Source organism: Zingiber officinale, chromosome 1A (assembly GCF_018446385.1).
Source record: "Zingiber officinale cultivar Zhangliang chromosome 1A, Zo_v1.1, whole genome shotgun sequence".
NCBI classification, from domain to species: domain Eukaryota; kingdom Viridiplantae; phylum Streptophyta; class Magnoliopsida; order Zingiberales; family Zingiberaceae; genus Zingiber; species Zingiber officinale.
Window position 1 is genome coordinate 8451126 of NC_055987.1, and position 72089 is coordinate 8523214.

General features: G+C 38.1%; 7 non-coding genes across 7 annotated transcripts; all 7 read right to left on the reverse strand.

Annotated features, from left to right (window-relative positions):
* Positions 1-26664: 26664 nt before the first annotated feature.
* Positions 26665-26737, reverse strand: TRNAA-AGC. Its single transcript has one exon. It is a non-coding gene; the product is annotated as a tRNA-Ala (tRNA).
* A 1092-nt stretch (positions 26738-27829) lies between these two features.
* TRNAA-UGC lies at positions 27830-27902 on the reverse strand. Its single transcript has one exon. It is a non-coding gene; the product is annotated as a tRNA-Ala (tRNA).
* A 2162-nt stretch (positions 27903-30064) lies between these two features.
* Positions 30065-30137, reverse strand: TRNAA-AGC. The gene has a single exon. It is a non-coding gene; the product is annotated as a tRNA-Ala (tRNA).
* A 3300-nt stretch (positions 30138-33437) lies between these two features.
* TRNAA-AGC lies at positions 33438-33510 on the reverse strand. The gene has a single exon. It is a non-coding gene; the product is annotated as a tRNA-Ala (tRNA).
* A 5923-nt stretch (positions 33511-39433) lies between these two features.
* Positions 39434-39506, reverse strand: TRNAA-AGC. Its single transcript has one exon. It is a non-coding gene; the product is annotated as a tRNA-Ala (tRNA).
* A 1084-nt stretch (positions 39507-40590) lies between these two features.
* Positions 40591-40663, reverse strand: TRNAA-UGC. The gene has a single exon. It is a non-coding gene; the product is annotated as a tRNA-Ala (tRNA).
* Positions 40664-41731: 1068 nt separating this feature from the next.
* Positions 41732-41804, reverse strand: TRNAA-UGC. Its single transcript has one exon. It is a non-coding gene; the product is annotated as a tRNA-Ala (tRNA).
* Between the last annotated feature and the right edge of the window lie 30285 nt (positions 41805-72089).

A 72089-nucleotide genomic window follows, 5' to 3' on the forward strand; every position in this document is an offset into this window, starting at 1 on the left:
AAAAATAAAAATATTATTGGCTTAGAAGGTAATAAACGAATGAAGCTCTATTGTTATTGGTTTTAATGACAAATCGATTAAAATATTGATATAAAAAATAAAAAAAATATTGGCATAAAAAGTTAAACAAATGGAGATACAAGGTATCGATCGCCGTACCTCTCGCATGCTAAGCATGTGCTCTATCATCTGAACTACATCCCCTGATGTTTAATGCTAATGAAGCATCTCTAGCATTGGAGATGTAGCCACCCGATATCGACGAAAGGAGCCAGTATATAGAAATCAAAGAAGTTACCGGATTTCATCTATTAGCCAATCTTAGCTTAGTTATTTATTTTAATTTTATAACACTAACTATATTTATATTTAATATGAACTAGAACCATATAGTTGTATATAGTTCATATTTTATTATATAGTATAGAACTAACTATATCTAACTATAGAACTAATCTAACGATATAGATAGATAGAATAGTTAGAATAACGAAGAAGGAAGGATGCAACCGCAAAGGTGATCCCAAATAGAGGCCAAACACGATGGTCAAGCTCAGAAGGAAATAGGGGCCGAGGAAGGTGCCTGAGAAGAAGCAACAGACGATACGATAGTGGTGGTGAAGTAGATGATTGTTTCGAACATACTATTACTCCTGAGCAACCTAGAGTTGTGCAGCGGTGGATGGTGATGGAGGTGCTTCGTGGTGATCAAGTCGATTGATTTGAGTGGCTGCGTGGATCTTTCTAATTTGCTATTAAGGTTTTAACGACAAACCAATTAAAATGTTGAGATAGAAAATAAAAATATTATTGGCTTAGAAGGTAATAAACGAATGGAACTCTATTCAGGGTATTGGTTTTAATGACAAACCAATTCAAATGTTGAGATAAAAAATAAAAAAATTATTGGCATAAAAGGTTAAACAAATATAGATGCAGGGTATTAATCCCCATACCTCTCGCATGCTCGCGAGCGCTCTATCATCTAAGCTACATCCCCTAATGTTTAATGCTAACAAAGAATCTCTAGTATTGGAGAAGTAGCTAATGACAATAATGGAAATAAACTTTAATTGATTTCAATCAATTGAGATTTGTTATATTTGGCATATAATTAAGATCGACATGAATTAAATAGGGGAAATCATATTTCCAAGTCTATTATATTACTATCTTTATAATTATTATGATTTATGTCTTATTTAATCTTTTCATTATTGTTTTAGACAATTTGTATAAATAAGCTTATTTACTTTAATAATAAGATTATCAAAAAAAGCTTTATATTATTTCTTTCCTCTACCAATTGAATTCAACATGGTATCTTCCTCTTAATTTTCCTCTTCCAAATTTTTGTTATAACAGCTACAGGAATTTCTACATCGAAGTTTGATATCATCGTCTACAATGCGGCAACCTCGGCAATAATAACTTTTCTTATTCTTTCATCAACAACTCTTTTTTATCGAAGGTAGTAACTTCGACAATATTAATCGTAGCAAAGAAAAATTATTATTTGTCTGTTTTATTTTTCTCAGCATTTTTTTCTTGTCTGTTTTTTTTACTCTCTTCCACTTCTGTTAGAAAAAAAACAAAAGCAGAAAAAAATCGAGCAAAAGAAAAAGGAAAAAAATGTGCAGAAGAAAAAAAGCAAAAAAAAAAAAAAAACAGAGAGGGGGAAAAAGCAAAAAAAAAACAGAGAGAAAAAAATGTTCTCGAGTCTTATTTTTCTCTCTTTCTTTGTCTTTTTTCTGGCGTTATATTTTTCTCGAGTATTATTTTTCTCTCTTTTCTCGAGTCTTATTCCTCTCCATCGTAGCAAGTGCTTCTATTCATCACCGATAGCTGCCTAAGTCAACGCAGAAAATCCTCTACTTTCTTATTGCCGTCGAAAAGTTACTCTGCCACCCACAACAAGTGGTCGTCACCATCCACCAAGCTTCTGATTTGTCGCTTCCGTTGGATTGCAAGGTTCTAGTGCCAAGTATTATTTCCAGCCACCGAAAATTCTTCCAGCAAGGTCTATTACTATCAAGTGACGAGTTATTTATTTTCGATGTCTGATACTCAACGTCATCAAGGTGGCCAAGAGTAAAGGTTAGATCGATGTCAAATTTGTCACATCGTTAGTCATATTGGTATTCATTGCTCTAGAAGATTTGATTGGTCTTATAGTCAGAGAAGATGTCAAATTTGTCTCAGAGTTAGACATATTGGTATTCAATGTCCTAAAAGATTTGACTCAAATTTTGCTGGTGGTCTTGCAGCATTGGGACAAACAACTATTTCACAAGGAGAGCATTCATCTTCAAATCGACCATCAACTTCTTGCATTCTACAATCCAGTCATCTCATACTGGAGCATTCTCACATTCTATCTCTCCTAATATAGTTTCATCGACTCTTGAGAACCCACGATGACATCTGGATTCTGGAGCAACTCATCATGTTACACCGGAATATAATATTCTCACACGAGCTTTGCCTTATGATGGACCCGACATGGTACAAATAGGTAATGGCTCAGGTTTGCAAATTACTCACATTGGAAACACATCTTTATACTCATGTGGTCATACTTTTTGCATGCGCAACACTCTTCATGTTCCTTCTATTACTAAAAATTTGCTTTCCGTCTATCGTTTGCTCTTGATAATAATGTGTTCTTTGAATTTCATCCTCGTCATTGCCTTGTGAAGGATCCCACAACAGGAAATATTCTACTTCGAGGAAATATTAAAGACGATCTTTATCATCTTCAGCCCACCTATACTAATGCGTTTGTTGGAGAACGCACTGATAAATTCTCTTGGCATGCACGTCTTGATCATCCGTCTCTATGTGTTGTTCAGAATATCATTAACCAGTATGGTTTACCAATTTCTTTAGCCTCCTCTTCTCATTTATGCGAAGCTTGCATGAAAGCAAAATCTCATAAATTACCTTTTGTGTCTTCTTTTCACACTTCTAGTTTTCCTTTAGAAATTATTCACTTTGATGTGTGGGGTCCTGCTCCTAGTCTATCTAATCAAGGGTTTCTTTATTGTGTTATTTTTATTGACAATTTTAGCAAGTTTACTTGGATTTTTCCTATGAAAAGAAAGTCTGACCTCTTTGATATTTTTTGTCGCTTTCAAAAATAAATTGAGCGCTATTTTGATCGTAAAATCCTCTCCCTTTATTCTAATTGGGGTGAAGAGTATCAAGCACTTCATCGTCATCTTACTTCCTCTGGCATCATCCATCGAGTCTCTTGTTCCCACACTCCTGAACAAAATAGATCCACCGAGAGAAAACATCGTCATGTGGTTGAAACTGCCTTAGCTCTTTTAAATCATGCTTCGGTTCCACTTAAATTTTGGGATGATGCCGTCCAAACCGCAGTCTACCTTATTAATCATTTACCCACTCCACTACTTTAAAATAAGTGTCCCTTGGAAAGATTTTATAATTGTCTTCCAGATTACTTCTTCTTTCGTATCTTTGGTTGTGCATGTTATTCTTGGCTACGACCTTACTCTAAGCACAAGTTAAACCCTCGCTCTTTACAATGTGTTTTCCTTGGTTATAGTAATTTGCATCATGGGTACCGTTGCCTCCATATTTCGACTGGCCGGATATATATTTCTCGACATGTTACTTTTGATGAATGTCTATTTCCGTTTGCAGTTGCTACATTAGATTCTCCTTCAGATAATCAAGACAACTATCTAATATTACCAAGCAATATACTAGAAGCCCCACATATTGATTCATCAGGACAAATTGAAAGTACAAGGGGGATGATATCTTAGGTCCTGCTCCATCTCCACAAGTTCCTGTAGACTCGGCGGCTAGTGGTGATCCACTCTCTAGTTCTGATTTTCATCCGTCTGACCACTAATCTCCGAGTAGCTCTGATGATGATATTCCTCGGCGGATGCTTCCTCTAAGTGATATTTATGCACGATGTCAACATGTTTCCACTCGTTATCTTCTTCCACGTGCTCTTATTGCTTCTTCAAATTTTGTTGAACCTTCTAGTTTTACATAGGCAGTCAAAGATCCAAACTGACGTGTTGCGATGGCTATATAATTTGATGTTCTTCTTCGTAATGCAACCTGGAGCTTAGTCCCTCGTACCCCATCTATGAATATTATGGGCTCTAAATGGGTTTACCGAATTAAGTATCGTGCAGATAATTCTATTGAACGTTACAAAGCTCGCATTGTTGCTAAAGGCTTTAATCAATAGTCAAGTATTGACTTTAATGATACTTTTAGTCCATTCGTCAAAATTACAACTATCAGATTGCTACTATCTATAGCTGTAAGCTCCAATTGGCCAATACGCCAATTAGATGTTTCCAATGCTTTCCTTCATGAACACCTTGAAGAAACTATTTATATGTGGCAACCTCCTGGATTCATCCTCCCACAACTTTCAACACATGTGTGTTAACTTCAGAAGTCTATATATGGTCTTTGACTAGCACCTCGTGCATGGTTTCGTCATCTATCTGCCTGGCTTCATACTCGGATTTTTTGACTCAAAAACAGACTCTTCCCTATTCTAGAAATGTAATGAGAAATTTTCAATATTTGTTCCGATTTATGTGGATGATATATTAATAACTGGTAGTGATTAAAACGACATTACTCCTTTACTACATCTTATCCGTCAAGAGTTTCCTATTCGGGATCTTAGCAATGTTCATTTTTTCCTTAGCATAGAGTTTTTCTCACATTCTGAAGGATGTCTTCTCTCTTAGAGCAAATAGATTACTGAACTCCTATAACGAGCTAAAATGGATGGTGCACACCCTATCTCCACACCAATTATTGAGGGTGGTTTCACTGCACCTTCATCCTCTTCTTTGATGTCTAACCTCCAGATCTACCGTAGTATTATTGGCTCCCTACAATATGTCATAATTACACGACTTGATATTGCTTTCGCTGTGAATCGTGCCTGTCAATTTATGCATGCTACTACTGAACATCATTGGGAAGGTCTTAAGAGAATTTTTCGATATCTCAAAGGCACTATTCTACATGGTCTTCTTTTATATCGTCAGTCTTCACGAGAGTTGATTGCCTATAGTGATGCAGATTGGGCTGGATCTCCTAATGTATACGTTCTACTAGTGGATATGCTATATTTCTTGGGTGAAATCTTGTTTCCTGGCTTTCAAAGAAGCAACCTACAGTCTCTCGCTCGAGTATTGAAGCTGAATATAAAGATATCTCTAACGCAACATCAGAAATCATTTGACTACAATCTCTTCTTTCAGAATTACACTTTTTCCTAATTGCTGCACCTAAACTTTGGTGTGATAATATTAGAGTAACTTATCGTGCGGCAAATCCTGTTTTTGATTCTCGTACCAAGCATGAAGAGATTAATTTTCATTTTGTTCGTGAGCGTGTGGCGACTCGACAACTTTCAGTTTCTTATATCTCTACGGAAGATCAAATTACTGATATATTTACTAAGCCATTTTCTAGACAACATTTCACAAATTAGCACTCAAACTCAACGTTCAGGTACTCCTGTTGAGTTTATCGAGGGGTAATGACAATAATGGAAATAAACACTACTTGATTTCAATTAATCAAGATTTATTATATTTGGTACATAATTAAGATCGACATGAATCAAATAGGGAAAATCATATTTCTAAGTCTATTATATTACTATGTTTATAATTATTATGATTGTATGCATTATTTAATTTTTCCATTATTATTTTGGAAAATTTGTATAAATAAACCTATTGGCTTGAATAATAAAATTATCAAAAAAAGCTTTACATTATTTCTTTTCTCTACCTATTGATTTCAACAGTAGCCACCCCATAGCAACGAAAGGAGCCACTAAGAAGGAAGGGCGCAACCACAAAGCTGATCCCAACAGAGGCCAAACATGATGGTCAAGCTCAGGAGGAAATAGGGGTCGAGGAAGGAGCCTGAGAAGAAGCAATAGATGATACGATAGTGGTGGTGAAGCAGATGGTTGTTTCAAACCTACTGTTGCTCCTGAGCAGCCTAGAGTTGCGTAGCGGTTGATGGTGATGGAGGTGCTTCGGGTGGTGATCAAGTCGATTGATCTGAGTGGTTGCGTGGATCTTTCTAATTTGCTGTTAAGGTTTAACGACAAACCAATTAAAATGTCGAGATAAAAAATAAAAATATTATTGGCTTAGAAGGTAATAAACAAATGGAGCTATATTCGGGTTATTGATTTTAATGACAAACCGATTAAAATGTTGAGATAAAAATAAAAAACAATATTGACATAAAAACTGAAAGAAATGGAGACAAACCAATTAAAATGTCGAAATAAAAAATAAAAATATTATCGGCTTAGAATGTAATAAGCGAATGGAGCTCTATTCGGGTTATTGATTTTAATCACAACCCGATTAAAATGTTGAGATAAAAAATAAAAAACAATATTGAGATAAAAAGGTTAAAGAAATGGAGATGCAGGTATTGATCCTCGTATCTCTCGTATGTTAAGCCAACGCACTACCATCTAAGCTACATCCCCTAATATTTAATGCTAACAAAGTATCTCTAGCTTTGGAGATGTAGCCACTCGATATCGACGAAAGGAGCCATGAAGAAGGAAGGACGCAACTGCAAAGGTGATCCCAAATAGAGGCGAAACACGATGGTCAAGCTCAGGAGGAAATAGGGGTTGGGAAGGTGCCTGAGAAGAAGCAACAGACAATACGATAGTGGTGATGAAGTAGATGGTTGTTTTGAACCTATTGTTGCTCCTGAGCAACCTAGAGTTGCGCAACGGTGGATGGTGATAGAGGTGCTTCGTGGTGGTGATCAAGTTGATTGATCTGAGTGGCTGCGTGGATCTTTCTAATTTGCTATTAAGGTTTTAACGACCAACCAATTAAAATATTGAGATAAAAAATAAAAATATTATTGGCTTTGAAGGTAATAAACGAATGAAGCTCTATTCGGGTTATTGATTTTAACGACAAACCGATTAAAATGTTGAGATAAAAAATAAAAAAAATTATTGGCATAAAAAGTTAAACAAATGGAGATACGGAGTATCAATCCTTATACCTCTAAGATGCTAAGCAAGCGCTCTACCATCTGAGCTACATCCCCTAATGTTTAATACTACCTAAGAATCTCTAGTATTGGAGATGTAGCCACCCCATAGCAACGAAAGGAGCCACTAAGAAGGAAGGATACAACCACAAAGCTGATCCCAAACAGAGGACAAAAACGATTGTCAAGCTCAGGAGGAAATAGAGGCCGAGGAAGGTGCCTGAGAAGAATCAACATATGATAGTGGTGGTGAGGCAGATGGTTGTTTCGAACCTACTGTTGCTCCTAAGCAACCTAGAGTTGCACAGCGATGGATGGTGATGGAGGTGCTTCGTGGTGGTGATCAAGTCGATTGATCTGATTGGCTGCGTGGATCTTTCTAATTTGCTGTTAAGGTTTTAACGACAAACCAATTAAAATGTCGAGATAAAAAATTAAAATATTATTGGTATAGAAGGTAATAAACAAATGGAGTTCTATTCGGGTTATTGGTTTTAATGACAAACCGATTAAAATGTTGAGATAAAAAATAAAAAAAATTATTGGCATTAAAAATTAGTTAAACAAATGGAGATGCAGGGCATCGATCCTCGTACCTCTCGCATGCTAAGCGAGCACTCTACCAGTTGAGCTACATCCCCCCATGTTTAATTCTAACGAAGCATCTCTAGCATTGGAGATGCAGCCACCCGATATCGACGAAAGCAGCACGAAGAAGGAAGGACTCAACTACAAAGGCGATACCAAACAGAGGCCAAACACGATGGTCAAGCTCAGGAGGAAATAGGGGCTGAGGTAGATGTCTGAGAAAAAGCAACAGACGATACGATAGTGGTGGTGAAGCAGATAGTTGTTTCGAACTTACTATTGCTCCTGAGCAGCCTAGAGTTGCGCAGCGGTGGATGGTGATTGAGGTGCCTCTGGTGGTGATGAAGTCGATTGATCTGAGTGGCTGCGTGGAGCTTTCTAATTTGCTATTAAGTTTTAACGACAAACCAATTAAAATGTTGAGATAAAAAATAAAAATATTAACTCTATTCGGGGTATTGGTTTTAATGACAAACCGATTCAAATGTTGAGAAAAAAAATAAAAAAAATTATTGGCATAAAAAGTTAAACAAATGGAGATGCAAGGTATCACTCCCTATACCTCTCGCATGCTAAGCAAGCACACTACCATCAAAGCTACATCCCCTAATGTTTAATACTGATGAAGAATCTCTAGTATTGGAGATGTAGCCACCCCATAGCAACAAAAGGAGCCACTAAGAAGGAAGGATGCAACCGCAAAGCTGATCCCAATAGAGGCCAAACACGATGGTCAAGCTCAAGAGGAGAAAGGGGCTGAGGAAGGTGCCTGAGAAGAAGCAACAGATGATACGATTGTGGTGGTGAAGCAGATGGTTGTTTTGAACCACTGTTGCCCCTGAGCAGCCTAGAGTTGCGCAGCGGTGGATGGTGATGGAGGTGCTTCGTGGTGGTGATCAAGTCGATTGATCTGAGTGGCTGCGTGGATCTTTCTAATTTGCTATTAAGGTTTTAACGACAAATCAATTAAAATGTTAAGATAAAAAATACAAATATTATTGGCTTAGAAGGTAATAAACGAATGGAGCTCTATTCGGGTTAATGGTTTTAACGACAAACCAATTAAAATGTAGAGATAAAAAATAAAAAAAATTAAGGTACAAATGGAGATGCAAGGTATCAATCCCCGTACCTCTCACATACTAAGCGAGCGCTCTACCATCTGAGCTACACCCCCTAATGTTTTCTAGTAACTAAGAATCTATAGTATTGGAGATTTAGCCACCCCATAGAAACGAAAGGAGCCACTAAGAAGGAAGGATGCAACCACAAAGCTGATCCCAAACAGAGGCCAAACACAATGGTCAAGCTTAGGAGGAAATAGGGGTCGAGGAAAGTACTTGAGAAGAAGCAACAGACGATACGATAGTGGTGGTGAAGCATATGGTTGTTTCAAACCTACTGTTGCTCCTGAGCAGCCTTGAGTTGCGCAGCGTTGGATGGTGATGGAGGTGCTTCGTGGTGGTGATCAAGATTTATCTGAGTGGCTGCGTGGATCTTTCTAATTTGCTGTTAAGATTTTAACGACAAACCAATTAAAATGTCAAGATAATAAATAAAAATATTATTGGCTTAGAAGGTAATAAAGAATGGAGCTCTATTTGGGTTATTGGTTTTAATGACAAATTGATTAAAATGTTGAGATAAAAAATAAAAAAAATTATTGGCATTAAAAGTTAAACAAATGGAGATCCCAAACAGAGGCCAAACACAATGGTCAAGCTAGGAGGAAATAGGGGTCGAGGAAGGTACCTGAGAAGAAGCAACAGACGATACGATAGTGGTGGTGAAGCATATGGTTGTTTCAAAACTACTCTTGCTCCTGAGCAGCCTTGAGTTGCGTAGAGATGGATGGTGAAGGAGGTGCTTCGTGGTGGTGATCAAGATTGATCTGAGTGGCTGCGTGGATCTTTCTAATTTGCTGTTAAGGTTTTAACTACAAACCAATTAAAATATCGAGATAATAAAAAAAAATATTATTGGCTTAGAAGGTAATAAACGAATGGAGCTCTATTTGGGTTATTGGTTTTAATGACAAACCGATTAAAATGTTGAGATAAAAAATAAAAAAAATTATTGGCATTAAAAGTTAAACAAATGGAGATGCAAGATATCGATCCCCATACCTCTCGCATGCTAAGCGAGCGCTCTACCATCTGAGCTACATCCCCGGATGTTTAATGCTAATGCAGCATCTCTAGCTTTGGAGATGTAGCCACCCGATATCGACGAAAGGAGCCACGAATAAGGAAAGACTCAACTACAAAGGTGATACCAAACAGAGGCCAAACACGATGGCCAAGCTCAGGAGGAAATAGGGGCCGAGGAAGGTGCCTGAGAAAAAGCAACAGACGATACGATAGTGGTGGTGATGCAGATGGTTGCTTCGAACCTACTGTTGCTCCTTAGCATCCTAGAGTTGCGCAGCGGTGGATGCTTATTGAGGTGCTTAGTGGTGGTGATCAAGTCGATTGATCTGAGTGGCTGCGTGGAGCTTTCTAATTTGCTATTAATGTTTTAATGGCAAACCAATTAAAATATTGAGATAAAAAATAAAAATATTAACTCTATTCGGGGAATTGGTTTTAATGACAATCCGATTCAAATGTTGAGATAAAAAATAAAAAAAAATTATTGGCATAAATGGTTAAACAAATGGAGATGCAGAGTATCAATCCCTATACCTCTCACATGCTAAGCGAGCACTCTATCATCTAAGCTACATCCCCTAATGTTTAATACTAATGAAGAATCTCTAGTATTGGAGATGTAGCCACCCCATAGCAACGAAAGGAGCCACTAAGAAGGAAGGATGCAACTGCAAAGCTGATCCCAAACAGAGGCCAAACATGATGGTCAAGCTCAGGATGAAAAAGGGGCCGAGGAAGGTGCCTGAGAAGAAGCAACACACGATACGATAGTGGTGGTGAAGCAGATGGTTGTTTCGAACCTATTGTTGCTCCTGAGGAACCTAGAGTTGTACAGCGATGGATGGTGATGGAGGTGCTTCGTGGTGTTGATCAAGTCGATTGATCTGAGTGGCTGTGTGGATCATTCTAATTTGTTGTTAAGGTTTTAACGACAAATCAATTAAAATGTTGAGATAAAAAATAAAAATATTATTTTTTCTTAGAAGGTAATAATCGAATGGAGCTCTATTTGGGTTATTGGTTTTAATGACAAACCGATTAAAATGTTGAGATAAAAAAAATATTGGCATAAAAAGTTAAACAAATGGAGATGCGGGGTATCAATCCTCGTACCTCTCGCATGCTAAGTGAGTGCTCTACCATCTTAGCTACATCCCCTAATGTTTAATGCTAACGAAGCGTCTCTAGTATTGGCGATGTAGCCACCCGATATCGATGAAAGGAGCCACAAAGAAGGAAGGACGCAATCACAAAGGTGATCCCAAACAGAGGCCAAACATGATGGTCTAGCTCAGGAGGAAATAGGGGCCGAGGAAGGTGCCTGAGAAGAAGCAATAGATGATATGATAGTGGTGGTGAAGCATATGGTTGTTTTGAACCTACTGTTGCTCCTGAGTAGCCTAGGGTTGCGCAGCAATGGATGGTGATGGAGGTGCTTCGTGGTGGTGATCTAGTCGATTGATCTGAGTGGCTGCGTGGATCTTTCTAATTTGCTATTAAGGTTTTAACTACAAACCAATTAAAATGTTGAGATAAAAAATAAAAATATTATTGGTCTTAGAAGGTAATAAACGAATGGAATTCTATTAAGGGTATTGGTTTTAATGACAAACCGATTCAAATGTTAAGATAAAAAATAAAAAAAATATTGGAATAAAATGTTAAACAAATGGAGATGCAATGTTTCAATTCCTATACCTCTTGCATGCTATGTGAGCGCTCTATCATCTGAGCTACATCCCCTAATGTTTAATGCTACCAAAGAATCTCTAGTATTGGAGATGTAGCCACCCCATAGCAACGAAAGGAGCCACTAAGAAGGAAGGACGCAACCACAAATTTGTTCCCAAATAGAGGCCAAACACGATGGTCAAACTCAGGAGGAAATAGGGGCCGAAGAAGGTGCCTGAGAAGAAGCAACAAACGATAGTGGCGGTGAAGTAGATGGTTGTTTCGAACCTATTGTTGCTCCTGAGCAGCCTTGAGTTGCGTAGCGGTGGATGGTGATGGAGGTGCTTCGTGGTGGTGATCAAGTCGATTGATCTGAGTGGTTGCGTGGATCTTTCTAATTTGATGTTAAGGTTTTAATGACAAACCAATTAAAATGTCGAGATAAAAAATAAAAATATTATTGGCTTAGAAGGTTATAAACGAATGGAGATCTATTTGGGTTATTGGTTTTAATGGAAAACCAATTAAAATGTTGAGATAAAAAATAAAAAAATTTATTGGTATATTAAAAGAGTTAACAAATGGTGGAGATGTGGGGTATCAAACCCCGTACCTCTCGCATGCAAAGCGAGTACTATACCATCTGAGCTACATCCCCTAATGATTAATGCTAACGAAACCTCTCTAGCATTGGAGATGTAGCTACCCAATATCGACGAAACGAGCCATGAAGAAGGAAGGACGCAACGACACAAGTGATACCAAACAGAGGCCAAACATGATGGTGAAGCTCAGGAGGAAATAGGGGCCGAGGAAGGTGCCTGAGAAGAAGCAACAGACGATACAATAGTGGTGGTGAAGCAGACGGTTGTTTCAAACCTGGTGTCGCTCCCGAGCAGCCTGGAGTTGCGCAGCGGCGAATGGTGATGGAGGTGCTTCGTGGTGGTGATCAAGTCGATTGATCTGAGTGGCTGCGTGGATTTTTCTAATTTGTTGTTAAGGTTTTAATGACAAACCAATTAAAATGTCGAGATAAAAAATAAAAATATTATTGGCTTTGAAGGTAATAAAGAAGCTCTATTTGGGTTATTGGTTTAATGACAAACCGATTAAAATGTTGAGATAAAAAATAAAAAAAAATTATTGGCATTAAAAATTAAAGAAATGGAGATGCGAGGCATCGATCCCTATACCTCTTTGCAAGCGCTAAACCATGTAAGCTACATCCCCTGATGTATAATGCTAACGAAGCATCTCTCGCATTGGAGATGTAGCCACCCGATATCGATGAAAGGAGCCACGAAGAAGGAAGGACGCAACTGCAAAGGTGATACTAAACAGAGGCCAAACTGTTGGGACTTTCGGGCCGTAAAAATCGCTTTTTGCGTTGTGGAAACCCCGAAGTCTTGCCACCGGATCCGTGCGAAGGTTAAAAATTTTACATGTACATGTTTGTAATCATAGATCTACCTTAGATCTACATGAAAGAAAGTATACCTTTGATGCGAAACCCTTCGCTTATCCCGCTCGTCCAAGGTTCTTCGGATCTCAAGTGTGTTCAAGTGTACACACCTCTAGAAATATCCACACGGGACAAGAGATGGAAGAAAAACACCTAGAGTGTGCTAGCACTCTTGGATGTTTCGGCCAAGGAGGATGAGAGGGAGAGAAGAGAAGAGAGGAGGAAGAAGAAGGAATGAATGAGCACACAATGCACTTGATTCCTCAATTAAAGTGGTCGGCCACTTATTGGAAGGTTATAAACCTCCATGGAATATCAAGAGTCAAGGCTCTTGATCTCCCTCATTAGGTGGACACCTTGATGATGTGGAACACCATGATTGGCCGGCCCATGCCAAGTGGTTTTGGTCAAGTCAAACTTGACCAATGAAGTGGCATTTGGTCAAGTCAAACTTGACCCTTCACCTTCCCTCTCAAGTCAAGTCAAACTTGACCCATTTATCTCCCATTGTTGATCAAATCCAACCATAGATTCAAGTCAATTTGATTTAATGAATCTCTATTCATTAAGTTAAATTGATTCAATGAGTCATAATCTAAATTAGACTCATTGGACACATGAATCAAATTGAGTCCAACTCAATTAGTTTAATTTGGATTACTCTTAATCCAATTTGGTTCATCATATGAACCAAATCCTTTTGGTTCATCATATGAACCATTCTCCATTTAATTGCCCTTTGTGTGTGACCCTATAGGTTCTTGTAACGTTGACAATGCTCCTAAACCCATTTAGAAGCATAAGTAATGAGCGGTATCTGGCAACAGATCATTACAACCCAAGTTACAAGAATGTTGAGATCCAACATCACCTTGTGACCCTTCACAATATATGATAATGTCCTTTTATCCTTGACATCTAGATTGATTAAATTGAGGCATAGACCGTGTCATCCTCTAATCAATCTATATCTTGAACTCCAAGCAGACTCACTCTAAACAAATGAGCTTAATATCTCATATTGAATTATTTGGGCCTGGCCATGCACTTAGTGGTCTCACTCTATCAAGAATGATGATGTCACTCCCGTCATATAGGAGGGATAGATCCCATCTACATCACTCACATCCCTCCACATAATTTGTTACATTGCCAGTAATCACCTTTATAGTCTACCCAGTTACGGGTGATGTCTGTCGAAGCCAAAGTATGCAACTCCTTATGTAGGGAACCATGGTGACTTCAGGTCTAAGGACTAATAGTCATACTAATAGCCACATGAGAAAGTATATGACACTCATATAACGATCCATGATACTTTCTCATGGCAGGTCATTCAGTATACATTCTACAATGCATACCCATGTGTTAACTTGATATCTCTATTTCCATGACTTGTGAGATTAAGTCATCGAGTTGACCTACATGCTAGTCTCATCACATTAACATTGTCCCTGAATATTAATACTTGACTAGAAATGATTAAGAGTAGTGTTCTCTATATCATCTCACTATCGATTCAACCAATCGATTGATATAGATAAGAACCTTCTACTCAAGGACGCTATTATACTTAGTTATTTGACACCAATACAAGTAAGTATAATAACTATAAAGAAATGCCTTTATTTATATACAAGAATATGATACAATGAGTCCATACAACAATTATCATATGATTGGCTCTAGGGCTCTAACTAACACAAACACGATGGTCAAGCTCAGGAGGAAATAGGAGCCGAGGAAGGTGCCTGAGAAGAAGCAACAAACGATAGTGGTGGTGAAGCAGATGGTTGTTTCGGACCTACTATTGCTCCTGAGCAGCCTAGAGTTACGCAGTGTTGGATGGTGATGGAGGTGTTTCGTGGTGGTGATCAAGTCGATTGATCTGAGTGGTTGTGTGGATCATTCTAATTTTTTGTTAAGGTTTTAACGACAGACCAATTAAAATGTTGAGATAAAATAAAAAATATTATCGACTTAGAAGGTAATAAACGAATAGAGCTCTATTCGGGTTATTGGTTTTAATGACAGCCCGATTAAAATGTTGAGATAAAAAATTTATTGTCATTAAAAGAGTTATACACAAATGGAGATGCGGGGTATCAATCCCCGTATCTCTCGCATGCAAAGCGAGCGCTCTACCATATGAGCTACATCCCCTAATGTTTAGAGCTAACTAAATATTTGTAGTATTGGAGATGTAGCCATCCGATATTGATGAAAGGAGCCACGAAGAAGGAAGGACGCAACCGCAAAGGTGATTCCAAACATAGGCCAAATACGATTGTCAAGCTCAGGAGGAAACAGGGGCCGAGGAAGGTGCCTGATAAGAAGCAACAAATGATACGATAGTGGTGGTGAAGTAGATGGTTGTTTCTGTTGGGGTTGCAAGGTTGCAAATATAGTCCCACATTGAAATCACATGGGAAAGATCATGGGTTTATAAGAGAAAGATATCTCCATTTGACATGAGGCCTTTTGGGGAGAGCCCAAGAGCAAAACCATGAGGGCTTAGGCTCAAAGTGGACAATATCATGCAATTGTGGAGATATCTAAATTTCTTACGATCCTACAATTGGTATCGGAGCCCGGACTGCCAGAAGGTTTAATCGCCGACTGTGTAAAAGAGCTATGATCTGATTGAGCCATGTGGGTACAATATTGACTTTGAACAAAGAAAGTGGGGGTTTCTATGTTCGGATCAAGAGGACCAGACACTTGGCAAAAGTCCTAGTTGCGGCTAGGCAAGGAAGTCCTAGTAAGTTGGGTGGACCGAGGGGCAGGAAGACCTGGTGGGTCGAGGATCGGATATTGGAAGCCAGTGGTCCTTTGTTTGAGGGGGGGGGGATTGTTGGGGTTGCAAGGTTGCAAACATAGTCACATATTGAAAACACATGGGAAAGATCATGGGTTTATAAGAGAAAGATATCTCCATTTGGCATGAGGTCTTTTGGGAAGAGCCCAAGAGCAAAACCATGAGGGCTTAGGCCCAAAGTGGACAATACCATGCAATTGTGGAGATATCTAAATTTCTTACGATCCTACAGTTTCGAACCTATTGTTGCTCCTGAGCAACCTAGAGTTGCGCAGCGGTGGATGGTGATGGAGGTGCTTCGTGGTGGTGATCGAGTTGATTGATCTGAGTGGCTGCGTGGATCTTTCTAATTTGCTATTAAGGTTTTAATGACAAACCAATTAAAATGTTGAGATAGAAAATAAAAATATTATTGGCTTAGAAGGTAATAAATCTATTCAGGGTATTGGTTTTAATGACAAACCAATTCAAATGTTGAGATAAAAAATAAAAAAAATTATTGGCATAAAAGGTTAAACAAATAGTGATGCAGGGTATTAATCCCCATACCTCTCGCATGCTCGCGAGCGCTCTACCATCTAAGCTACATCCCCTAATGTTTAATGCTAACAAAGAATCTCTAGTATTGGAGAAGTAGCTAATGACAATAATGGAAATAAACTTTAATTGATTTCAATCAATTGAGATTTGTTATATTTGGCACTTAATTAAGATCGACATGAATCAAATAGGGGAAATCATATTTTCAAGTATATTATACTACTATGTTTATAATTATTATGATTGTATGCTTTAATTAATCTTTTCATTATTATTTTAGACAATTTGTATAAATAAGATTATTGACTTTAATAATAAGATTATCAAAAAAAGCTTTATATTATTTCTTTCCTCTACCTATTGATTTCAACATGATATTTTCCTCTTAATTTTTCTCTTCCAAATTTTTGTTATAGCAGCTACAGAAATTTCTACATCCAAGTTTGATATCATCGTCTACAATGCGGCAACCTCAACAATAACAACTTTTCTTCTTCTTTCATCAACAACACTTTTTTATCGACGGTAGTAACTACGACAATATTAATCGTAGCAAAGCAAAATTATTATTTGTTCGTTTTATTTTTCTTTGTATTTTTTTTCCTTGTCTGTTTTTTTTACTCTCTTCCGCTTCTGTTAGAAAAAAAAAACAAAAGCAGAAAAAAATCGAGCAAAAAACAAAAGGAAAAAAATGTGCAGAAGAAAAAAAACAAAAAAAAAAAATAGAGAGGAAAAAAAAGCAAAAAAAAAAAAAAAACAGAGAGAAAAAAAAAGTATGTTCTGGAGTCTTATTTTTCTCTCTTTCTTTGTCTTTTCTTCTGGCGTTATATTTTTCTCGAGTATTATTTTTCTCTCTTTTCTCGAGTCTTATTGCTCTCCATGCTAGCAAGTGCTTCTATTCACCACCGATAGCTCCCTAAGACAACACAGAAAATCCTCTACTTTCTTATTTCCATCGAAAAGTTACTCTGCCACCCACAACAAGTGGTCGTCACCATCCACCAAGCTTCTGATTTGTCGCTTCCGTTGGACAGCAAGGTTCTAGTGTCAAGTATTATTTCCAGCCACCGAAAATTCTTCCAGTAAGGTCTATTACTATCAAGTGACGAGTTATTTATTTTCGATGTCTGATGCTCAACGTCATCAAGGTGGCCAAAAGTAAAGGTTAGATCGATGTCAAATTTGTCACATCGTTAATCATACTAGTATTCAATGCTCTAGAAGTTTTGATTGGTCTTATAGTCAGAGAAGATATCAAATTTGTCTAAGAGTTAGACATATAGGTATTCAATGTCCTAAAAGATTTGACTCAAATTTTGCTGGTGGTCCTGCAGCATTGGGACAAACAACTATTTCACAAGGAGAGCATGCATCTTCAAATCGACCACCACATTCTTGGCATTCTACAACCCAATCATCTCATACTGGAGCATTCTCACATTCTATCTCTCCTAATATAGTTTCATCGACTCTTGAAAACCCAGGATGACATCTGGATCCTGGAGCAACTCATCATGTTACACCGGAATATAATATTCTCACACGAGCTTTGCCTTATGATGGACCCGACATGGTACAAATAGGTAATGACTCAGGTTTGCAAATTACTCACATTGGAAACACATCTTTTTACTCATGTGGTCGTACTTTTCGCATGCGCAACACTCTTCATGTTCCTTCTATTACTAAAAATTTGCTTTCTGTCTATCCGTTTGGTCTTGATAATAATGTGTTCTTTGAATTTCATCCTCGTCATTGCCTTGTGAAGGATCCCACAACAAGAAATATTCTACTTCGAGGAAATATTAAAGACGATCTTTATCATCTTCAGCCCACCTATACTAATGCGTTTGTTGGAGAACGCACTGATAAATTCTCTTGGCATGCACGTCTTGATCATCCGTCTCTACGTGTTGTTCAGAATATCATTAACCAGTATGATTTATCAATTTCTTTAGCCTCCTCTTCTCATTTATGCGAAGCTTGCATGAAAGCAAAATCTCATAAATTACCTTTTGTGTCTTCTTCTCGCACTTCTAGTTTTCCTTTAGAAATTATTCACTTTGATGTGTGGGGTCCTGCTCCTAGTCTATCTAGTCCAGGGTTTCTTTATTATGTTATTTTTATTGACAATTTTAGCAAGTTTACTTGGATTTTTCCTATGAAAAGAAAATATGACCTCTTTGATAGTTTTTGTCGCTTTAAAAAACAAATTGAGCGCTATTTTGATCGTAAAATCCTCTCCCTTCATTCTAATTGGGGTGAAGAGTATCAAGCGCTTCATCATTATCTTACTTCCTCTGGCATTATCCATCGAGTCTCTTGTTCCCATAGTTCTGAAAAAAATAGATCCACCGAGAGAAAACATTGTCATGTGGTTGAAACTGCCTTAGCTCTTTTTAATCATGCTTCGATTCCACTTAAATTTTGGGATGATGCCGTCCAAACCGCAGTCTACCTTATTAATCATTTACCCACTCCACTACTTTAAAATAAGTGTCTCTTGGAAAGATTTTATAATTGTCTTCCAGATTACTTCTTCTTTCGTATCTTTGGTTGTGCATGTTATCCTTGGCTACGACCTTACTCTAAGCACAAGTTAAACCCTCGCTCTTTACAATGTGTTTTCCTTGGTTATAGTAATTTGCATCATGGGTACCATTGCCTCCATATTTCGACTGGTCGGATATATATTTTTCAACATGTTACTTTTGATGAATGTCTATTTCCGTTTGCAGTTGCTACATCAGATTCTCCTTCAGATAATCAAGACAACTATCTAATATTACCAAGCAATATACTAGAAGCCCCACATATTGATTCATCAGGACAAATTGAAAGTACAAGAGGGGGGGGGGGTGATATCTTAGGTCCTGCTCCATCTCCACAAGTTCCTGTAGACTCGGCGGCTAGTGGTGATCGCTCTCTAGTTCTGATTCTCATCCATCTGACCACTCATCTCCGAGTAGCTCTGATGATGATATTCCTCGGCAGATGCTTCCTCTAAGCGATATTTATGCACGATGTCAACATGTTTCTAGTCGTTATCTTCTTCCACGTGCTCTTATTGCATCTTCAAATTTTGTTGAACCTTCTAGTTTTACACAGGCAGTCAAAGATCCAAATTGGCGTGTTGTGATGGCTATAGAATTTGATGCTCTTCTTCGTAATGCAACCTAGAGCTTAGTCCCTTGTACCCCATCTATGAATATTGTTGGCTCTAAATGGGTTTACCGAATTAAGTATCGTGCAGATGATTCTATTGAATGTTACATAGCTCGTATTGTTGCTAAAGGCTTTAATCAATAGTCAAGTATTGACTTTAATGATACTTTTAGTCCATTCGTCAAAATTACAACTATCAGATTGCTATTATCTATAGCTGTAAGCTCCAATCAGCCAATACGCCAATTAGATGTTTCCAATGGTTTCCTTCATGAACACCTTGAAGAAACTATTTATATGGAGCAACCTCCTGGATTCATCCACCCACAACTTTCAACACATGTGTGTTAACTTCAAAAGTCTATATATGGTCTTTGACAAGCACCTCGTGCATGATTTCATCGTCTATCTACCTGGCTTCATACTCAGGGATTTTCTGACTCAAAAATAGACTCTTCCCTCTTCTACAAATGTAATGAAGAATTTTCAATATTTGTTCCGATTTATGTGGATGATATATTAATAACTGGTAGTGATCAAAACGACATTACTCCTTTACTACATCTTATCCGTCAAGAGTTTCCTATTCGGGATCTTGGCAATTAATGCTCATTTTTTTCTTAGAATAGAGTTTCTCTCACATTCTGAAGGATGTCTTCTCTCTTAGAGCAAATAGATTACTGAGCTCCTACAACAAGCTTAAATGGATGGTGCACACCCTATCTCCACACCAATTATTGAGGGTGGTTTCACTGCACCTTCATCCTCCTCTTTGATGTCTAACCCCCAGATCTACCGTAGTATTATTGGTGCCCTACAATATGTCATAATTACATGACCTGATATTGCTTTCGCTGTGAATCGTGCCTGTCAATTTATGCATGCTACTACTGAACATCACTGGGAAGGTCTTAACAGAATTCTTCAATATCTTAAAGTCACTATTCTACATGGTCTTCTTTTATATCGTCAGTCTTCACGAGAGTTGATTGCCTATAGTGATGCAGATTGGGCTGGATCTCCTAAAGTAGACGTTCTTCAAGTGGATATGCTATATTTCTTGGGTGAAATCTTATTTCCTGGCTTTCAAAGAAGCAACCTACAGTCTTTCGCTCGAGTACTGAAGCTAAATATAAAGCTATCTCTAACACAACATCAGAAATTATTTGGCTATAATCTCTTTTTTCAGAATTGCACTTTTTCCTAATTGTTGCGCCTAAACTTTGGTGTGATAATATTAGAGCAAATTATCTTGCGACAAATCCTATTTTTGATGCTCATACCAAGCATGTAGAGATTAATTTTCATTTTGTTCGTGAGTGTGTGGCGAATCGACAACTTTCAGTTTCTTATATCTCTACGGAAGATCAAATTGCTGATATATTTACTAAGCCATTATCTAGACAACATTTCACCAAGTTAGCACTCAAACTCAACGTTCAGGCACTCCTGTTGAGTTTATCGAGGGGTAATGACAATAATGGAAATAAACTCTAATTGATTTCAATTAATTAAGATTTATTATATTTGGTACACAATTAAGATCGACATGAATCAAATAGGGAAAATCATATTTCTAAGTCTATTATATTACTATATTTATAATTATTATGATTGTATGCATTATTTAATCTTTCCATTAATGTTTTGGACAATTTGTATAAATAAACCTATTGGCTTGAATGATAAGATTATCAAAAAAAGCTTTATATTATTTCTTTTCTCTACCTATTGATTTCAACAGTAGCCACCCCATAGCAACGAAAGGAGCCACTAAGAAGGGAGGACGCAACCACAAAGCTGATCCCAAACAGAGGCCAAACATGATGGTCAAGCTCAGGAGGAAATAGGGGTCGAGGAAGGTGCCTGAGAAGAAGCAATAGATGATATGATAGTGGTGGTGAAGCAGATGGTTGTTTCGAACCTACTGTTGCTCCTAAGCAGCCTAGAGTTGCGCAGCGGTGGATGGTGATGGAGGTGCTTCGTGGTGGTGATCAAGTCGATTGATTTGAGTTGCTGCGTGGATCTTTCTAATTTGTTGTTAAGGTTTTAACGACAAACCAATTAAAATGTCGAGATAAAAAATAAAAATATTATTGGCTTAGAAGGTAATAAATGAATGGAGCTATATTCGGGTTATTGATTTTAATGACAAACCGATTAAAATGTTGAGATAAAAAATAAAAAACAATATTGAAATAAAAACTTAAAGAAATGGAGACAAACCAATTAAAATGTTGAAATAAAAAATAAAAATATTATTGGATTATAAGGTAATAAGCGAATGGAGCTCTATTCGGGTTATTGATTTTAATGACAACCTGATTAAAATGTTGAGATAAAAAATAAAAAACAATATTGAGATAAAAAGGTTAAAGAAATGGAGATGCAGGTATCAATCCTCGTATCACTCGCATGCTAAGCGAGCGCTCTACCATCTAAGCTACATTGCCTAATGTTTAATGCTAACAAAGCATCTCTAGCATTGGAGATGTAACCACCCGATATCGACGAAAGGAGCCATGAAGAAGGAAGGACGCAACTGCAAAGGTGATCCCAAACAGAGGCGAAACACGATGGTCAAGCTCAGGAGGAAATAGGGGTCGAGAAGGTGCCTGAGAAGAAGCAACAGACAATACGATAGTGGTGATGAAGTAGATGGTTGTTTTGTACCTACTGTTGCTCCTGAGCAGCCTAGAGTTGTGCAGCGGTGTATGGTGATGGAGGTGCTTCGTGGTGGTGATCAAGTCGATTGATATGAGTGGCTACGTGGATCTTTCTAATTTGCTATTAAGGTTTTAACGACCAACCAATTAAAATATAGAGATAAAAAATAAAAATATTATTAGCTTAGAAGATAATAAACGAATGGAGCTCTATTCGGGTTATTGGTTTTAACGACAAACTGATTGAAATGTTCAGAAAAAATATAAAAAAAATTATTGGCATAAAAAAGGTAAACAAATAGAGTTGCGAGGTATCAATCCTTGTACCTCTAACATGCTAAGCAAGCACTCTACCATCTGAGCTACATCCCCTAATGTTTAATACTAACTAAGAATCTCTAGTATTGGAGATGTAGCCACCCATAGCAACGAAAGGAGCCACTAAGAACGAAGGATACAACCACAAAACTGATCCCAAACAGAGGACAAACACGATTGTCAAGCTCAGGAGGAAATAGGGGTCAAGGAAGGTGCCTGAGAAGAAGCAACATATGATAGTGGTGGTGAAGCAGATGGTTGTTTTGAACATATTGTTGCTCCTGAGCAGCCTAGAGTTGCACAGCGATGGATGCTGTAGGAGGTGGATCGTGGTGGTGATCAAGTCGATTGATCTGATTGGTTGCGTGGATCTTTCTAATTTGCTGTTAAGGTTTTAACGACAAACCAATTAAAATGTTGAGATAAAAAATAAAAATATTATTGGCTTAGAAGGTAATAAACAAATGGAGCTCTATTCAGGTTATTGGTTTTAATGACAAACCTATTAAAATGTCGAGATAAAATATAAAAAAAATTATTAGATTAAATTAGTTAAACAAATGGAGATGCAGGGTTTCAATCCCTGTACCTCTCGCATGCTAAGTGAGCGCTCTACCATTTGAGCTACATCCCCCGATGTTTAATGCTAACGAAGCATCTCTAGAATTGGAGATGTAGCCACCCGATATCAACGAAAGCAGCCACGAAGAAGGAAGGACTCAACTACAAAGGTGATACCAAACAGAGGCCAAACACGATGGTCAAGCTCAGGAGGAAATAGGGGCCGAGGAAGGTGCCTGAGAAAAAGCAACAGACGATACGATAGTGGTGGTGATGCAGATGGTTGCTTCAAACCTACTGTTGCTCCTGAGCATCCTAGAGTTGCGCAGCGGTGGATGCTTATTGAGGTGCTTAGTGGTGGTGATCAAGTCGATTGATCTGAGTGGCTGCGTGGAGCTTTCTAATTTGCTATTAATGTTTTAATGGCAAACCAATTAAAATATTGAGATAAAAAATAAAAATATTAACTCTATTCGGGGAATTGGTTTTAATGACAATCCGATTCAAATGTTGAGATAAAAAATAAAAAAAAAATTATTGGCATAAATGGTTAAACAAATGGAGATGCAGAGTATCAATCCCTATACCTCTCACATGCTAAGCGAGCACTCTATCATCTAAGCTACATCCCCTAATGTTTAATACTAATGAAGAATCTCTAGTATTGGAGATGTAGCCACCCCATAGCAACGAAAGGAGCCACTAAGAAGGAAGGATGCAACTGCAAAGCTGATCCCAAACAGAGGCCAAACACGATGGTCAAGCTCAGGAGGAAAAAGGGGCCGAGGAAGGTGCCTGAGAAGAAGCAACACACGATACGATAGTGGTGGTGAAGCAGATGGTTGTTTCGAACCTATTGTTGCTCTTGAGGAACCTAGAGTTGTACAGCGATGGATGGTGATGGAGGTGCTTCGTGGTGTTGATCAAGTCGATTGATCTGAGTGGCTGTGTGGATCATTCTAATTTGTTGTTAAGGTTTTAACGACAAATCAATTAAAATGTTGAGATAAAAAATAAAAATAATAACTTTATTCGGGGTATTGGTTTTAATGTCAAACCAATTCAAATGTTGAGATAAAAAATAAAAAAAATTATTGGCATAAAAAGTTAAAGAAATGGAGATGCAAGGTATCAATCCTTATACCTCTCGCATGCTAAGTGAACATACTACCATCTGAGCTACATCCCCTAATGTTTAATGCTAACGAAGAATCTCTAGTATTGGAGATGTAGCCACCCCATAGCAACGAAAGGAGCCACTAAGAATGAAGGATGCAACCGCAAAGCTGATCCCAATAGAGGCCAAACACGATGGTCAAGCTCAGGAGGAAAAAGGGGCCAAGGAAGGTGCTTGAGAAGAAGCAATAGATGATACGATAGTGGTGGTGAAGCAGATGATTGTTTCGAACCTACTGTTGCCCCTGAGCAGCCTAAAGTTGCGCAGCGGTGGATGGTGATGGAGGTGCTTCGTGGTGGTGATCAAGTCGATTGATCTAAGTGGCTGCGTGGATCTTTCTAATTTGCTATTAAGGTTTTAACGACAAACCAATTAAAATGTTGAGATAAAAAATAAAAATATTATTGGGTTAGAAGGTAATAAACGAATGGAGCTCTATTCAGGTTAATGGTTTTAATGACAAACCGATTAAAATGTTGAGATAAATAATAAAAAAATTAAGGTACAAATGGAGACGTAAGGTATCGATCCCTGTACCTCTCACATGCTAAGCGAGCACTCTACCATCTAAGCTACATTGCCTACTATTTTTTGGTAACTAAGAATCTATAGTATTGGAGATTTAGCCACCCATCGCAATGAAAGGATCCACTAAGAAGGAAGGATGCAACCACAAAGCTGATCCCAAATAGAGGCCAAACACAATGGTCAAGCTTATGAGGAAATAGGGGTCGAGGAAGGTACCTGAGAAGAAGCAACAGACGATACGATAGTGGTGGTGAAGCATATGGTTGTTTCAAACCTACTGTTGCTCTTGAGCAGCCTAGAGTTGCGCAGCGATGCATGGTGATGGAGGTGCTTCGTGGTGGTGATCAAGATTGATCTGAGTGGCTGCATGGATCTTTCTAATTTGCTTTTAAGGTTTTAACGACAAACCAATTAAATTGTCGAGATAAAACATAAAAATATTATTGGCTTTGAAGGTAATAAATGAATGGAGCTTTATTTGGGTTATTGGTTTTAATGACAAACTGATTAAAATTTTGAGATAAAAAATAAAAAAAATTATTGGCATTAAAAGTTAAGGTCTACCATCTGGCCTGCATCCCCGGATGTTTAATGCTAACGAAGCATCTCTAGCATTGGAGATGTAGCCACCCGATATCGACGAAAGGAGCCACTAAGAAGGAAGGACTCAACTACAAAGGTGATACCAAACAGAGGCCAAACATGATGGTCAAGCTTAGGAGGAAATAGGAGCCGAGAAAGGTGCCGGAGAAAAAGCAACAGACGATACGATAGTGGTGGTGAAGCAGATGGTTGTTTCGAGCCTACTGTTGCTCCTGAGCAGTCTAGAGTTGCGCAGCGATGGATGCTTATTGAGGTGCTTCATGGTGGTGATCAAGTCGATTGATCTGAGTGACTGCGTGGAGCTTTCTAATTTGCTATTTAGGTTCAATGGCAAACCAATTAAAATATTGAGATAAAAAATAAAAATATTAACTCTATTCGGACTAATAGGTTTCATGTTACGTCAATTCGAACTTGCTCGATCTGTTCAATTGCGGCCTTATAATGCAATCGCATTTTCTGGTCCAATTGCTGTTTTTGTTTCCGTATTCTTGATTTATCCACTGGGTCAATCTGGTTGGTTCTTTGGACCAAGTTTTGGCGTAGCAGCTATATTTAGATTCATCCTCTTTTTCCAAGGGTTTCATAATCGATTGATCTGAGTGACTGCGTGGAGCTTTCTAATTTGCTATTAAGGTTCAATGGCAAACCAATTAAAATATTGAGATAAAAAATAAAAATATTAACTCTATTCGGGTTATTTGGTTTTAATGACAAACCGATTCAAATGTTGATATAAAAAATAAAAAAAATTAGTGGCATAAATGGTTAAACAAATGGAGATGCAGAGTATCAATCCCTATACCTCTCACATGCTAAGCGAGCACTCTACCATCTAAGCTACATCCCCTAATGTTTAATGCTAATGAAGAATCTCTAGTATTGGAGATGTAGCCACCGCATAGCAACGAAAGGAGCCACTAAGTAGGAAGGATGCAACCGCAAAGCTGATCCCAAACAGAGGCCAAACATGATGGTCAAGCTCAAGAGGAAAAAGGGGCCGAGGAAGGTGCATGAGAAGAAGCAACACACGATACGATAGTGGTGGTGAAGCAGATAGTTGTTTCAAATCTATTGTTGCTCTTGAGTAGCCTAGAGTTGTGCAGCGGTGGATGGTGATGGAGGTTCTTCGTGGTGTTGCTCAAGTCGATTGATCTGAGTGGCTGTGTGGATCATTCTAATTTGTTGTTAAGGTTTTAATGACAAACCAATTAAAATGTTGAGATAAAAAAATAAAAATATTATTTTGGCATAGAAGGTAATAAACGAATGGAGCTCTATTTGGGTTATTGGTTTTAATGACAAACCGATTAAAATGATGAGATAAAAAAAAATATTAGCATAAAAAGTTAAACAATTGGAGATGCAGGGTATCGATCCCCGTACCTCTCGCATGCTAAGCGAGCGCTCTACCATCTGAGCTACATCCCCTAATGTTTAATGCTAACGAAGCGTCTCTAGTATTGACGATGTAGCCACCCGATATCGATGAAAGGAGCCACAAAGAAGGAAGGACGAAATAACAAAGGTGATCCCAAACAGAGGCCAAACATGATGGTCTAGCTCAGGAGGAAATAGGGGCCAAGGAAGGTGCCTGAGAAGAAGCAACAGACGATATGATAGTGGTGGTGAAGCATATGGTTGTTTCGAACCTACTGTTGCTCCTGAGTAGCCTAGAGTTGCGCAGCAATGGATGGTGATGGAGGTGCTTCGTGTTGGAGATCTAGTCGATTGATCTGAGTGGCTGCGTGGATCTTTCTAATTTGCTATTAAGGTTTTAACTACAAACCAATTAAAATGTTGAGATAAAAAATAAAAATATTATTGGTCTTAGAAGGTAATAAACGAATGGAATTCTATTAATGGTATAGATTTTAATGACAAACCGATTCAAATGTTAAGATAAAAAATAAAAAAAAATTTATTGGCATAAAATGTTAAACAAATGGAGATGCAAGGTTTCAATCCCTATACCTCTTGTATGCTAAGTGAGCACTCTATCATCTGAGCTACATCCCGTAATGTTTAATGCTACCAAAGAATCTCTAGTATTGGAGATGTAGCCACCCCATAGCAACGAAAGGAGCCACTAAGAAGGAAGGACGCCACCACAAATCTGTTCCCAAATAGAGGCCAAACACGATGGTCAAGCTTAGGAGGAAATAGGGGCCGAGGAAGGTGCCTGAGAAGAAGCAACAAACGATAGTGGTGGTGAAGCAGATGGTTGTTTCGAACCTATTGTTGCTCCTGAGCAGCCTTGAGTTGCGCAGCGGTGGATGGTGATGGAGGTGCTTCGTGGTGGTGATCAAGTCGATTGATCTTGAGTGGTTGCGTGGATCATTCTAATTTCCTGTTAAGGTTTTAATGACAAACCAATTAAAATGTCGAGATAAAAAAAAAATATTATAGGCTTAGAAGGTAATCAACGAATGGAGCTCTATTTGGGTTATTGGTTTTAATGACAAAACAATTAAAATGTTGAGATAAAAAAAAAAATTTTGGCATTAAAAAAATAACAAATGGTGGAGATGCGAGGTATCGAACCCCGTACCTCTCACATGCAAAGCGAGCACTCTACCATCTGAGCTACATCCCCTAATGTTTAATGCTAACGAAAATCTCTAGTATTGGAGATGTAGCCACCCCATAGCAATGAAAGGAGCCACTAAGAAGGATGGATGCAACCGCAAAGCTGATCCCAATAGAGGCCAAACACGATGGGCAAGCTCAGGAGGAAAAAGGGGCCGAGGAAGGTGCCTGCGAAGAAGCAATAGATGATACGATAGTGGTGGTGAAGCAGATGGTTGTTTCGAACCTACTGTTGCCCCTGAGCAGCCTAGAGTTGCGCAGTGATGGATGGTGATGGAGGTGCTTCGTGGTGGTGATCAAGTCGATTGATCTGAGTGGCTGCGTGGATCTTTCTAATTTGCTATTAAGGTTTTAACGACAAACCAATTAAAATGTTGAGATAAAAAATAAAAATATTATTGGGTTAGAAGGTAATAAACGAATGGAGCTCTATTCGGGTTAATGGTTTTAACGACAAACCGATTAAAATTTTGAGATAAAAAATAAAAAAAAAGGGTTCAAATGGAGATGCAAGGTATCGATCACCGTACCTCTCGCATGCTAAGCGAGCACTCAACCATCTGAACTACATCCCCTAATGTTTTTTGGTAACTAAGAATCTATAGTATTGGAGATTTAGCCACCCCATCTCAACGAAAGGAGCCACTAAGAAGGAAGGATGCAACCACAAAGCTGATCACAAACCGAGGCCAAACACAATGGTCAAGCTTAGGAGGAAATAGGGGTCAAGGAAGGTAATTGATAAGAAGCAATAGACGATACGATAGTGGTGGTGAAGCATATGGTTGTTTCAAACCTACTGTTGCTCCTGAGCAGCCTAGAGTTGCGCAGCGATGCATGGTGATGGAGGTGCTTCGTGGTGGTGATCAAGATTGATCTGAGTGGCTGCATGGATCTTTCTAATTTGCTGTTAAGGTTTTAACGACAAACCAATTAAAATGTCGAGATAAAAAATAAAAATATTATTGGCTTTAAAGGTAATAAACGAATGGAGCATTATTTGGGTTATTGGTTTTAATGACAAACCGATTAAAATTTTGAGATAAAAAATAAAAAAATTATTGGCATTAAAAGTTAAGGTCTACCCTCTGAGCTGCATCCCCAGATGTTTAATGCTAACGAAGCATCTCTAGCATTGGAGATGTAGCCACCCGATATCGACGAAAGGAGCCACAAAGAAGGAAGGACTCAGCTACAAAGGTGATACCAAATAGAGGCCAAACACGATGGTCAAGCTTAGGAGAAAATAGGGGCCGAGGAAGGTTCCTGAGAAAAAGCAACAGATGATACGATAGTGGTGGTGAAGAAGATGGTTGTTTCGAACCTACTGTTGCTCCTGAGCAGCCTAGAGTTGCGCAGCGGTGGATGCTTATCGAGGTGCTTCGTGGTGGTGATCAAATCGATTAATCTGAGTGAGTGCATGGAGCTTTCTAATTTGCTATTAAGGTTTTAATGGCAAACCAATTAAAATATTTAGATAAAAAATAAAAATATTAACACTATTCGGGATATTTGGTTTTAATGACAAACCGATTCAAATGTTGAGATAAAAAATAAAAAAAATAATTGGCATAAATGGTTAACCAAATGGAGATGGAGAGTATCAATCCCTATACCTCACACATGCTAAGTGAGCACTCTACCATCTAAGCTACATCCCCTAATGTTTAATGCTAATGAAGAATCTCTAGTATTGGAGATGTAGCCACCCCATAGCAACGAAAGGAGGCACTAAGAAGGAAGGATGCAATGGAAAAGCTGAACCCAAACAGAGGCCAAACATGATGGTCAAGCTCAGGAGGAAAAAGGGGCCGATGAAGGTGCCTGAGAAGAAGCAACACACGATACGATAGTGGTGGTGAAGCAGATGGTTGTTTCGAACCTACTGTTGCTCCTGAGTAGCCTAGAGTTGTGCAGCAGTGGATGTTGATGGCGGTTCTTCGTGGTGTTGATCAAGTCGATTGATCTGAGTGGCTGTGTGGATCATTCTAATTTGTTGTTAAGGTTTTAACGACAAACCAATTAAAATGTTGAGATAAAAAATAAAAATATTATTTTGGCTTGGAAGGTAATAAACGAATGGAGCTCTATTTAGGTTATTGGTTTTAATGACAAATTGATTAAAATGTTGAGATAAAAAATAAATATTGGCATAAAAAGATAAACAAATGGAGATGCGGGGTATCGATCCCCGTACCTCTCGCATGCTAAGCGAGCGCTCTACCATCTGAGCTACATCCCCTAATGTTTAATGCTAACGAAGCGTCTCTAGTATTGGCGATGTAGCCACCCGATATCGATGAAAGGAGCCACAAAGAAGGAAGGACACAATAACAAAGGTGATCCCAAACAGAGGCCAAACATGATGGTCTAGCTCAGGAGGAAATAGGGGCCAAGGAAGGTGCCTGAGAAGAAGCAACAGACGATATGATAGTGGTGGTGAAGCAGATGGTTGTTTCGAACCTACTGTTGCTCCTGAGTAGCCTAGAGTTGCGCAGCAATGGATGGTGATGGAGGTGCTTCGTGTTGGAGATCTAGTCGATTGATCTGAGTGGCTGCGTGGATCTTTCTAATTTGCTATTAAGGTTTTAACTACAAACCAATTAAAATGTTGAGATAAAAAATAAAAATATTATTGGTCTTAGAAGGTAATAAACGAATGGAATTCTATTAATGGTATAGATTTTAATGACAAACCGATTCAAATATTAAGATAAAAAATAAAAAAAAAATTTATTGGCATAAAATGTTAAACAAATGGAGATGCAAGGTTTCAATCCCTATACCAGTTGCATGCTAAGTGAGCGCTCTGTCATCTGAGCTACATCCCCTAATGTTTAATGCTACCAAAGAATCTCTAGTATTGAAGATGTAGCCACCCCATAGCAACGAAAGGAGCCACTAAGAAGGAAGGACGCAACTACAAATTTGTTCCCAAATAGAGGCCAAACACGATGGTCAAGCTAAGGAGGAAATAGGGGCCGAGGAAGGTGCCTGAGAAGAAGCAACAAACGATAGTGGTGGTGAAGCAGATGGTTGTTTCGAACCTATTGTTGCTCTTGAGTAGCCTTGAGTTACGCAGTGGTTGATGGTGATGGATGTGCTTCGTGGTGGTGATCAAGTCGATTGATCTGAGTGGTTGCGTGGATCTTTCTAATTTGCTGTGAGGGTTTTAATGACAAACCAATTAAAATGTCGAGATAAAAAATAAAAATATTATTGGCTTAGAAGGTAATAAACGAATGGAGCTGCATTTGGGTTATTGGTTTTAATGACAAAACAATTAAAATGTTGAGATAAAAAATAAAAAAATTTGTTGGCATTAAAAGAGTAAACAAATGGTGGAGATGCAAGGTATCGAACCTCGTACCTCTCGCATGCAAAGCGAGCGCTTTGCCATCTAAGCTACATCCCCTAATGTTTAATGCTAATGAAGAATCTCTAGTATTGAAGATGTAGCCACCCCATAGCAACGAAAGGAGCCGCTAAGAAGGAATGATGCAACCGCAAAGCTGATCCAATAGAGGCCAAACACGATGGGCAAGCTCAGGAGGAAAAAGGGGCCGAGGAAGGTGCCTGAGAAGAAGCAACACACAATACGATAGTGGTGGTGAAGCAGATGGTTGTTTCGAACCTACTGTTGCCCCTGAGCAGCCTAGAGTTGCGCAGCGGTGGATGGTGATGGAGGTGCTTCATGGTGGTGATTAAGTCGATTGATCTGAGTGGCTGCGTGGATCTTTCTAATTTGCTATTAAGGTTTTAACGACAAACCAATTAAAATGTTGAGATAAAAAATAAAAATATTATTGGGTTAGAAGGTAATAAACGAATGGAGCTCTATTCGGGTTAATGGTTTTAACGACAAACCGATTAAAATGTTGAGATAAAAAATAAAAAAAATTAAGGTACAAATGGAGATGCAAGGTATCGATCCCCGTACCTCTCGCATGCTAGGCGAGCACTCTACCATCTGAGCTACATCCCCTAATGTTTTTTATTAACTAAGAATCTATAGTATTGGAGATTTAGCCACCCCATCGCAACGAAAGGAGCCACTAAGAAGGAAGGATGCAACCACAAAGCTGATCCCAAACAGAGGCCAAACACAATGGTCAAGCTTTGGAGGAAATAGGGGTCGAGGAAGGTACCTGAGAAGAAGCAACAGACGATACGATAGTGGTGGTGAAGCATATGGTTGTTTCAAACTTACTGTTGCTCCTGAGCAGCCTAGAGTTGCGCATCGATGCATGGTGATGGAGGTGCTTCGTGGTGGTGATCAAGATTGATCTGAGTGGCTGCATGGATCTTTCTAATTTGCTGTTAAGGTTTTAACGACAAACCAATTAAAATGTCGAGATAAAAAATAAAAATATTATTGGCTTTGAAGGTAATAAATGAATGGAGCTTTATTTGGGTTATTGGTTTTAATGACAAACCGATTAAAATTTTGAGATAAAAAATAAAAAAAAATTATTGGCATTAAAAGTTAAGGTCTACCATCTGAGCTGCATCCCCGGATGTTTAATGCTAACGAAGCATCTCTAGCATTAGAGATGTAGCCACCCAATATCGATGAAAGGAGCCACGAAGAAGGAAGGACTCAATTACAAAGGTGATACCAAATAGAGGCCAAACACGATGGTCAAGCTTAGGAGGAAATAGGGGCCGAGGAAGGTGCCTGAGAAAAAGCAACAGACGATACGATAGTGGTGGTGAAGCAGATGGTTGTTTCGAACCTACTGTTGCTCCTGAGCAGCCTAGAGTTGTGCACCGGTGGATGCTTATTGAGGTGCTTCGTGGTGGTGATCAAGTCGATTGATCTGAGTGGCTGCGTGGAGCTTTCTAATTTTTATTAAGGTTTTAATGGCAAATCAATTAAAATATTGAGATAAAAAATAAAAATATTATCTCTATTCGGGGTATTTGGTTTTAATGACAAACCGATTCAAATGTTGATATTAAAAATAAAAAAAACTATTGGCATAAATGGTTAAACAAATGGAGATGCAGAGTATCAATCCCTATACCACTCACATGCTAAGCAAGCACTCTACCATCTAAGCTACATCCCCTAATGTTTAATGCTAATGAAGAATCTCTAGTATTGGAGATGTAGCCACCCCATAGCAACGAAAGGAGCCACTAAGAAGGAAGGATGCAACCGCAAAGCTGATCCCAAACTCAGGAGGAAAAAGGGGTCGAGGAAGGTGCATGAGAAGAAGCAACACACGATACGATAGTGGTGGTGAAGCAGAAGGTTGTTTCGAACCTACTGTTGCTCCTGAGTAGCCTAGAGTTGTGCAGCGGTGGATGGTGATGGAGGTTCTTTGTGCTGTTGATCAAGTCGATTGATCTGAGTGGCTGTGTGGATCATTCTAATTTGTTGTTAAGGTTTTAATGACAAACCAATTAAAATGTTGAGATTAAAAATAAAAATATTATTTTGGCTTAGAAGGAAATAAAGGAAGGAGCTCTATTTGGGTTATTGGTTTTAATGACAAACCGATTAAAATGTTGAGATAAAATATTTAAGTTAAACAAATGGAGATGCGGGGTATCGATCCCCGTACCTCTCGCATGCTAAGCAAGCGCTCTACCATCTGAGCTACATCCCCTAATGTTTTATGCTAACGATGCGTCTCTAGTATTGGCGATCTAGCCACCCGATATCGATGAAAGGAGCCACAAAGAAGGAAGGACGCAATCACAAAGGTGATCCCAAACAGAGGCCAAACATGATGGTCTAGCTCAGGAGGAAATAGGGGCCGAGGAAGGTGCCTGAGAAGAAACAACAGACGATTGATAGTAGTGGTGAAGCAGATGGTTGTTTCGAACCTACTGTTGCTCCTGAGTAGCCTAGAGTTGCGCCGCAATGGCTGGTGATGGAGGTGCTTCGTGGTGGTGATCTAGTCGATTGATTTGAGTGGCTGCGTGGATTTTACTAATTTGCTATTAATATTTTAACTACAAACCAATTAAAATGTTGAGATAAAAAAATAAAAATATTATTGGTCTTAGAAGGTAATAAACGAATGGAATTCTATTCAGGGTATCGGTTTTAATGACAAACCGATTCAAATGTTAAGATAAAAAATAAAAAAAATCATTGGCATAAAATGTTAAAAAATGGAGATGCAAGGTTTCAATCCCTATACCTCTTGTATACTAAGTGAGCGCTGTATCATCTGAGCTACATCCCCTAATGTTTAATGCTACAAAAGAATCTCTAGTATTGGAGATGTAGCCACCCCATAGCAACGAAAGGAGCCACTATGAAGGAAGGACGCAACCACAAATATGTTTCCAAATAGAGGCCAAACACGATGGTCAAGCTCAGGAGGAAATAGGGGCCGAGGAAGGTGCCTGAGAAGAAGCAACAAACGATGTAAAATACCGGAAATAGGCGAATATGAATAAGGGAATTTTCCGGAATTTTTGGACATTTTTCGGGAATTTTTCGGAGCTCGTACGGACGAGTTAACGGGGATAAAAACGGGGCCCAGAAAAGTCTGTTTGGGTTACCCCATTTAAGTGAGGAAAAGTTGATTTTTACTTTTCTTTTTAAATTCCTTTTCTTTTAATTCTTTTTCCTTTATTCCTCACTTCCTCGCCGAAACCCCCCTGCCCTCATCCGCTCTTCTCCTCTTCTCTGCCGCCACCACAGAGCCGGCTTCCACCTCTCCGAGAGCACAAAACGCCGGCCACTTCTTCTCCTCTCCTCCTCTCCTCTCCGGCCTTAGCCCGCCGCCCGACCGCTTGCCCGAGCCAAACTCCTCTTCTCTGCTTGCCCTAGCCACCCGACGCCGACCGTCGGTGACGCCCAGAGCAGCGCCGGTCATCTTCCTCCTTTCTCCCAAGTCCGACTTCTCTGCCTTCTTCCTCTCTGCTGTCTTGGTACAGGCTGATCGCCTCTCCTCCGCCGAGTACCGGCCTTCTCGCTAGAGCTTTCCTCCGATCGCGAGCGAGCTTCCGCCTAGCCGAGCCCTCGCTAAAGTTGTGCCCTTGCACTGCCGGCAGCCGGCCACTTTGCCCTAGATTGCCGGAATTCAGAAGATAGGTAAGGAAATTTAGGTATTTTTGGTTGGAGGCTCAGATTTACAGAGTATTGGGTGCTGCCCTAATTGATATTATAGGGTATTTAATTGTTGTTGTGGATTTTATTTTGATCCTGGTAGTGTGGAGGATTTTTCAGCAGCAAGCAACCTTTCACCGCAGTCATTTGGATTGTGAACTGAGGTAAGGTTTAGGGTTTTACTTTAATCATGTTGTTGCTGATTGATAGATAGGATTAGGTAGTTTGGAATTGATCTAATGGTGGATTGGGGATTAGGTAACTAACCCTAATTTATCGTTAGACTTTATTTAGAGAAGTTGATGATTATTATTTAGGGTTTTGCCCTAAATGGTTTTAAGGGTTTATTTAGCAATTCATTCAAATTTTAGCTAAATAAAAATGTATTTATTGGATACAGGACTTTGATGCGAGACGAGTGTCTCAGATTGGACATTCCTATTGAGGCGGGTACTTTTGACTTATGTCATTTGATATGCTTAGTAATTAAATTAACATGTTGCATTAATTGTGTTTCTTATCTGTTTCGGTTAATCACTACCCAAATCTTACATGCTTGATTGATTGATTGGTTTTGCATCTCAGGTATATTTTACCTGTTTATACATGCTTATAGGGGTAGTGATATGCCATGCTTGACCATGTTCAGGACCTAGGTTTTATACCTTCCGTACCTTTGATTCGATATGATTCGTTGACCTAGGGTGCACTTTTCTATATATATGGATTAGGTCGATGTTTATATGGTTATTGCCATCCATCATTTGCATGATTGCACGCTGTGTGATCGCTCCATTATTGTTGAGCACATCGCCGATTACATTCTGCACACACCACCACCATGGGTTAGTGGTCGATTCGGATGAGTGTGTTGCAATAGGACTTTGTTAGGCACCGCTTGGTCCGCTCGTGGGTAGTGTGACACAACGTGTTATCCGGCAGGGATTCCTCCCGTCTTTGAGTACCGGAGTTGAGAGCATTGCGCGCCCCCATCTATGATTTGGGGTAGGAGGATAGGTGTACTCCGACAAGATCCCCTCGGTCACTCATCGGGAGTAGTGACGACAGAGTGCACGTTGTCACAACCCTACCCACTCGGCCTCACTTTGTATGAGATGATCGATCGTGCGGGGTGACCGGGACGCATCATTGCATCATATGCATGATGCATTTATTGCTGTGTTTATGTTTGTTGCATTTATATGCTGCATATTGTTTGGATACCTATGTTTGACATGCATGGATTCCTTATCCCTGACCGCTTTGACCTTATACTCGGGACCAGTTAGTACAAGTATTCTCCTGTTTATTTCAGATGCATTCTTATCTTTCTTATCGAGACCGTACGCATGATTAGTGCTAGGTGTTGTTTCTTTACTTTGCATATCAACTGCACCTGGAGTGTTGGACTCACCCCCTCCATTGTTGTTATTTTCGAGTTGATGTCGGGAGGAGTTCGATCGCTAGTCCCCACTGCACGTAGTGCTACTCCGCTGCTGGTTTTTGAGTTGTTTCATTTTAGCTTTTCGCTATCAGACTTTATTTTAGTTTTGTTTTGGACTTACATATGGAATCTTTCCGTTGGATGGACTTTTCGTATGATTTGGATTTACTCTACTACATGCCTGCCTGGATGGCAGAAGAGGTAAGAAAAATCGGATTTGGGCTTTACGAGTGTAGTTGAGTAGGGTTGATTTCGAGTCAGAGTATTATTACTGCGTGGTTGTGTCAGCCAGAGGCTGAATATATATATATAAACTGCGTGGTGATTGATTTTTATTACTGTTATTATTCCAGCCGCATGTGGCTGAGTATTTAGTGCTTGTAGAAAATTTTGATTGTCCGCCGTACAGGGGAGATGCTGCCGAAATTTTCTCGGACAGGGACTCTTCTGGGGGCGTGACAAACGATAGTGGTGGTGAGGCAGATGGTTGTATCGAACCTATTGTTGCTCCTGAGCAGCCTTGAGTTGCGCAGCGGTGGATGGTGATGGAGGTGCTTCGTGGTGGTGATCAAGTCGATTGATCTTGAGTGTCTGCGTGGATCTTTCTAATTTGCTGTTAAGGTTTTAATGACAAACCAATTAAAATGTCGAGATAAAAAACAAAAATATTATTGGTTTAGAAGGTAATAATCGAATGGAGCTCTATTTGGGTTATTGGTTTTAATGACAAAACAATTAAAATGTTGAGATAAAAAATAAAAAAAAATTATTGGCATTAAAAGAGTTAACAAATGGCGGAGATGCGAGGTATCAAACCCTGTACCTCTCGCATGCAAAGCGAGCGCTCTACCATCTAAGCTAGATCCCCTAATGTTTAATGTCAACGAAGAATATCTAGTATTGAAATGTAGCCACCCCATAGCAACGAAGGGAGCCACTAAGAAGGAAGGATGGAACCGCAAAGCTGATCCAATAGAGGCCAAACACGATGGACAAGCTCAGGAGGAAAAAGGGGCCGAGGAAGGTGCCTGAGAAGAAGCAATAGATGATACGATAGTGGTGGTGAAGCAGATGGTTGTTTCGAACCTACTGTTGCCCCTGAGCAACCTAGAGTTGCGCAGCGGTGGATGGTGATGGAGGTGCTTCGTGGTGGTGATCAAGTCGATTGATCTGAGTGGCTGCGTGGATCTTTCTAATTTGCTATTAAGGTTTTAACGACAAACCAATTAAAATGTTGAGATAAAAAATAAAAATATTATTGGGTTAGAAGGTAATAAACGAATGGAGCTCTATTCGGGTTAATGGTTTTAACGACAAACCGATTAAAATGTTGAGATAAAAAATTAAAAAAAATTAAGGTACAAATGGAGATGCAAGGTATCGACCCCCGTACCTCTCGCATGCTAAGCAAGCACTCTACCATCTAAGCTATATACCCTAATATTTTTTAGTAACTAAGAATCTATAGTATTGGAGATTTAGCCACCCCATCGCAACGAAAGGAGCCACTAAGAAGGAAGGATGCAACCACAAAGCTGATCCCAAACAGAGGCCAAACACAATGGTCAATCTTAGGAGGAAATAGGGGTCGAGGAAGGTACCTGAGAAGAAGCAACAGACGATACGATAGTGGTGGTGGAGCATATGGTTGTTTCAAACCTACTGTTGCTCCTGAGCAGCCTAGAGTTGCGCAGCGATGCATGGTGATGGAGGTGCTTCGTGGTGGTGATCAAGATTGATCTGAGTGGCTGCATGGATCTTTCTAATTTGCTGTTAAGGTTTTAACGACAAACCAATTAAAATGTCGAGATAAAAAATAAAAATATTATTGGCTTTGAAGGTAATAAACGAATGGAGCTTTATTTGGGTTATTGGTTTTAATGACAAGCCGATTAAAATTTTGAGATAAAAAAAAAGAAATTATTGGCATTAAAAGTTAAGGTCTAGCATCTGAGCTGCATCCCCGGATGTTTAATGCTAACGAAGCATCTCTAGCATTGGAGATGTAGCCACCTGATATCGACGAAAGGAGCCACGAAGAAGGAAGGACTCAACTACAAAGTTGATACCAAACAGAGGCCAAACACGATGGTCAAGCTTAGGAGAAAATAGGGGCCGAGGAAGGTTCCTGAGAAAAAGCAACAGACGATACGATAGTGGTGGTGAAGCAGATGGTTGTTTCGAACCTACTGTTGCTCCTGAGCAGTCTAGAGTTGCGCAGCGGTGGATGGTTATCGAGGTGCTTTGTGGTGGTGATCAAGTCGATTGATCTGAGTGAGTGCGTGGAGCTTTCTAATTTGCTATTAAGGTTTTAATGGCAAACCAATTAAAATATTGAGATAAAAAATAAAAATATTAACTCTATTCGGGGTATTTGGTTTTAATGACAAACCGATTCAAATGTTGAGATAAAAAAAAAATTTATTGGCATAAATGGTTAAACAAATAGAGATGCAGAGTATCAATCCCTATACCTCTCACATGCTAAGCAAGCACACTACCATCTAGGCTACATCGCCTAATGTTTAATGCTAATGAAGAATCTCTAGTATTGGAGAAGTAGCCACCCCATAGCAACGAAAGGAGCCACTAAGAAGGAAGGATGCAACCAGCTGATCCCAAACAAAGGCCAAACATGATGGTCAAGCTCAGGAGGAAAAAGGGGCCGAGGAAGGTGCCTGAGAAGAAGCAACACACAATACGATAGTGGTGGTGAAGCAGATGGTAGTTTCGAACCTACTATTGCTCCTGAGTAGCCTAGAGTTGTGCAGCGATGGATGGTGATGGAGGTTCTTCGTGGTGTTGATCAAGTCGATTGATCTGAGTGGCTGTGTGGATCATTCTAATTTGTTATTAAGGTTTTAACGACAAACCAATTAAAATGTTGAGATAAAAAATAAAAATATTATTTTGGCTTAGAAGGTAATAAACGAATGGAGCTCTATTTGGGTTATTGGTTTTATTGACAAACCAATTAAAATGTTGAGATAAAAAAAAATATTGGCATAAAAAGGTAAACAAATGGAGATGCAGGGTATCGATCCCCGTACCTCTCGCATGCTAAGCGAGCGCTCTACCATCTGAGCTACATCCCCTAATATTTAATGTTAACGAAGCGTCTCTAGTATTGGCGATGTAGCCACCCGATATCGATGAAAGGAGCCACAAAGAAGGAAGGACGCAATCACAAAGGGGATCCCAAACAGAGGCCAAACATGATGGTCTAGCTCAGGAGGAAATAGGGACCGAGGAAGGTGCCTGAGAAGAAGCAACAGACGATATGATAGTGGTGGTGAAGCAGATGGTTGTTTCGAACCTACTGTTGCTCCTGAGTAGCCTAGAGTTGCGCAACAATGGATGGTGATGGAGGTGCTTCGTTGTGGTGATCTAGTCGATTGATTTGAGTGGCTGCGTGGATATTTCTAATTTGCTATTAAGGTTTTAACTACAAACCAATTAAAATGTTGAGATAAAAAATAAAAATATTATTGGTCTTAGAAGGTAATAAACGAATGGAATTCTATTAATGGTATAGATTTTAATGACAAACCGATTCAAATGTTAAGATAAAAAAAATATATATATTGGCAACAAATGGAGATGCAATGTTTTAATCCCTATACCGCTTGCATGCTAAGTGAGTGCTCTATCATCTAAGCTACATCCCCTAATGTTTAATGCTACCATAGAATCTCTAGTATTGGAGATGTAGCCACCCCATAGCAACGAAAGGAGCCACTAAGAAGGAAGGACGCAACCACAAATCTGTTCCCAAATAGAGGCCAAACACGATGGTCAAGCTCAGGAGGAAATAGGGGCCGAGGAAGGTGCCTAAGAAGAAGCAACAAACGATAGTGGTGGTGAAGCAGATGGTTGTTTCGAACCTATTGTTGCTCCTAAGCAGACTTGAGTTACGCAGCAGTGGATGGTGATGGATGTGCTTCGTGGTGGTGATCAAGTCGATTGATCTGAGTGGCTGCGTGGATCTTTCTAATTTGCTGTTAAGGTTTTAATGACAAACCAATTAAAATGTCGAGATAAAAAATAAAAATATTATTGGCTTAGAAGGTAATAAACGAATGGAGCTGTATTTGGGTTATTGGTTTTAATGACAAAACAATTAAAATGTTGAGATAAAAAGTAAAAAAATTTATTGGCATTAAAAGAGTTAACAAATGGTGGAGATGCGGGGTATCGAACCCCGTACCTCTCGCATGCAAAGCGAGCGCTCTACCATCTGAGCTACATCCCCTAATGATTAATGCTAATGAAACCTCTCTAGCATTGGAGATGTAGCTACCCAATATCAACGAAACGAGCCACAAAGAAGGAAGGACGCAACGACACAGGTGATACCAAACAAAGGCCAAACACGATGGTCAAGCTTAGGAGGAAATAGGGGCCGAGGAAGGTGCCTGAGAAGAAGCAACAGATGATATGATAGTGGTGGTGAAGCAGATGGTTGTTTCAAACCTGGTGTCGCTCCTGAGCAGCCTGGAGTTGCACAGCGGCGAATGGTTATGGAGGTGCTTCGTGGTGGTGATCAAGTCGATTGATCTGAGTGGCTGCGTGGATTTTTTAATCTGCTGTTAAGGTTTTAATGACAAACCAATTAAAATGTCGAGATAAAAAATAAAAATATTATTGGCTTTGCAATAAAGAAGCTCTATTTGGGTTATTGGTTTTAATGACAAACCGATTAAAATGTTGAGATAAAAAATAAAAAAAAATTATTGACATTAAAAATTAAAGACATGGAGATGCGAGGTATCGATCTCTATACCTCTTTGCAAGCGCTAAACCATGTAAGCTACATCTCCTGATGTATAATGCTAACGAAGCATCTCTAGCATTGGAGATGTAGCCACTCGATATCGACGAAAGGAGCCACGAAGAAGGAAGGATGCAACTGCAAAGGTGATACCAAACAGAGGCCAAACACGATGGTCAAGCTCAGGAGGAAATAGGAGCCGAGGAAGGTGTCTGAGAAGAAGCAACAGACGATAGTGGTGGTGAAGGAGATGGTTGTTTCGAACCTACTGTTGCTCTTGAGCAGCCTAGAGTTGCGCAGCGTTGGATGGTGATGGAGGTGTTTCGTGGTGGTGATCAAGTCGATTGATCTGAGTGGCTGCGTGGATCATTCTAATTTTTTTTAAGGTTTTAACGACAGACCAATTAAAATGTTGAGATAAAATTGAAAAATATTATTGACTTGGAAGGTAATAAACGAATGGAGCTCTATTCGGGTTATTGGTTTTAATGACAACCCGATTAAAATGTTGAGATAAAAAATTTATTGTCATTAAAAGATTTAACAAGGTGGAGATGCGGGGTATCGAACCCCGTACCTCTCGCATGCAAAGCGAGCGCTCTACCATCTGAGCTACATCCCCTAATGTTTAGAGCTTACTAAGTATCTCTAGTATTGGAGATGTAGCCATCAGATATTGACGAAAGGAGCCACGAAGAAGGAAGGACGCAACCGCAAAGGTGATCCCAAACATAGGCCAAACACGATTGTCAAGCTCAGGAGGAAACAAGGGCCAAGGAAGGTGCTTGAGAAGAAGTAACAGACGATAGTGGTGGTGAAGCAGACGGTTGTTCCGAGTCTAGTGTCGCTCCTGAGCAGCCTGGAGTTGCGCAACGGCGGATGGTTATGGAGGTGCTTCGTGGTGTGGGTGCTACTGCATGGTCATCAACACTGGCATGTGGTAGCAGCTGAAGCCAGAAATGATAATGGGGATTTATCAGCCTCGTGGAGCAGCAGCGGTGGGAGTACATCAACATACAACAGCCTGCACCGCACTGTCGACAACCTCAAGCTGCAGCTGCACATACAGAGTTGGAGGTTAACAATTCAATCCTTGAATTAATAATATTAATCTCATACACTAATTCTATTACCATAATATAAAAGTAGTGTTGTATATTGTAAGCAATGGAAGAAAACTAACAGTTATGATATGTATTTTACTGTGAATGTCTAACCTTTTGAATGGATGATCACATTTAAAAGTGAATTAATTTTTGGATTACTCTTTCATGATATGCAAAATTTTGACTTTTAGGTACATTTTTGATGATTAAAATTTAGATTATCATATTAAATAGAGGTGTTTTTAAAAGAGATATAACAGAATTATCCAAATTGACCGGATCAAATTACCAAATCAAATCATATTAGTATTTGGATTATTCAAATAATTCTGTTATAATTATTCTCAGAATTATTCTAATAATTCTGTTATAATTATTCTCAGAATTATTCTTAGAATAATTCTGTTATTTATTAATTAGTTATGTAATACCCCGGTTCTGATATTCTGGTTAAGTATGACTTAAAATGTTAGATGATACTATCCATATCACCAAGGTGCACCTTCCTTTTCGGAAGCCCAAACTTAAGAACTCCAAGGTTAAGCGTGCTTGGCTTGGAGAAATCTGAGGATGGGTGACCTCCTGGGAAGTTTTCCAGGGTGCGTGCGAGTGAGGACAAAACACGCTGAAAGGACCTCCGGTGGTCTGTGGAGCTAGTCATCAAACCAATAGGTAATTCTGGTGCCGTTCCTGGTTCGGTCCGGGTGGGGCCCGCCCGAGCCGGGGTGTTACAGATGGTATCAGAGCGACCTTGCGACCGTGAGTGCACCTGTGGTAGGAGCACCCAGGGCACCACCTAGCGAGGGAGATTCTGGGATTTGTTTGTGGTGTGATTTGTGGTTACACAACGAGGACGTTGTGTCTTTAAGTGGGGGTGATTGTAATACCCCGGTTCTGATATTCTGGTTAAGTATGACTTAAAATGTTAGATGATACTATCCATATCACCAAGGTGCACCTTCCTTTTCGGAAGCCCAAACTTAAGAACTCCAAGGTTAAGCGTGCTTGGCTTGGAGAAATCTGAGGATGGGTGACCTCCTGGGAAGTTTTCCAGGGTGCGTGCGAGTGAGGACAAAACACGCTGAAAGGACCTCCAGTGGTCTGTGGAGCTAGTCATCAAACCAATAGGTAATTCTGGTACTGTTCCTGGTTCGGTCCGGGTGGGGCCCGCCCGGGCCGGGGTGTTACAAGTTATTTGACCAAGTACTTTTGAACATTATATATATTGTATTGTCCTTAGGGCAAATATCAATGAACAATAGATTTTATTATTCTCATCTTATTCCTTCCTCTCTCTCTCTATTCTTCTTTTACATGGTATCAGAGCCATCTCTCTTTTTTATCTTCCCTCAACTTCTTGGGGCGGAGATCGTATAAACGGCGAATTTTTAAATTTTTCCCTCAAGCCTCTTATTTTCTCCTACGTGTTTTAATTTTCTTATTCTTCTCTATTTTTCAGAACAAACGAAAAATACTTATTTTCTTCCGTTGCCAACCCCTTTGCTTCTCTTTCCTCTTCCTCAATCTTTTTTTTTTCCACTACCACCGGACAAGTTATTTTTTACTTTAGATGTCAAATACTCGACGACATCAAAGAGGACAAAAGCAAAGTCCAGATCGATGTCAAATTTGTCACATCGTTGGTCATACTGGAAATATATGCCCTAAAAGACTTGATTGGTCTAGGGTAAAATGTCAAATTTGTCTTGGAATTGGACATTTTGGTATTCAATGTCCTAGTCCATTTGATTCAAATTTCATTGGTGGTCCTACAGCCTCAAGACCATCTATTTCACAAGTATATCCTAAAGTTCTTTCGTCTGTGCCTACTTGAGGTAAAAACCCAGAGTTCTCATCTACTGATTGGTATATTGACACTGGAGCAACTCATCATGTCACATCAGATTATAATATCCTTACAGACGTAATGCCATATTATGGCTCAGATACAGTGCAAGTAGGCGATGGTTCAGGTTTGCAAATTGCTAATCTTGGAAACACATATGTTCATTTATCTAATCGAACTTTTCATATGCGCAATGTCTTTCATGTTCCATCTATCACTAAAAATTTACTTTCTACATGCCAGTTTTGTCTTGATAACAATGTCATTTTTGAATTTCATCATAATCATTATCTTATAAAGGATAGAGGAACAAATGCTATTGTGTTTTATGGGAGAATCAAAAATGGCCTCTATTGTCTTCAGAGTTCTTCAATCAAAGCTTTTGTTGGTGAACGCACAAATAAACCAGCTTGGCATGCTCGACTTGGTCATCCTTCCCTTCGTATTGTTCAGTCAATCATCAATAGGTATGGTTTACCTACTTCTATTACCTCCTCTTCATCTTATTCATGTAGGGCCTGCATGGAATCTAAAAGTCATAAGCTACCTTTCTCTTTATCTGATCATGTTTCTAATTTTCCACTTGAAATAATCCATTCTGATGTTTGGGGCCCTGCACCTATTTTGTCTAATCAAGGTTTCCAATATTATGTTACATTCATTGATCATTTTAGTAAATATACTTGGCTTTATCCTATGAGAAGGAAATCTGATTTATTTGATATATTATATAATTTTTAAATTCAAGTTGAATGATATTTTAATCATAAAATACTTTCTTTTCATTCTAATTGGAGAGGCGAATATCAAGCTCTCCATTTTTGTCTCTTGTGGAATTGTTCATCAAGTTTCTTGTCCTCACACTCCAGAACAAAATGGCTTTACTGAGAGAAAACATAGACTTGAAATGACTTTGCTCTTTTCAATGCATCGGTTCTGCGCAAGTTTTGGGATGAAGCTGTTAGCACTGCAGTATATCTCATAAATCGACTTCCTACACCATTGCTCAATCATAAATGTCCTTTTGAAAAACTTTATAAGCAAACCCCTGATTACACTTTCCTTCGAATTTTTGGTTGCGCATGTTATCCATGGTTACGCCCCTATTCTAAACACAAACTTGACTCTCGTTCACTACAATGTGTTTTTCTTGGTTATAGCAATTTGCACCATGGTTATCGTTGCTTGCATATACCAACAGGACGAATTTATATTTCACGACATGTTACTTTTGATGAGTCTTTATTCCCTTTTTCGGTAGCTTCTTCAATCTCTCCTCCAGATACAAGTGGCACCTTCTTAATGCCACCTAATATTATCAGAAGTGATGGAATTCTAGGTCTTGCTCCGGAGCTCTCTAATAACTCTCCTATACCATCAGAATCACCTCCGGTTGCTGCTCCAATCTTAGAAGTCTCGCCGATCGAAGATAATATGCTCTCTGGTTCCTCGGATAATGCAAGTCCGTCATCTACATCACCATGTCAGCCTACTTCCTCGTCGTCATCAACAAGTGATTCAGATGATAATGCTCCTCGTCGCATGCTTCCCATTAGTGATATTTATGAGCGTTGCCCACCAAATGCAACTCGATATCCCCTTCCACGAGCTCTAGTGGTTTCTTCCAAATCTATTGAACCAACCTGTTTTACACAAGCAAACAAGGATCCAAACTGGCGTAGTGCAATGACTACAGAATTTGATGCACTTCTTCGCAATGGAACATGGACTCTAGTTCCGCGCACTCCCTCAATGAATGTTGTGGGCTCTAAATGGGTATTCCGTCTTAAGCATCGAGCTGATGGTTCTCTTGAAAGATACAAAGCTCGACTTGTAGCTAAAGGATTTAGTCAACAGCCAGGTATTGACTTTAATGACACTTTCAGCCCAGTCATCAAAATTACATCTGTCAGACTATTATTATCAATAGCTGTTAGTTCTAATTGGCTTGTATGACAATTGGATATTTCAAATGCATTTCTCCATGGTCATCTTGAGGAAACTATATTTATGGAGCAACCACCTGGTTTCATTCATCCACAATTTCCATCTCATGTTTGCCAACTCAAGAAATCCTTATATGGTCTTCGACAAGCTCCTCGTGCATGGTTTCATCGACTATCTAAATGGTTACAAGCTCAAGGATTTTCTGGATCAAAGACTGACTCGTCTCTATTTCACAAATATAATGATGAAAATATGATATTTTTTCTTATTTATGTGGATGACATTCTGATAACCGGCAATGATCACAAGGGTATCACAACTTTATTAAGTCTTCTCAATCAAGAATTTCCTGCTAGAGATTTGGGTATTGCTCGTTTTTTTCTTGGTATTGAGCTTATTCCACATGAGGATGGCTATCTTCTCTCTCAGAGCAAATACATTACTGGACTTCTTCAAAAAGCCAAAATGGATGGAGCACGTCCGGTCTCTACACCAATTACTATAAACAACTCTCCAACTTCATCCTCTCCTGCTCTATCTGATCCACAAATTTATCGAAGTATTGTTGGGGCCTTACAATATGTCACTATCACACGCCCTGATATTACTTTTGCGGTAAATCGTGCTTGTCAATTCATGCATGCTCCAACTGAACAAAATTGGGATAATGTAAAAAGAATACTTCGCTATCTCAAAGGTACTATTCTACATGATCTTCTTTTGTATCGCCAATCGTCTCGAGATTTACATGCATATAGTGATGCGGATTGGGCAAGTTCTCCTGAAGATAGACGCTCTACTAGTGGATATGCAATATTTCTTGGACGAAATCTTATCTCATGGAATTTGAAAAAGCAACCTACGGTATCTCGTTCAAGCACTGAGGCAGAATATAAAGCTATAGCAAATACAACGTCAGAAATTATTTGGCTTCAATCACTTCTCTCCGAACTTCATCTTGCATCAAATATTGCACCAAAAATTTGGTGCGACAATATTGGAGCAACATATCTCACAGCAAATCCAGTCTTTCATGCTCGTACAAAACATGTGGAAATTGATTTTCATTTTGTTCGTGAACGTGTGGCAACTCAGCAGTTATCCGTCTCTTATATTTCTACTGAAGATCAAATCGCTGATATCTTTACCAAGCCACTATCCAGACAACGCTTCAACAAGTTAGCAAGCAAACTCAATGTCAGAGATCTCCCGTTGAGTTTGTCGGGGGGTAAAAGAGATATAACATAATTATCCAAATTGACCGGATCAAATTACCAAATCAAATCATATTAGTATTTGGATTATTCAAATAATTTTGTATAATTATTTTCAGAATTATTCTAATAATTCTGTTATAATTATTCTCAGAATTATTCTTAGAATAATTCTGTTATTTATTAATTAGTTATTTGACCAAGTACTTTTGAACATTATATATATTGTATTGTCCTTAGGGCAAATATCAATGAACAATAGATTTTATTATTCTCATCTTATTCCTTCCTCTCTCTCTATTCTTCTTTTACAGTTTTTACATTGCTTTTCAAAAGATAAATAGATATATTTCTCTTATTCTCTTTAAAACCTTTTTATTTTCTCGATATTTTATTTTACGTTATCAGCATGAATTTTGCTCGAATTTTATACAAACTTAATATCAAGATCCTCTTCGACAATCTAAACTTGTAAGTAAATTGTTGCCTTGCCCATTGATGTTTTGCTTTTATCTGAAAAAGTTAATCCTACTATACTATACTTGTTAATTTTAATCACATTTTGGTGACTTAAGCAATTCAGCACCTACAATTCTTCGAGGCCATGATGATTTTATTTGTCACCGGATCATCTTTCTCACAATTTTTTTTGGCAATTAAGAGTATATTCTCTAATTTTATCTCATTGATGACATTTTTGAAATTTACATGGTATAGTGGAAATGTGTTAATTGCTGTTCTTTATGATTCTTTAGGGCACCTTGTGTGTCAATTTATTGGCTCTTGAGATTTCGGAAAAAAAATTACTTGTCATGGATCGTTGGTGTTTAAATTCATTTAACAAAAATATACTTAGAGAAATAATTAAAGGTAATAAATAATTAAAGAAAATATTAAAGATATTTTACAAAATCAAGCCAAGGTAAATCACTACAAGAAAAGTACTTTTGCGATGAAATTTGTCATCACTAGAGTCATGATTTCGTGGCTAACATTAAACAGAGATAATAAATATTCGTGTATTCATCGTTGCCATCGTCGCTATAAGCTTGTCGCAAATCATATTTAGCAACGATATATAGTTAATATTTTGTCACTAATATTATCGACGTACCATAAAATATCACTAAAAAAAATAAAAATATTATTGGCATAAAAGGTAATAAACAAATGGAGATACGGGGTATCGATTTTAACGACAAATCGATTAAAATGTTGAGATAAAAAAAATAAAAATATTATTGGCATAAAAGATTATAAATAAATGAAGATGCAGGGTATCAGTTTTAACAACAACCCGATTAAAATATAGAGATAAAAAATAAAAATAATATGGGTGCAGTTTGCACTAACGGTCTAAATCAGATTTTGATGAATGACAACTAAGTTAAGTTAGGTATAATTGTGATCTAACCACTTTACCAAGTGTGTAGGAGTTAACCAAATAGGTCGACGGGCCGATCAGATATATGGTGAGAAGTCCAGATAGGTCGACGGACTGACCGGATATCTGTGGGAAGTCTAGATAGGTCAACGGGCCGACTGTGTATCTGGCGAGAAGTCCAGATAGGTCGACGGGCTGACCAGATATCTGGCAGGAAGTCTAGATAGGTCGACAGGCTCACCGGATATCTGGCAAACTGGTAAGTAAAAGTAAGTTACTAGAGGAGAGTGACTAGGTGAGGACGCATCCCGATTGAGGGGACAGTAGGCGTCGATCCATGTTAGGTCCATTTCGGATCTCTAATTTGAGACATTCACTAGTTCCTGATCCTGGGAGCACAAGAACTAATTACTACTACTCATTATTATTGTACTAACACTTGTCTTGCAAGTTATTACTTAGTTTAGTGGACTAACGTTGTTTTTCAGGACAAAAGTACAAATTTATCTTCGGATGAACAGTGTCCGAAGGCGCCTTCAAGCAGCTTAAGGCACCTTCGTACTGTTCAGCGAAGGAGCCTTCCATGGCTATGGAAGGCGCCTTCCGCAAGATGAAATTTGGACGAAGTCGTGGATAGAGGCCGAACTGTTCGGGATCAACTTTCTCAAGTTGGAGGTGCCTTCCAAGGCTCTGGAAGGCGCCCTCAATGCCCTATATAAGTCAGTCTCGAGGAAGCTTCAAGAGACAACACATATACGAGCTACTACACATCCATTTGAAGTTCCGACTGATCCGGGCTCCTGCTACAACCCTGCTACGAAGCTGTTGCGCCTGACGGTTGCTCCAAGGACTTCTGATTGTGGCCAGCAAATCGACATCAACACACGAACAAGCTGCTTCATTTCCAAGTGTCGGTAACAATTTTTGTACTTAAATTCTGCAATCGGAAAGTGCAGTCTGTTGCACTTTTTCGATCTTCTTTGTACTCGATTCTCTCTTCCGGAGGTATTGGAAGAGGTTTTTAGTGAATTACCCATCGATTGGTCCGCGGGACTTGGGTCTTGGAGTAGGAGTCGTCGAAGGATCCGAACCAAGTAAAACCGCTTGTGTTTCCTTGTGTTGTTCTTTTTAGTTTTCCGTTGCGTACTTGTTTCTTTCAAAATGATAAAACAAGATTTTCAAAAACCACGTGATTCATCCCCCTCCCACGTGCGTATTGATCCAACAAGTGATATCAAAGCGAGGTTCTACTCTGAATTGGTGCAACCACCAATCAAGCCAAGGGGATTTTTTCTACTCAGATAATATTTTCTCGTTCGGTTTTAACTTGAAGCTGGTGCAACACCACTCAAGTTCTTCGGAATATTTTTTTCTTCTCAAACTCTGCTAATCCAAGACCAAGTCTTGGTACCTCTCTTTAGTTTTATTTTACAGCTCTAAAATGGAACAAAATAAAGGATACAGCATTGTTCGTCCCCCACTCTTCAACGGGGATGACTTCCCATACTGGAAGAAACGTATGAAAGTGTACCTGAAGACCGATTTCGACCAATGGTTCAGCGTCACTAAAGGATATAAGGCGCCCATCGACAACTCCAGAATTTCAATAAACCCAGAAAATTGGAATGCAGAAATGAAGAAGAAGGCCCAGATCAATTTTAAGGCCCTCAACACAATCCAGTGTTGGCTAACGAAGCTGAACCACATCGGTCCACACAAAAATGCAAAGGAACCATATATGGGACGAGCTCGTAGAACTGCACGAGGGAACCAACGACGCAAAGGTAACGAAGAGAGATTTGTTTTAAAATAAATTATTTAATGTTAAAATGTAGGAAGGTGAGACTACAATCAGCTGCACGCGAGGATAAAGGATATCCTCAACGAACTTCACACAATCGGCCACCAAATGGAGAACCGGGATCTAATAAGGTATATTCTAAATGTATTTCCTCAAAATGCACTGTGGGCATCCATCGTGGATGCCTATAAGATTTTGAGGAACTTGTCGAAGTTAAAATTAGATGACTTATTTTATGAGTTAGAACTGCATGAACAAACTAACGCCAAACCCGAGAAAGGTCTAGCTCTTATTGCAAGGTCATCAAAAGACAAGTTCAAAATCCAAGTCGAAACCTGAAGTCAAGTCTGACCCAGACTCAGATGATAAAGAATACCTGGTGAACTTAGTAAGGAAAATGCTCACCAGGAGAAAGAAGAACTTCACTAACAAGGACCTGTAGAAGATCAACTCCTCCTCCAACTCTAATAACAAGAACATGACATGCTTTGGATGCAACAAAAAGGAGCACTACAAGAATGATTGCTCGAGTCTAAAGAAGAAGAAAGCCCTTAAAGCAACTTGGGACGAATCGTCCGCGGAGGAATCAGACAGTGAAGAACCAAAACACACCAACTGCCTAGCATTGATGGCCTACGGACCAAAATAAAAATCAAATTAAAACTTGAGTTCCGAAAGTGTGTCTAACCACACAAATATGACTCAATCAATTTTATGTGCCCAAAAATAAAATCCACCATCTAAAACCAAATCCAACTAAACCCATTAACTCAAAACTAAAATCAACTAAATCAAATAATAAAATCAAGTCAAATAAATCAAATAGTTACCATCAAGTTTATTATAACTATAAAAATAAACGACACACATCCAAAACCTAAAATCTAAGCCCAATAATTTAGGGGGAGGCTCCAAACTAGCTGGCACCTCTGAAGCAATAACTTATCTGGCATGGTAATTAGGACTAGTTTAAAAAGAAGCAAAAATTTAACTTGACCTATGGTACTTGTGAAGTTTTGAATGATAGTAAGTTAAGAAAAATTTGTCTATGCATGTCTAGGAAGATATAACTTCGACCTGGTGCATTTGGCATAGTGAAACTAACTGAAGCTACCCCTCACAAATCCTAACTAGTTAGACCAAGGTTTTGTAGTAAGTTCAGTGAATAGGACTATTTGGAAAACCTCAAAGGCATGATTACTCTAATGATGTCCAGGTGACTCACCATAGTCCAGAAGTTTATCCAAAGAATACCTATTTGTTAAGCCTAAAACAAAACTTGAATCTAATATAAAGTTAAATCAAACCCTGAAATTGAACTTAATTCATCTCACCAAACTATAGGGTTCCTTGATTGAAAACATAAATTAGGTGAGATGATTAAGATTTTTAACTTTTAAATTAAATTAAATTAAATTAAATTAAATTAAATTAAATTAAATCAAGTTAAATTAAATCAAATTAAGTTAAATCAAATTAAGTTAAATTAAATTAAATTAAATCAAGTTAAATTAAAATAAAATAAAATCGAGTTAAATTAAATCAAATTAAATTAAATTAAATTAAATCAAATTAAGTTAAATTTAAATTAAACTAAATAAAAATCAAGTTTAATTAAATCAAATTAAGTTAAATTAAATTTAAATTAAAAGTTAACACTTACCTTAATTTAAGGTCCAACTCAAATTTCAAATTAAACGTAATCTAAATTGGTTTTTACTCCTACCTTTGTAGGAAATCAAGTAGATTTTGGATAGTGGTTCTTCCAGATACATGACTGGGGGTCACACTCAGTTCATTCAATTAACATACAAAAGCTTAGGAACCGTTGACTTTTAAAACAATAAAAACTCAAGGTAATTAAAATAGGTAATATCGAACTCAAAACTGACTTTATTATTAAAAAGATGTTACTTGTTGATAATTTCAAATACAATTTACTTAGCATTAGTTAGTTGTGTGATTCTGGGTGTAAGGTTAGATTCCTATCTTGTGAATGCTTAATTAAGCACATAGATAACCCTAACATAAATCTAAAAGGATTTAGAAAGGACAATATCTATGCAATTAACCAAACCATTTCTTCATTTAAGTGTCACTTGACACAAAAAGAAGAAACCTGGTTATAGCATAAAAGAATGTCCCACACAAACTTTAAAAACCTAACCAAATTAAATGGGTTAGTTAGAGGCTCACCAAAATTACTGAACTTAGACTCAACAATTTGTAATGTCTGTCAATAAGGAAAATAAACAAAATCAACTCATAAATTAATTAATCAAACTCAAACTAACTCGATACTAGAACTATTGCATTTGGACCTATTTGACTCCCATGGAATCAAATCCACAAATGGGAGTCTTTATTGCCTAGTAATAATAGACGATTACTCTAAATTCACAAGGGTAAAATTCTTAAAAAATAAAGTTAAAATATTTGAAGTTTTTAGTAATTTTTGCAAACAAACTGAAAATGAAAAAGACCAAAAAATAAAATGAATAAGAAGTTATAACGGAGGTGAATTTAAAATAACAATTTTAATCTATTTTACCGTGAAATTGATTATCATCACGAATTTTAATGCCCTAAAGCACCCCAACAGAATAGAATAGTTGAAAGAAAAAAATCAAACCCTACTTGAAGCCTCTAAGATAATGCTAAATGAATACCAACTTCCAAAATATTTTTTGGGTAGAAGCTGTTAGTACAGCCTGCTATGTACAAAATCGAACCATTATAAATAAAAATCATAATAAAACTTCGTTTGAACTTTATTATAATAAAATACTCAACATCAAGTACTTCAAAGTATTAGATATCTAAAAGGAATCCCATTTAACTAATGTAAAACCTGTGCTAAGGAATCCCATTTAACTAATGTAAAAAGAATTTTTATATATCTAAAAGGAACACCAAATGTAGGAATTTAGTATCCAAGAACAACTAATTTTCAACTAATAGGTTACTCTAACTCAGACTATGCTGGCTGCAAACTAGACAGAAAAAGTACAAGTGGTGGATGTCAATTACTTGGACCATCACTTGTCAGCTGGTTTAGTAGAAAGTAATACTGTGTTACTTTATCTACTACTAAGGCAGAATATATAGCAATAGAAGAATGTGCTGCACAATTGTTATGGATGATGCACACCCTAAAAGATTTTAACCTAAATTTTAAAAATATAAAAGTACTAATTGACAATTTAGCTTAATTAACTTAAAAAAAATCCAGTGCATCATTCAAGAATCCAACACATCGAAATTGGTCCCCTCGGGACGGTCTAGTGGCTAGCACATGAGGTGTTGCCACCATGAGGTCTAGAGTTCGAATCTAGGCAAAGCCAAGGTAAATGCCTCCCTTATGTGCTAGTCACTATTCCAAAGGCTAGTAGCCACCCATGATTTACCTCCTCCGTGTTGGCCCTGGAACGGATTGGCGGGGGCGCTGGGGGCAAGCATATTCGCCTTTTTGCCACCATGTAGCTAAATGTGACATTGAACTCAATTACATTGAGTCCAAGTCTAACTTAGCTGACATATTTACCAAACCTCTCCTTGAAAGAGAATTTAGCAATTTACGTCGACAACGAGGAATGTGTTCTATAGAATAGGACTATTGTCTTCAAAAATAGTTTCTAAATGATTTGCAAATTCTAGGAAAACCCCTTCTATATTTTTCAAAATTCCTATTTTCTAAGCATTTCAAAATCAATTTTAGCCTTAGTCTAGATCAAATCCATAGAAAACATATTCCTATAGATTTAGAACTTGGGCATCTCACAAACATAATAGGTCTACCTTGATTGTGTATTCCAAACTTAGAACAGCGTGAGATGCATATGCCCTTTGCCTGGACTTAAGATACTTATATTAGTGCATTAACATAAGTCTGGGCGTAAAATACCAAATAAAACAATGATCAGGTTAAGTAATCCACTTTTAGTCAAACACTAACTAGATACAATCACTTAACTTGACTAACCAAGTGTGATAGTTAGTTAGTAACTAATGGTTAGACACTTAAGGACAATTTCTAGTTGATCAGATTATTTTAAAATAATATCAGGTTTAGGGGAAGAATATTTAAAAATGACTTTCAAAATATTTTTTTATGTTTACACATCCTTTAACTCCTTTTTTCAAAATGCGTACTTTATAAATCATTCTTAATACATGTTTTGAAAAATTCTGATACTTATCAAATCATATGTTTTGAAAAATTAAGTTGAAAACTGTTTCAATTTTTTGAAAACCGCTTTAACCCAACTTTGAAAGGTGTTTTTGAAAACACCTTGGACATATTTTAAATAGTTTTATTCTTGAAACAACTTCATCCTTGAAATTTTTTGAAAAGTTTCATTCTTGTAAAACTTATTGTAAAATTTCCTTAAAAGTTTTCATGTTTAAAGCATTTGAAAAATATGTTCTAAACCTTCTTGTCCAAAGTATTTTGAGAAGCTAGTGCACTTTGAAAATTATTTTGAAAGTTTCTTAACAACTATTTAAAGTTAGCTGTATAAAAGTTAGATTTCAAAACCTAGTATAAACTTTCCTTGGAAAAACTTCTGACAATTTTTGGGTTGAAAAATAAGTGTTTTGCAGATTTTTTTTTTAATGATGATTTGAAAAAATTCTTTAAACTCCCACAATGAATCTAATTTTTTTTTCTTTGCCAAAAGTTACTTTACTTAGCATTATTTTGATATTTACTCATATTTTTTGATGAATGTCAAAGGGAGAGGGTTGAGGATTAAGTTAGCAAACAAAAGAAATGAAAATACTTAATCTGAAAATAGTTAATCCTAAAAATGATGAAAAATCATTTTTGTGCTTACTTTGCATATTTTTTCCTAACTTAACCCAGATTGTTATTGCATAAAAAAGGGAGAGATTGTTGGTACAGTTTGCACTAACAGTTTAACTAAAGTTTTGATGAATGACAAATAAGTTCAGTTAGGTATAATTGTGATCTAACCACTTTACAAAGTGTGCAGGAGTTAACCAAATAGGTCGACGGACCGACCGGATATCTGGTGAGAAGTCTAGAAAGGTCGACAGGCCGACTGGATATCTGGCGAGTAGTCTAGATAGGTCAACGGGCCGACTGGATATCTGGCGAGAAGTCCAGATAGGTTGACTGGCTGATCGGATATTTGGAAGGAAGTCCAGATAGATCGACGGGTTGATCGGATATCTGGCAAACTGGTAAGTAAAGGTAAGTCACTAGAAGAGAGTGACTAGGTGAGGACATGCCCCAGTTGAGGGGGATGTAGGCGCCAGTTCAGGTTAGGTCCATTTCGGATCACTAATCTAAGACCTTGACTTGTTCCTGGTCCTGGGAGGATAGGAACTAATTACTATTGCTCATTATTATTATACTAACACTTGTCTTGTAGGTCATTACTTGGTTTATTGGACTAACATTGTTTTACAGGACAAAGGAGTAAATTTGTCTTCTGATGAACAGTGTCCGAAGGTGTCTTTAAGTAGTTAAAGGCGCCTTCGTACTGTTCATCGAAGGTGCCTTCCATGGCTATGGAAGGCGCCTTCCGCAAGATGAAATTTGGACGAAGTCGTGGATAGAGGTCGGACTGTTCGGGATCAACTTTCTCAAGTTGGAGGCGTCTTCCAAGGCTATGGAAGGCACCCTCAATGCCCTATATAAGGCAGTCTCTAGGAAGCTTCAAGAGACAACACATATACGAGCTACAACACATCCATTTGAAGTTCCGACTGCTTTGGGCTCCTGCTACGGCTCTGCTACGAAGCTACTGCATCTGAAGACTGCTCGAAGGACTTCTGATCACTATCTGTAGATGGACATCGACACACGAACAAGCTGCTTCGAGTCCGTCTTCTTTGTACTTCTACCAAGTGTCGGTAACAATTTTTGTATTTAAATTCTGTAAACAGGAAGTGCAATCTATTGCACTTTTCCGATCTTCTTTGTATACTCAATTCTCTACTAGAAGAGGTTTTTAGTGAATTATCCATTGATAGATCCACGAGACCTGAGTCTTGGAGTAGGAGTCACAGAAGGCTTCGAACCAAGTAAAACTGCTTGTGTTTCCTTGTGTTATTCCTTTTAGTTTTCCACTACGTACTTGTTTCTTTCAAAATAATAAAACAAGATTTTCAAAAACCACGTGATTCACCCCCTCTCATGTACCTATCGATCCAACAAATATTATTGGCATAAAAGGTATAAAAAATGAAGATACGAGGTAACAATTTTTGTATTTAAATTCTGCAAACAGGAAGTGCAATCTGTTGCACTTTTTCGATCTTCTTTGTATACTCAATTCTCTACTGGAAGAGGTTTTTAGTAAATTATCCATCGATAGGTCCACAAGACCTGGGTCTTGGAGTAGGAGTCATAGAAGGCTTCGAACCAAGTAAAACCGCTTGTTTTTCCTTGTGTTATTCCTTTTAGTTTTCCGCTGCGTACTTGTTTCTTTCAAAACAATAAAATAAGATTTTCAAAAACCACGTGATTCACCCCCCCCCCCCCCCTCACGTGCGTATCGATCCAACAAATATTATTGGCATAAAATATATAAAAAATGAAGATACGAGGTATCGATCCCCGTGCCTCTCGCATGCTAAGTGAGCGCTCTAGCATCTAAGCTACTCCCCTTAATGTTAAAATCTATTTGAATAAAAATAGACTTAGACAAATAATTAAAGATAATAATTAAAGAAAGTAATAAAGATACTTTACAAAATCATACCAAGGTAATCACTACAAGAAAAGTGCTTTTGCGATGAAATTTATTGTCACTAAAGTCGTATGGTTTCGTTGCTAGCATTAAATAACAGTGATAAATATTCATGCATTCCTCGCTGACATCGCCCCTATAAGCTTATCGCAAATCATACTTAGCGATGATATATAGTTAATATTTCTTCTCTAATATTACCGACATACCATAAAACATCACTTAAAATTTTAAAATTATTATTGGCATAAAAAGTAATAAACAAGGTGATGCGGGATATTGGTTTTAATGACAAAATGAAAAAAATGTTGAGATAAAAAAATAAAAATATTATTGCCATAAAAGATCATAAACACATAGAGGTACTGAGTATCGATTCTCGTGATTCTCATATGTTAAACGAGCACTCTACCATATGAGCTACAATCCCTTGATGTTAAAATCCATTTGAATACAAATAGACTTAGAGAAATAATTAAAGAAAATAATAAAGATACTTTACAAAATCAAGTCAAGGTAATCACTACAAGAAAAGTGACTTTGTGATGAAATTTGTCGTCATTAAAGTCATATGGTTTCGTCGCTAACATTAAATAATGACAATAAATATTCATGTATTCGTCACTAACATCGTTGCTATAAACTTACCTAAAATCATATTTAGCGACGATATATAGTTAATATTTCATCGCTAATATTACTGACGTACCATGTTTATCGATCCCCGTGACTCTCGCATGCTAAGCAAACACTCTACCATCGAAGCTATATCCCCTTAATGTTAAAATCAATTTGTATTAAAGGAATATTTCATTTATTAATTCATGCAATAATATCCTTGATTTCTCTCTTTGTATCTATGTAAATAAATTATACTAGAATAAATTAGTTATGATTTTCCATAGATAGAATCAATTGTAATAGTAAGATTATTACTTTGTAATAGCTCTATATATGCCTTGTAAACTCTCGATCAATGATATATGAAAATTTTCTCAAAACTTTTCTCCCTATATCTTTAATTTTTTATGGTATCAGAGCAACAAGTTTCTAAGAAATTATTTCCGCTGCAATGGGAGATGAAAGCAAGAAATTGGAGAATGAAACATACCAATCGGATGCACTCACTTTACAGCAATCCGATCATCCTAGTTTGGTTCTTGTCTCCAAATTACTCGATGAGAATAACTACATAAAATGGAGTTGTGCAATGCGAATAGCATTGAGTGCCAAAATCAAAATCGAATTCATTAATGGGGCAATCAAAGCACCGGCTGCAAAAGACAACGAGTTTTTAGCATGGGAACATTGCAATCATATGGTATTGTCATTAATCGTCAACGTCGTTCAGTCCGATATCGTTGAGAGTATTATTTATGTGGAATCTGCATTTGATGCTTGAAATGATCTACATGACGGATTTTCGCAAGGGAACGATGGCCACATTTTTGAAATTCATCGTGAAATCGTGGAGCACCGACAAGGACATCAATCTGTGTCAATTTATTACACCAAATTGAAGGCTCTATGGGGCAAGTTGGCTTCTTATCATGATCTAATTACTTGTACTTGTGGAGGTGTCAAGGGCCTTGTTGAAAGAGAAGAGAAGGAGAGAGTCATGCAATTTCTCATGGGATTAAATGATTCATTTTCCATCATCCGTGGTTCAATACTCTTGATGAATCCTCTACCTGACACCCGTAAGGTCCATGCTCTTGTACAGCAACATGAGAGAAAAAATGAGGTCGCCGCCAATCGAGATGCTACTGGATATACTGCAAATTTTGCTCAACAAAAGGTGCGATAGGGATAGTCACAGGAGTTGAACCCCATCGATCGACCATTAGCAATAGACAACTTCAATGCTCTCACTGTGATAAGGATAGTCACACTATTGATCGATGTTTCTACATTCATGGGTTCCCACCAGGACATCACTACCATGGCAAAGATGTCAAGCCGAAGGAAAAGAAAGATGTCAACACCCCATTCATCTCCAACGTGGAAACAAACAATTCACTGCCAAGGAGTATGATCAAATCATGGCACTACTTCGCAAAGAAAATGGTAACAACTAACCCCTTGTCAACACCTCAGGTAACGACTTTAACTTGTCCAATAACATATGGATACTAGACAGTGGTGCCACTTACCATGTGTCAAAGAATCGACCAATTGCAAATGAAATGGTTGCTAAATATCCTAACGTGCAATTACCAAATGGAGGACATGCATGAATCAAATCTATTGGATCCATGGAATTATGCAATAATTTAACTATTGATAATGGGCTTTATCTGCTAAATTTCAAAGTTAATTTGCTTTCCATCAGCAAACTCACACAAGCCTTAGATTGTAGTGTGACATTTTATCATGATTTTTGCGTGTTGCAGGATTCAACTATAAAGAAGACGATTAGACTGGGCAGGTAGAGTAATGACCTTTATTATCTTACCCCCGGTCGGAGCCCACGCCTGTCAAACACAGTCCACCACACAACTGATCTTTGGCATAAACGACTCGGGCACCCTTCCACTACTCCACTACGATTTTTGTCTCAAACCATTCCAAAAATTTCTTTTGATTCTAATAATATTTGTGATGTTTGCTATCTAGCAAAAGAATAACGTTTACCATTTTCTTCTAGTAGTATTTCTACTCGTAAGTCTTTTGATTTAATACATTGTGACATCGGGAACCACATAAGATTTATTCTCATTCTAGTGCACGTTATTTTTTAACTATTGTGGATGATTTTTCTCGTTACACCTAGGTTTAGCTTATGCGTCATAAATCTGAAACCCAATCCCTCATTAAAAAAAATTTTGCTTGGGTCAAAACACAACATAATTGTTCAATTAAAGGCATAAGGTCCGACAATGGACAAGAATTTCTCTCCTTGGAAACCTTTTTCAATGAATATGGTACTAATTTTTACCGATCTTGTACTTACACACCACAACAAACGGGGTAGTTGAACATAAGCACCGTTATATTTTAAATGTTGCTCGTACTTTACTCTTTCAAGCAAACCTTTCCTTAAAATTCTGGGGAGAACATGTAGCGGCTTGTTATCTCATTAATCGCTTGCCTACGTCACTTTTATCCAACAAAACACCATATGAGCGACTACACAAAAAGATTCCCTTTTACTCTCATTTGCGTACCTATGGATGCCTATGTTTTGACACAAATCTCCAACCAACTCAAAATTTGATACTCTATCACAAAGATGTGTTTTTCTTGGGTATCCATCGGGGAAAAAGGGTTATCTTGTCTATGATTCGGGAGAAAGGAAATTAATCACCTCACGAGATGTCAATTTCCATGAAAATATCTTTCCATACTCCACCATACCTAATGATGACCAAAACCACACATTAATCTTGCCAAAACCAATAGATATATACCAAGAAACTGCCTTAACTAACTCACCCATACAAAATAACCATACCCCTCCTAATAACATTTTTTTTCCGAACCTAACCCAGCCCCAACACTCCATCTCGAACCACAACATCAACCAGATCTAGTAGCAGAAACTCATAAAGTAATTGAATCCCAAACAAGCTGAGAATCAACACTTCGACAATCTACCCGTCAAAGACGTGCACCATCCCACCTCCAAGATTATCAAATAAATCATACTCTCCCTTCTACAAAATCGTCTCTTCTAGTTGGATCAGGCACCAAACACCCTATATCAAGGTATATGTCATATTCCAATATTTCTCATGCTCATCGTGTTGTTACTCATAGTGTTTCACGCATTTGGAACCAGAAACATATGAGCAGGCTTGTAAGGATCTAAAATGGATTGAAGCAATGAAGGCCAAAATCTTTGCACTAGAGGCAAACAAGACCTGGTCTCTCGTCCCTCTTCCATCAAGGCACCGTCCAATTGGGTGTAAATAGGTGTTCAAGATCAAATATAACTCAATGGCACCATCGAGCGATATAGAATTCACTCAACGAGAAGGTATTGACTACACTGAAACCTTTGCTCCTGTTGCAAAACTCACCACATTTCGTTGTCTCCACGCTCTTGCCTCTATTCGTGGATGGAAACTCTACCAGATGGATGTCCAAAATGCTTTTTTACATGGAGATCTCACCGAGGAAGTCTACATGCATCCTCCACTGAGTTTTCATTGACACGGGAGTCGCTCGTATGCCGACTTCATAAATCCTTATATGGCTTAAAACAAGCCAGACGATCATGGTTTCATAAGTTTTTATCTTTCATCACAAACTTTGGCTTCCAACAATCGCAAGTTGGTCATTCACTTTTCACCAGGATTCATGGATACTCATTTACGACCATTCTATTATATGTTGATGATATGGTTATAATAGGGAACAATCAAGAGGCTATCAACAATGTGAAATCCTTTCTTGCATCCTGTTTCAAGCTTAAAAATCTTGGTTTGCTAAAGTATTTTCTTGGGGTTGAAATAGCTTATTCTAAGATAGGAATTTTGATCAATCAACACAAGTACACTATTGATATTCTTCATAAGGTAGGGTTACTTGGTGCAAACCAGCAAAGTTTCCCGTGGAACAATCATTGAAGCTCACCCCTACCGAGGGTGGTTTGCTTAGAAATCCGATGCATTATCGACGACTTTTGGGGAAGGTAATTTATTTAATAATCACAAGGCCAGAAAGTTCTTTTTCGGTTACACATTTAGCCAATTTGTGCAATAGCCTAGACGACCTCATCTTGATGCAGTTCATCGTTTACTCCAATACTTGAAGGGTTCACCTAGACAAGTAATATTTTTTCCTTCTAAAAATGACTTGAATTTAGTTGTTTTTTGTGATGCAGATTGGGCCAAAGACGTTACTACACATCGATCAATGACTGGTTATTGTGTTTTTCATGGAAAAGTCCTTATTTCTTGGAAAAGTAAAAAAAAATCAATCATATCTAGATCTTCAGTCGAAGCAGAGTATAGATCAATGGCATCAGTTGCTTCTGAGATAACTTGGCTAAAATATTTATTACGAGATTTGCATATTATGCATCCCCAGCCAGTAACCCTATACTGCGACAATTAGGCAGGCATGCACATTACTGCTAATCCAATTTTTCAGGAAAGAAAAAAGCATATTGAGATTGAGTGTCATTTAATCCATGACCATATTGACAAATGAGAGATCAAGACGACTTACATATCAAGTGAACGCCGTCTAGTTGCAGATAGGCGTTGGGGTAAGTTACATTTCACACGCTTGTTCACAAGTTGGGTGTTCTTCACATTCACGTGGCAAAAGGTGATTCACTCATCCGCAGCGCCCCAGCCAACCTATCCCTAAGCCAACAAGGAGGAGGTAAATCACGGATGACTACTATCGATTAGTGCATGTGACAAGACATGGGGGGAGACATGCTTGGACACGCTGAGTTTTTACGCCAAGACCTCATGTGGCAACACCGCCCCGAGGGGACAAAGCATTCTTGACATTCACAATCCAACTTGAGGGAGAGTATTAAAGGAATATTTCATTGATTAATTCATGCATTAATATCCTTGATTTTATCTTTGTATCTATGTAAATAAATTATGCTAGAATTAATTAGTTATGATTTTCCATAGTCAGAATCAATAGTAATCGTAAGATTATTGCTTTGTAATAGGTCTATATGTACCTTGTAAACACTCGATCAATGATATATGAAAATTTTCTCAATAACTTTTCTCGCTGTATCTTTGATTTTTCAATTTGAATGCAAATAGACTTAGAGAAATAATTAAAGAAAATAATAAAGACACTCTACAAAATCAGGCCCAGGTAATCACTACAAAAAGTCCTTTTGCGATGAAATTTGTCATCACTAAAGTCGTATGGTTTCGTCGCTAATTAACATTAAATAACAACGATAAATATTCGTGTATTCATGGTTGGCATCATCGCTATAAGCTTGTCTCAAATCATACTTATCGACGATATATAGTTAATATTTCGTCGCTAATATTACCGACGTACCATAAAACATCACTAAAAAATAAAAATATTATTGGCATAAAAAGTAATAAACAAATGGAGATGCGGGGTATCCGTTATAACGACAAACCGAATAAAATGTTGAGATTAAAAATGAAAATACTATTGGCATGAAAGATTAAAAACAAATAGAGGTACAGGGTACCAATCCTCGCGCCTCTCGCATGCTAAGCGAGCGCTCTACCATATGAGCTACAATCCCTAGATGTTAAAATCCATTTGAATACAAATAGACTTAGAGAAATAATTAAAGAATATAATAAAGATACTTTACAAAATCAAGTCAAGGTAATCATTACAAGAAAGTGATTTTGCGATGAAATTTGTCGTCACTAAAGTCGTATGGTCTCGTTGCTAACATTAAATAACTGCGATAAATATTTATGTATTCGTCGCTCGCTATAAGCTTGTCGCAAATCATATTTAGCTACGATATATAGTTAATATTTCATCACTAATATTACCGACGTACCATAAAACATCACTAAAAAATAAAAATATTATTAGCATAAAAGGTAATAAACGAATGAAGATGCGGGGTATCAATTTTAACAACAAATCGATTAAAATGTTGATATAAAAAATAAAAATATTATTGGCATAATAGATTATAAACAAATCAAATAGAAATACGAGGTGTCAATCCCTGTGTCTCTCACATGCTAAGCAAGCGCTATACCATCTGAAGTACATCCCCTTGAGATTAAAATTCATTTGAATACTAATGGACTTAGAGAAATAATTAAAGATAATAATTAAAGAAAATAATAAAGGTACTTTACAAAATCAAGTCAAGATAATCACTACAAGAAAAGTGCTTTTGCAATGAAATTTGTCGTCACGAAAGTTGTATGGTTTCATCGCTAACATTAAATAACGACGATAAATATTCGTATATTCATCGCTGAGATCGTCGCTATAAGCTTGTCGCAAATCATATTTAGCAACGATATATAGTTAATATTTTGTCGCTAATATTACAAACGTACCATAAAACATTACTAAAAATTAAAAAAATATTATTGTCATAAAAGTAATAAATGAATTAATGGAGATGTGGGGTATCGGTTTTAAAGATAAACATATTAAAATGTTGAGATAAAAAATGAAAATATTATTGGCATAAAAGAATATAAACAAATGGAGATGAGGGGTATCGACCTCCATGTCTCTCGCATGCTAAGCGAGCGCTCTACCATTTGAGCTTAGAGCCGTCGACGGGCCAACCTGTAGCGGGGTGGGTCTGTTGGTGTAGGTTGTACTAACAGTCTGGTTTTGATATATGACAAATATGTTAAAGTTAGATGGATTGTTTGTCTAGAACTTCTACCAAGTGTGCAGAAGTTGACTGGTTTGAATGACCTGATACCAGGCTAAAATTCAGCTAGGTTCGTGGGGCCGGATAGTTGGTGGAAAATCCAGCTAGGTCAGCAGGGCCCGACAGCTGGTGCGAAGTCTAGATAGGTCTGCTGGGCCCGATATCTGGCGGAAAGTTAATTGGGTCCGCGGGACCTGATAGTCTGCCGACGTCCAGTTGGCTTTGCAGACCTGACAACTGGCGGGAAGGCCTGGTGGGTCAGAGGCAAGTTGAGTAACTGCAAGTGGTGAGTAAAGGTAAACAACTGGAGGAGAGATCTAGTGAGGACACATTCCCCATTGAGGGAACTGTAGACGTCGGTCCAGCTTAGGTCTATTTGGGAAACCTAAGCTGAGACCTTGACTATATCTTGATCTAAGGGAGATAGAATCTAATTACTACTCATAATCTATTATGTTGTGCTAACTCTATTTTGTAGGGTAAAATTTATTTTTTGATTGCCTGGACTAACCTTTTCTTATAGGTGGAAAGGTTGAAGAAAAGGATCCGGGTGCCCGGAGCCGAGCCACGTGATCCAGGCGCTCGGAGGGGTTCCAGGCACCCAGAATTGACCTATTTAAAGGCCTTCGACCTAGACCTTCAGCACAATGACTGCTACGACTTTCTCTTCTGCTCGGTGCTCCGAAAAAGCTCCTGCGATGTTATGAAGCTCCTCTAACAACCGACAATCAAGATTTTTTCCTTTTTATTGTCCGTAACACTATTTTATAGTTCTTGTACTTGCAATTTGTAACCATTTTGAGCGATTAGTGGATTATCTAACGAAAGCACTTGACGAGTGTGGGCCTTGGAGTAGGAGTCGTCGAAGGCTCCGAACTAAGTAAAAATTTGGTCGTGTTAGCATTGTTTCTTATTCTTCCGCCGTGTATCTATTTTAAATTGAATTTTTGAAGATCGTTATTCACCCCCCCCTCCTCTAGCGTTCTTTTTGATTCTACAAGTGGTATCAGAGCCGATACCACTCTGAATTGGTGCAACTACCAGTCAGGCAAAGGGAGTGATATTTTTTCTTTCTATTTTTTTTTTCCATTTTTGATCTTTTTTGAAATAATCCAAATTGGTATAATCACCTCTTTGGATATTTTTGTTCATTGCAAACTACTCTGAATTGGTACAACACCAATTGAGTCTTAATATTTTCATTTTTCTCCCACACTGTTAATCCAAGATCCAGTCTTGGGGCCTCCTTTTCATTTTCTCTTTGTGTGCAAGATTCATGTCCCAAAACGAGGGATACAGCACCATCCATCCTCTCCTGTTCAATGGTGATGACTTCCCGTACTTGAAGAAACGGATGGAGGTATACCTGAAAACTAACTTCGGCCAGTGGTTTAGCCTCACCAAAGGCTACAAGGCTCCTATCGACAACGCCAGAATTCCAATGAACCTGAAAAATTGGAATCCGGAAATAAAGAAGAAGGTCCATATCGACTTCAAGGCTCTCAACACAATCCAATGTGGATTAACAATGGAGGAGCTAGACCGCATCGGCCCACACGAAAGTGCGAAGGAATTGTGGGGCAAACTTATCGAACTACACGAGGGAACCAACGACGCAAAGATAACAAAAATGGACTTTTATTTAAATAAATTATTTAACATAAAAATACAGGAAGGAGAATCTGTGAGTCAACTACATGTAAGGATAAAGGACATCCTCAACGAGTTTCATACAAGCAACCATCAAATGAAGAATAGAGACTTGATAAGATATGCTCTAAACGCATTTCCTCGAAATGCACTATAGGAATCTATCATGGATGCTTATAAAATTTCGAGGAACTTATCTAAATTAAAACTAAATGAATTATTTTTTGAACTTGAACTCCATGAACAGACTAACTCAAAGTAAGTCGAGAAAGATATTCCTCTTTTTGTAGGTCCCTTAAAAGAAGCTAAACAGAAGAACAAACCAGAGCCAGAATTTGAATCTGACTCAGAAGACGAAGAAGAACAACTTGTGAACATGGTCAGAAAAATATTCACAAGAAGAAAGAACAACTTCTCGAAGAAGGACCTACAAAAGGTAATCAAGTCAAATGACACGAAGGTGAAGATCACATGCTACGGGTGTAACAAGAAAGTGATGGTGCAATATCCCTTAGGTAAAGGTTGACCAGGTTGACTAAGCTTGAGTTGGCTCAAGTTTGAGTCTCGATGTTTGAGTTTCGATATTTGACAATATATGGAGATTGCAAGAGCAATCGTCTGTTTGGAGAGATTGTTGGTGCAATTCCCCTCTGGTCAACGTTTGACCAGTTAGATGTAAAGAAGAGTCAAGTAGGTCAAAAGTTTAACCGGATACTCGACTAGGAAAGTCCTAACTAGAGGTTAGACAAGTGAAAGACCTAGTGAGTGAAGTTAGGTAGTTGGAAAATCCTGGTGAGTGAAGCCGGGTGAAAAACCTGGTGAGTGAAGCTAGGCAGGTGAAAGTCCTGGTGAGTGAAGCCGGATAGTGGGAAAATCCGAGTGAATGAAGCTAGGTAAAAGTTCTGGTGAGTGAAGCCAAGCAGTAGGAAAGTCCTGGTGAGTGAAGTCAGGCAGATGAAAAGTCATAATGAGTGAAGTCAGACACGTGGAAATCCAGGTGGGTCAAGGTTAATCGAACACCTGGTGGAAGGAAATCTAAGTAGGTCAAAGGAGTGACTGGATGCTTGGCACAAGGAAATCCAAATGGGTCAAGGGTGATTGGACATCTGGTGGAAGGAAGTCCAAGTAGGTCAAAGGAGTGACCAGATACTTGGCACAAGGAAATCTAAATGGGTCAAGGGTGACTAGACATCTAGTGGAAGGAAGTCCAAATGAGTCATGGAGGATCGGACACTTAGCACGAGACGGTAAGTCCAAGTGGGTCAAGGTTGACCGGATACTAGGCACGAAGAGAAAAGTCCAAGTGGGGCAAAGGATTGACCGTAAACTTGGTGAAGAAGTCCCAACAGGTCAAGGTTGACCAGATGCTAGGCACGAGGAGTCCCAATAGGTCACGGTTGACCGTATGTTGGGTTTGGGAGCCATAGACTTGACTCGGGTAAGCTAGGGTTGGTCAATTTGATCAACTGATCAAATTAGACCAAGCTCAATCGATCAACTGATCGATTGGACACAGTGGTGCGATAAATAGTAGCCCAATAGATCAGCCGATCGATTAGGAGCTTAAATCGCGAGCACATAATGCAACTCAATCGATCGATTGGAGGCTGGTTTTCTCGCGCGATCACGAGAAAGCCTGAATCGATCGATCGATTCAAGAAGTTTCCAACAAGCACAGAGGTACTCTGAATCGATCAACCAATCGATTGGTCAATCGATTGAGATATGACCGTTGCGAAGGAAAGTGCACAAAAATCCTTCTTCCTCGCAGTTATTCGACAGCGCTTGACTCTCCACTTCTTGCGATCATTTCACATAGGTTTACACCAGTTCTTGAAGCTTCTTGGAGCAAAGGGTTGCTGCACTTCCAAGGTCAAGAGGTATTTCACACAAGAAGAAGAAGCTAGCTAGGGTTTCATTCACTATGTGAAAAATGACTTTTTACTTCGCCACAATTTACTTCGTCAATTTAAATATACGAAGTAAAAGTGTATAAGCAACTTCGCTGCAAAAACCGACGAAGTATATACAAATATTAACTTCGCAGATTTAAAAACACGGGCTTCGCTTTAAACTGAAATAAGCTATTACTTCGGAAATTTGTTAAATACCGAAGTAGTAACGTCGTGAATATATTTTTTAGTGTTTACTCCGAAGTAATACAAAGAGTTAACTTTTATTTTTACAAAGAGACTCTGACCACTTTTATTTCCCCCCACTTCCTTTCATTTTCTTGGGTTAGGGCTTCCGCGCCGATGCTCCTCTTGGGTTAGGGCTTTCCCCTTCATTTGAGTCCTCTCCGTTCCCCCTCGTTAGGGCTTCCGATTTGGAGTCTTAGGCAACAGAGACGAAGGTTTGCAGCAGTCAGCCAAAAATAAGGTTTGGCAACTTGAACTTTCTTACACAGGGTTTAGGTTGCAAGTGTTTGAGATATACCGTATGTTTTCTTTCCTTCGATTTCTTTTTCTTATTCTTCTTCTTTTTCTCCTCCTTTATTTTGCAAAATCATGTTTTAGACGGTCTCCAATTTGTTGTAGGTTTGGTGCTATTCTTCCAACAAAGACAAGTGTTTGGAAATTTTTTTTTGTTTTTTTTTCAGTCTCTATGTTTACGAGGTCATTACCTAAAGGGCTGATTCATGATGCTTTCTTGGAGTAGATACTTCTGTTTTCAGTTGTTCTTTATTTGGTTTGTTGTTGTGGATCGTGTATTATGGGATTGATTTCTGTTGTGAAAGTTTATACCAATTAAAATTGTTGGTTTTTGATGTAGAAGAATGTATTTCAGCTACACAAATATAAATTTTTATTGAGCACTGACTATACTTCATGAGATTTATGAGTCATCCCATACTTTCGTTCTTTATATATCCACATATTGTACAAAATACGCATTATTTTTCTTCATGATGAGTAGAAAATATTGACAGCTGTTGGAATGAGTATAAAATATGGAATTGTGCTCGATATGAATTTGACTACCTTTTTACAGTCTTACTCTAACTTTTGCTTAACATATATGTAGTATCTTCAGGTTTTGATCAAAGAACACATTGAGCTAGCAGTAAATAATTTTAGCACGATAATTCTGAGAAAAAATCTACCTTTTCTTGTTTTTATAATTAATGACATGAGTCTAACTACAGAAATACTCATCTTCATCTGTTGACAACAAAGATCATGCATGAAGAAAATTATGCTACAAAAAAAATTGTCCTGATTGATTTGCGGGTATATGTTCCTGGTGTTTTGGCTTGCAGTTCACATGTTGAAAAATGGGATCTGATTGCTGTGTCAGTTGCTGTGGAACAACCAATTTCAGATGGTGGATGGGCTTTTGGTTTTACACGAGGAATTGTTTTACAAGGGTCGCAGTCAGGTCGATGATGCCAATTGATAAACCAAGAACTTTATGAGATTCAAATGAGTCTATAGATTTATCTTTCACTAAATTCGCACTATTAAGGAAAATTTTGCCAGAAAAAATCTTTAACATGGTCTCTGTCCTAATTCTAACATCACTGTAAACCTGGAGTTTTCTAATTGAGTATGCCAGTTTAACATGAATTTCTATATGACTTATCTTTGGTTATTCCAAATGTGAAGTCGTTTTTGAGATTTTACTTAATTGTAGCAATGCATCTTCAATCTTTTCTTGTCATGATTGATTGCAGTTGATGCAGTAGGCTTGTACATGTGGTTCATTTGTAGTCATTTTCTCGCTAAAACTTTCTTGACATTTACCTATCCGAATTAATTTAATAATTTGTATTTTGTTGTTATCTGTGTTGTTACAAAGTAACTGTAGTGAGTGCATTAATTTGCTTCTGTTTGCATGATTTTAATATTTTAATCGCTAAGAATATTTCCTTCCATGAATTTATTTTTGATATTGATTTGTTTGAGGTGACTATGGATGTATGCTAATTGTGGTGGCATAATTTCCAAGTCTTTTTGGTGTAAGCAAATATGAACCTTGTCATGAATGCCTACCTAAGAAGTTTTTGTCTACTTGTTTTTTTTGAACATTTTTATTAATTTTCTGCTCGTTTTGTTTTAATCTTGTATCTTTTAATTTAAATTTATTTTTTAGTTTCCTTCAAGACATCATTTATGTAACAGACTGAATCTATATTTATGCAATAAAAAAAATGCAGATCCTCAGTATCACGAAAGAAATGGCCTGTATATTGGCCAAGGAACTGCTTCATTGTCAAGGGCTTCTATGTTCCGTGTGTCTTATGGGACTGCTGTGGAGATGACAAACCGAGTGTACAAGCTTCCATCATTTTATAGTATGCTCATATATGAATGAATTTTTTCTTCAGTGTTATACTACCAATTATATTTCTCATCTTAATCTAAACTCTTTTAGAAATCTTGTTGCTGTCTGCATATGCCAATTATTATCATATTACATTTCATTGTTCTGCGACATGCTGAACTCAAACTCACAGTAGCTTATCAAACAGAGTTTGTCAAATCATATATTTTTTTGTGACTTTTATTTCTGCTGTTTCTCTGGCTAGATGTACTCGAAGGAGAAATATTTCTGCAAAACTTGCCCAGCATTGTTACGGCTTGTGTTTTAGGTATCAATAAATTTACTTGTTTTTGTTTTCTTTGCTTGTCTTTGATTTCAGAGTAACACTCTTATTTCCTTAGTGTTTCAATTGTTTCTAGTATTTACATTTTTTTTTTGATAATTTTTTCAAAGCAATCCTAGAGTTCTCATTGGATCATTGTGCTTTTGTGAAACAAGAAAGAATACTTATGGCTTGATATTTCATTTATAGGATACTAGCATAAAAGAACTTTGTTGCATCTTGTATTCTTCCTGCTCTAGTTTGTGAACCTCATGGATTATGGAAGGAAATACCTTATGCAGATACTAAAGGTGCTTCTACTGACATTGAAGTAAATTAAAGTATCCAACTTTTATTGCTGGAATCATACTTCTCCAGTTATAAAGATCATTTACCTGCTATAGGTAGTTTTTTTATGCTGTGAGTTATCAAGTTCTTTAGTTACTAATTTTTGCAAAGATATATTTCTGTTCTTTAGATCCTCAAGAAGGTGAAAGAATATTGGACATGTGTGCTGCTCCTGGAGGGAAAACAACTGCCATTGCAATTTTTATGAGGAATAAAGGTGAGGTTATTGCAATTGATAGATCTCATAATAAGGTCAACTTTCTTGCCCTTGAGTCCATGGATTTCATCATGTGGTTGGGTATGACTGACCTTATGCAAGTTACACCAGTTATTGGTGCCTCAAGTGATAGCCTCTAACGCCCTGGTGCTGATTGGTAACTTATAGTATTTCTTTGTTTAGAGCTGTCACTGAATCTCCTGATCATGTTTGTTTTAGATACTTAAGCTTTACATTAAGGGTATAGGATTATCCTAGATTTAGTTGAGGATTATCCTAGACTCTGCAGTGACAGGTTCAAAGATAATTATCTGTTGTGGTACATAAAGTTAATTATTAAGAAACTAAATATAGTGTTGCACACTGAATCAAATCGTTCACGCCCTGCTACTACTTTCTTCTCATGCTTTGATATGACTTCTTTCCTTTTTTTTTTCCTCGCCCTTAGATGACACCCTGTTTATGGTTTTATACAAAACTGTGTTATGCATAGTTCTATTAGTAGCTGGGGGAAATTAGTAACTGATTTGGGGCTAACATGCGTACTTTCCTTTGGGAGAGGGGAAAGGTGAATAGGGGTACGTTTTTTTGAGTTATTTGTCTATACAAAGTGTGTATGTGCTTAGTAATGGGGGGTGTGTGTGTGTGTGTGCTTAGTAATATTGTGTGTGTGGGGGAGGGGGGGGGGGGGGGGGGGTGAGTATTCTCCAAAATCCATTCCAAATCGGGCTTCTGTAGCCACTGAGCTTACTTCAAGCATCCA